At 47.6% G+C, this 72,089-nt stretch overlaps 1 protein-coding gene across 1 annotated transcript; it reads left to right on the forward strand.

Annotated features, from left to right (window-relative positions):
- Positions 1-34,692: 34,692 nt before the first annotated feature.
- On the forward strand, positions 34,693-35,961 carry LOC149337382 (kelch domain-containing protein 3-like). The gene is made up of 2 exons (XM_089554411.1): positions 34,693-35,393; positions 35,859-35,961. The coding sequence occupies exons 1-2, from the start codon at positions 34,693-34,695 to the stop codon at positions 35,959-35,961; spliced, it is 804 nt and encodes a 267-aa protein (XP_089410537.1).
- The last annotated feature ends 36,128 nt before the right edge of the window (positions 35,962-72,089 follow it).

Genomic DNA, 72,089 nt, shown 5'->3' on the forward strand with positions numbered 1-72,089 from the left:
CCTGGCGGTCATATTGGCGGGCTCGGGCGTCAAGGGTTTTTTCCATTGTCGATGCCTCTTCTACGAATTCCGCAACGGTTTTCGGTGGGTTGCGGACGAGGCCGGCAAAGAGTTGCTCTTTAACTCCTCGCATAAGCAACTTCACCTTCTCTTCTTCCTTCATGTTCATGTCGGCACGCCGGAAGAGACGCTTCATCTCCTCAGTACACACTGCAACGGTCTCGTTTGGGTGTTGTAGGCGAGACTGTAGCAGCTGCTGGGCTCTCTCCTTTCGCACGACGTTTGTGAAAGTCTTCAGAAGCTGTTCCTTGAAGGTTTCCCAGTTGGCGAGGCTTGCTTCCTCATTCTCGAACCAGACTCTTGCTGGTCCCTCCAGGGAGAAGAAGACGTACCTAATTTTCATGGCATCTTCCCAGTTGTTAAAGACAGCCACACGGTCGAACTGTTCCAGCCATTCTTCGGGGTCGGCGCCTGGCGAAGCGTCGAAGGTTGGTGGCACCCGGGGCTGCTGAAGAACGATTGGAGTCATTGTCTGGAGCAAGCTCATTGTACATTGCTGCTGGCTTCCGCTTCCGGGTAGGGTCCGGCCGAATCCCGAACTCAGGTGCGTCCCCTTGCAGGCGTCGGCTTGCGCGGTGGACTGGACTCAGGTCCTGTGGTAGATGAGTCAGGGGGCTGGCGTCACGACTTGTAGGGGGTGTCCGGAACATGAAAGGCTACCAAGCACCTCCACCAGATGTCACGTTCTAGTGACGGCAGTCGAGCGTTCAGGAAGACAGCCACCAAGACTTTCAAACGAAGCTCTTTATTTGGGCTGACTTGCGTCCTCAAAAGAACTGAATCACTCGGCGGCGGCGTAAGCAACAGGCATGCTCGGCGGTCGTCGAACTACGAATGACCGCCGCCCGCGGCATCCCTCAATTTAAAGCCGTTAAGGAAACTTCCAGATAACAGGACAAGATCATCTACAGCAATCTGGAAAAACCTAGATGGAGCCTTTCATGGCTGCGATCAATCGAGATTTGTCTGGTCGCTTCTCGCGTCACGAACAAAAGTGATAACAACCCTTAATGCAGCCTTGAGCGTGAACGAACAAACACTACAATGATACGTGGCAATATCAGTGCGCGCGTGAATGGGTGTTACATTCTATGGGTGGTAGCTCCTAGTAAATGAAGATGTTGATAAATGCAAATACGCAGACAATGAAGCAAAGCTGGATGAATTAACAACACCATGAAAATATTTGAAACACTCATTGTCGCGGCGAGTACAAAGAGGGGAAAGGCCTATGGCAGGAAGAGTGGGTGAAGGTGAAAAAATTCTGTCATACCATCGGCAAATAAACCGTACTGCTTTCCTTTGGACGGATTCCAGCTTACTGATATTGGACTGTTTCTGAGGATTCCAGATTATTGACCCGTACTCCAAAAGTGGATGAATTAAAGATTTTCCAGGTTTTCCATAGAATGTTTCCCGATGAAAAACGCTTTAGTCCCCAAATTGTTGGGGTTTTTTATTTTTTATTCAACATACCCCTAAAGGCCCTTATTCGAGGGTATTACATGGGGGGGGGGTCACATGTAACAGGAACATTGTTAACAAGCAAATGAACAATAAATATAACATGTGAAAATAATCAAGCCCCAGAGAATAAAGAAACAGGCTAATAGAAAGCAATATAATAATAGGTTTATGAAAACAATAAGGCATAACAGAACGCAATCCATACATTTCAATAAACAGTATATTTCAAATGCCAATGTCGCTGCGGATGAGATCGAGAAATGTGGAGGCGTTAGGTTCAGTGGCTAGGTGTGCTGGTAGACCGTTCCACTCTATGATAGTGCGTGGTATGAATGATTTCGCAAATGCAGATGAACGAAACGCGATGCGCTTAACTTCGTGCGGATGGTCGAGCCGTGGAAAGAAGGCTGATGGTGATAGGAAAAAATCGTGGTGGAGCGATGGATGGTGATACAGTTTATGGAAAAGAGCTAGTCGTAATAATTTGCGGCGGAAAGACAAGTCTTCTAATTCGGCACGATTTTTTAGGGCAGTGACACTGGTAGTATGTGAGTAGTCTGAAAAAATAAAACGCGCAGCACGGTTCTGCAAGGACTCAATGTTTGCTACGAGATAGGCTTGTTCAGAATCCCAGATGAGTGATGCATATTCAATCTTCGGACGAATGAGTGTTAGGAGCGCATGTTTCTTCAGGTGGGGGGGAGCCTGTCTGAGGTTGTGCTTTAGTAGGCTGAGTGAGCGGTTCGCGGATGCTAAAGTTATATTAATGTGGTTATACCATGTTAAGTCAGATTATAGATGAACTCCATGGTACTTGTAGGTAGTAGCAAGCTCCACAGAGTTGTTATTTAGAAAATAAGTTGTGGGAATGCGAGTGAAAGACAAAAACTTAGTTTTGGAAGTATTAAGTGGCATAAGGCAAGCCGTGCACCATGCGGTTACTGCATCAAGGTCAGTTTGCAAACATTGTCGGTCAGTGACAGATGAAATATTTCGGTATATTACGCAGTCATCGGCAAAAAGCCCGATTCGAGAAGACACAGAGTTGGGTAGATCATTAATATATATTAACGAAAGGAGTGGGCCAAGGACGCTCCCCTGTGGTACCCCAGAAGTGACTTTAGAGTGAGTGGAGTTGTAGTTATTAATGGAGGTGAACTGAAGTCTAGCGCTGAGGAAGTCCGCAATGTAAGTAACAACAGTAGGGTGAATATTCAACTGAGTTCGTTTGAGTATAAGCCTATGATGAGAAACACGGTCGAAAGTTCTTGAAAAATCGAGAAAAACGGCATCAATTTGTCCGCCAGCATCAATGGGTGAATGCAAATCATGAATGAATCCGGCGAGTTGTGTGTGTCACAAGAGAAACCCTTGCGAAAACCGTGCTGGTATTTGAAAATTATGTTTTTTTTCCAGGTACTTAAATATTTGACTATGAATGACGCGTTCGAGAAGTTTGCGAGAAGTTCGAGAAGTTTGCGAGAGATTAGTGAGATAGGGCGATAACTAAGTGGAGAACAACGATCACCGGTTTTGAAGATCGGTATGACTTTGGCAACACGCGAGTCACGAGGTATGAAACCATAAGACAATGATTGAGAGAACAGGGCAGTTATTGAACAAATGGAGTGCGATGTGCTTTTAAGTATTTTATGATTGAAGCCATGTTGGTCAGAACTGGTAGAAATCTTAAGATTATTTAGTAGGCATAATATACCAGTTTGACTAACTAATATTTCGGACATTGATATAATAGGAAAATTAATTAAGCAGGGCGCTGACGAGGCGTCTTCATTAGTGAATACGGAAGAGAACGCGTCGCTAAATAGCTGAACACAGTGGGCTTCATCCCATCATAATCAGTAAGAATTATATCGGGATTGTTAATTGGGTTTATCACTTTCCATATTATCTTAACTATATAGCAACGACCTCCTCCAGAACTCTGGTACCCTTTGCTTTCGCACTCCTTCTGTGCTATCCCTCTTTTCTCTCTCTCTATTTTTTTTCCTTCATGGTATTTCGTTCCCCCTTCGTGATCAAATGTGCTCCAGTCTATCCACTCATACCATGCCACCTGTCGCATATCCCCCACATGTGGACGCACAGCCTTCAAGCCCATGTTCCCTATCTCTCTCCCCCCCCCCCCCCCCCCCCCCGAGTTCCTTTCTACTGAGCTGGCATATTTCTTTTACCAGTTTTCAAGGTCTCTTCTCTTTAGCTGCAATCATGCCTGGACAAGGTTCACTCGCAACTGTGCTTATTGTAAACCTTTTTCCTGGTGACCACCGTTTGTCTGGTGGACTTCACTTCCAAAATGGAGCATGCTCTGCATTTCCGAGTATTGTTTTTTCTGCTGAGCTGTCCTCTTCCTCTGTCGCATTCCATCAAGTAGCAGGCGAATCTTTCTTATCTCTGTTGAACCTGTTTACATGAGCAGGTGGGAGGGGAAAGAATGGTGTGCCTATTGTCTGGCTCCTGGAAAAGATTGAGGGCAGAAAAACTACACTGATAGTACTACCGAGAAGTCACGTGTGTGCTGCTTTTAGACCATGGGTTTCTTTTGATGCAAAAGCAACACTACACTAGTCGCCGAGACATTTCGCGGAGCCGAGCAAAGGCCATACTGTGCTTGCGCGAGCAGCAGTGACGTCACACGGCGCACTGCTGGCCCGACACACCCGTCACTGCGCGGGTGACGCAGATGTGCCGCAGCCGCGTTCGCCAGTTGCGCATGCGCAGTAGCAGCGCATAGCTAGTGTGCCGCTTGCTCTCAAACGCCTCTCTGTTGCTTTCGCAATCATCCAGGTTTAACCAGAGCTAACCGTCAATTTTTTCTCTCTATCTTCTCACTTTCACACATCTGTGCAGTGGCATTCACAGCAAATGCTCCAAATTCCCAAGCCGCGGTGCGGTCGTTTCTTTGGGGTCTGCGGCAGCTCTGTGGTCGCACCTGCATATAAACGGGATTCAGCGCCCGGCATATAGCCGTGCGCTCGAATAACACTGCCCAGCATATTTCCACAGCAGGTTTTGTTGCAGGAAGCATCTGCGTTATCATAGGGAAAAATTCGATGCGTCAAAAAGGACATGTAGTTTGACATTCATGTTAATTGTGCCAGCGCTTAACACGCGCTTGTGCTTATATGGCTACCGTTATCGTGCTCCATCACAGAGAAAACTTTTTGGTCAATAGCAAGCATGAGGTGCCTAGACATCATGCAGTCCCAATTCCAAGCTCAACAGGTCGCAGCGCTAGGAGAAAACAAACTTTGTCGTGGTTTATATTATCTGGCACATAAAAACGTATTTTCGCCTGATATATCAAAGCTTCAATATATTTTACGGAGAAGCCTGTTTTCACGAATTTCCTGGCACGAAGTCGCGTTTATTTTATTCGGAAGATATAAAATCTCCTTTAATCTCCACCAAATTATCCTAGAACCAACGCGCAAGCAAGGATCAGCAAACAATATCCTCGATCTTATACTAATCAGTGATCACTTTCCAGTGCACCAAGCGCAGACAAATCATTGAAGGCATCTCTGATCACAACATACCATTATGTTTGTTACCTCTAGACTGCTCAATAAAAAAACGATCTGATGTAAAGACAACACTGAACTTCGATAAAGCTGATGATGCCAGCATATTAACCTACCTCGCACACGAATTTGAAGCATTCAGTGAAATGGTCTCCGACCCCTCAATCAATATTAACCGGGTTTGGCTTCATTTTGAGACTATGGTTTCGCACTGCATAACTAATCATGTTGCACTAAAAACCAAGCGTCCACAAAGAAACAGTCCATGGGTAACAAGGGATGTCATCCACGCTAAACGTCATGTGAAAAGGTTGCGTATTTCTATCAAAAGTCATGGTTCATGTCCTTCTAAAACTACAAAACTAGCGTGGGCAATCGCAAAGTTCAGAGAGATAGGCAAACAGGCCAAGAAACACTATTTTAATGTAACGCTGCCTAACTTTCTGACAAACAACCCGCATAGATTTTGGAACCACTTCCGCCCAACTAAGAACCCGTTATCCGACTTGTCTCCTGAGGATAGAGCTAACAATGCTAATGCGTACAACAAGTTTTTTCACTCAAGTTTCACAAAAGATGACGGTAATCTCCCGGACCTTTCCGGCAATCAAACATCACGCATTGACCCTTTAATCATATCAGATGCGGGCATTTTTAATCTATTACTCACGCCTGGCCCTAAAAAATAACCCGGACCAGACAATATCCCAAACGATTTCTTGAAACGATACGCAGAATTGTGCAGCAGATACTTGGGTCTGATATTTCGTAAATCTCTCACGTCATCAACTTTACCCGACGACTGGAAGAAGGAAAAGATTATACCAATACACAATACAGGAAACACCACATTACCATCGAATTATTGACCAATATCTCTCACCAGCACGGCTTGCAAGATGCTCGAGCATATCATCCTTAAACACCTAACAAACTTCCTTGATACTCACAATCTGTTATCATCAAACCAACATGGATTCCGTCATGGGCTGTCAACCGTCACACAGCTTACAGAGGTTTTGCATGACCTTGCATTCGCCATCAATAACTGTAGCCACACTGACATTATATTATTGGACTTTTCTAAAGCATTCGATCGCGTCTGCCACAACAAATTAATAGCAATGTTACGGGGTGCCATCGGGGATGGGAAAATTTTAGTTTGGATTTCAGATTACTTATCAAACCGGACACAATTCGTATTGTTTCAGAACATGGAATCTGCGACAATACCCGTCATATCAGGTGTACCTCAAGGATCCGTGTTGGGGCCACTGTTATTTTAGTTTTCATCAACGACATACATACATACATATATCTTTATTAACTCTCACAAGGTTACATCAGTAACAGAGGAGAGGACGCAAGGCAAAAAGCTGCGTTGGTGCAGCTTGAGGGCCACCCTGCGCCCTCTGCCGGCGGTATCGCCTGGCAGCTAATCACAACAGCAGTGGAAGAGCGCACTCACAAGCACAAAAGAAAATACAGCCACAAAATATATACATTAACATTTGCATGACGTTATGCCCCTGTTATCACTCGACATTATTGGACAAAAGAAACTGCTCAAAATTTTTATGTACAGGAAATGCATTTATAATCAACCGAGATACAAATCAAGTAGAAAGAAGATACACAAAGCTATAAATATATATGTTCTAATCATGATGTCAAAATGATGCACATTCAAACAAAGGAACACATTCAAACATATTCAAACAAAGGAATAAGTGTTAATATTTTATGCCGTGAAGTCTTTTCAAGTATGATGTTGTTCTTGTGCAGAATATTGAGGTAGTGTGGTAGACTATGTCACTGACTGCTTACCGTATGTAGTGCGGCAGAAAGGTACGGACCATGACATTTTGTTCCGTGTGTTATAAGATGGAATCGAACGAATGAGGATGAAACTTGATAAGAGGAGATCATTCTTAGTTGAAACAGTATTTTTATACATAGAGATTAACTTGAATGGGAATAACTCCGAGATTTTCATGATACTGAACCTTGCAAAGTAGGAACCCGTATGAGTACACCACGGCACATTAGCTATTAATCTAATTGCTCGTTTTTGCGCCATTAGAATTTTCATTTGGTTTTGCTTGGTTGTTGTCCCCAAGACCACGAGACAATAAGTTATATGTGGCAATATAAATGCTTTGTAAATTAATAATTTAACTCTAGGCGGAAGTGTGTGCCTCTGGTGGCATAGGATGCCATTAATCTTGTTTATTTTAGCGCAGATATTCTCAGTATGTTTATCCCAATTAAGTGATTCGGTTCAAACAACACCAAGACATTTCACAGCTGGCACGACATCAATTTTTTTGTTTTCTAACCAAAGGTCAAAATTTGCACGCACCATTCTGTTTTTAGCTCGGAATATTATTGCTTTGGTCTTCGTGATGTTTACCCTTAGGTAGTTCTTAAAGGACCATTGACGCAGGAATTCTAAGAACTTATTGCCGTGTTCTAGCAGGTCTCTTTCTGTGTTACCTGAGGAAAGCATTGTGAGGTCGTCTGCGTACGCTATTATGTTGACAGGAAGAGGAGCAGAAAATATATCATTAATGTAAATATTAAATAATAGGTGGCCCAGAATGCTGCCTTGTGGTACACCAGAGAGGATAGCTTGCGAGGTTGATATAGTGTTATTAAGGGAGACCATTTGTTTACGATATTTCAGATATGATTCAATTAAAGATAAGCTGTTACCTCTACTTCCATAGTTATTGAGTTTATGTACCAGTAAAGCATGATTAAGCAAGTCAAATGCTTTGGAAAAATCAACAAATATTCCTAGTACAATGAGCTTTTCCTCAAACGCATTTATTATTATTTCTTTTTGCTTAATTAGTGGCGTTTCCGTGGACCTTTGTTTTCTGAAACCAAACTGACTCTCTGATAAAACTGAATGTTTGACTAGAAAAGTATTTATTCTCTCATAAATAATCTTTTCCAGACCTTTGGATAATATCGGAAGAATGGAAATAGGCCTGTAGTTAGCCATATCTGAGGTAGCACCACCTTTGTGAATGACAGCCACTTTTGCTACCTGCATTTCTTTTGGAAACACGCCAGATTCTATGGCTAGATTATAGATATGCATTAGTATTCGAGCTAGTATGTCAACTGCAAATTTGAAGGGCTTGATCTGAAAGCCATCTTTATCTTCAGCTCTGTTATTTCTTAGATTCCTAAACACTGTCACTATTTCACCTTCATCAGTGGGATACATGAACAGGGATTCCGGAATGCATGGTGTATTATACGCGTAACCCACAGGTGTGTCGGAGGGACAGCATAACGCTTTGGTTATGTTAACAAAGTAATTATTAAATTCATTACACAGTTCCTCCCCACCTATTGGTATACCATCTTTCATTATTGTCGCAATAGTTGTTTTTGAGGTGCGATTTAGTAATTTGTTCAGTTGGTCCCACTGGTTGTGAACACTTCTATTAGACCCCACCGAAAACGCATTACTAAAATAGCTTAGCTTAGCAGTTCTCAGTTCTCTATTCAGCTGGTTTCGGTATTTCTTATATTTCTCAAGCTTGAAAGGCTCCCGTGATTTCATGAATTGCGCAAACATTTTTTCTTTGGTCCTTATTTTTCGCAGCTGTTCTTGCGTAACCCACGGCTTGTTTGGATTGCGTTTGCGCGGACGGACTAGTGGAAAACATTTATCATAGACAGTTTTAACTTTGAACAAAAATGCATCATACGCCTCATTCACGTCTTTTAAAGACAGCACATCGTCCCACCTAGTTTCATATAACATCGAACGAAAACGGTCAAGTGTGGTGATATCAACGCTTCGAAAATGTGGAGAGGGTGCGGCGGGAACTTAATAAGGGCGTTCGGCTGGGACGAAGGCAAAAACAGGGAGACGGTCACTTAAGTCGGATAGTACTGTGCCAGCTTTTGTTTCGCATTTTTCTGTGTTCGTGATAACAATATCGATACAGGAAGATGTGGAGCACGTGATGCGTGTAGGTACTTCGATAAGATTTAAAAAAGCCATATGCGTCTAGTAGGCTTATGAATTCTTGTTGTGCTGCTGAATGACATCGCGTATCAACATTCAAATCACCCGATAAAAATAATACTTGCTGGTTTGTTGTTACGTAATCAAACAGGCTTTCGAGAACGTCTAGGCACCCTTTCAAATTTCCATCAGGAGGACGGTACAGAACGGCAAATACATCGTTCCCACCTTCAACTGTCAGGATTTGAATATCTGCGGTAGAAACTGTGAATTGTTTGTTTTCTTTTGCAGGTTGTGTGTTCAATATCTGCAACGACACACCGCCACCCCGGCTCCCAGGTCTATTAAGAACAAAATGTGTATAGTTACTTAGAACTAAATAGTTTGCGTCATCTTGATACCAGGTCTCGGTGAACATAATTACATCAAAAGAAAATTTAAAAACAGATAACAAGGCTTCTATTTCTTCAGCTTTGTTATTTATCGAACGGCAGTTCAAGTGAAAAAGTTTTAAGGCGTTTGTGCTAGCTAGCTTATTTAACTGTGCTGGGGCAAGCAAGTGATAGGAATCCATGATGAAAGAACTTCCTAGGTCATGTTGGCCACGTCACTGCTATTAGTTATCTTTAGCAGCGTGCTGTTCTCAGATTTCCGTGCGTAGATCTGGCCTCCGCGCACCCAGACAAACTTCCAGTGTGACTCACGCTTCTTACTGAGAGCAAGCCGCAGCAAGCGCTTGCGATCTGGGCACAAGTGCTCGTTCACGTACACAGAGTCCGTCTCCTGGAAACCAAGGTCTGTACATGACAGCCTCGTTTTTCGCGCCTTTTCAAGAAAAGCGTCTCGCTTCCTTCGATGCATAAATTGTGCGACTATGTACTTTTCTGTTTTGCTTCCATGAACGGCTACCCTATGACATACGTCAATGTCGGAAGGCGAAACACTTTCGCCCACTTTTTCACCAAGTTCTCCCAAAATTTCAAGCAAGTTTTCATCTGTGCTCACAGGTATCCCTTTGATTTCTACATTTGCATTCCGCGAGTACTGTTCACAGTGTACCAGCCGTGCTTCACACAATTTGATCTGGGAAGCAAGAGAATCACAGCGATCTCTTAGAATTGCGTTTTGTTCGCGCAATTCCTTATTCTCCTCGACTGTGCTCTTGAGGTCATCCTTCATCTCGTCATATTTCTCACTAATGAATGACATGTTGGTTTTTATTTCTCTGAGCTCATTGCGAACATCGCGTTCAAGGGATTCCCTGAAAGCCTTCAATTCAGCCCAGATTTCTTTCTTCATTTCATCTAGTGGTACCGCTAGTTCCTTGCTGATTTTGGACATGATACTGCGAGGCAAGCTGCAGCAAAAATCACAATGGTAGCAGTTTACAAATGGCAGTAGCGGCGTGGCAGCTTGCAATCTACAGAAATATGCAAAGTAAAATGACCAACCTGCAGCAAAAGCAAAGAGTTGGGTTAGCCTCTGTGTCGGTCGCGCTGCTCACGCCACTGCCGTCATGCATAACCTACAATATACATAACCAACAATAGATAACCAACAATATCGATTCTAACATCAAACTCTTCGCCGATGACTGCATTATCTATAAAACAATTAACAGCTCAGCGATTCATTGAACTCAGCGATTCATTGAACAAAATAACCGAATGGTGCAAAACATGGCAAATGACGATAAACACGACTAAATCTGTTTGCATGACGGTAACAAGAAAAAGGCAACCTTATGATTTTCCGTACTTTGTTAATGGAAGAATACTGACGAAAGTTCACCAGCATAAGTACGTAGGCATCACACTAACTTCTGACCCCAGATGGAACGCGCACAGTGCTAGCATAACCTCGAAAGCATTACGCAAACTATTTTTTCTTCGAAGATGTCTGCGCCTTGCACCCACATCGACAAAGCTTCTCGCATATACTACTTTCGTTCGACCAGCTTTAGAATACGCTAACACAGTTTGGTTCCCCCATTCAGTGAATAATGTAACAAAACTAGAAAACGTACAGCGTAATGCATTGCGGTTTATACACAACAAATATAAGCGCACAGATTCACCAACTAACCTCGCGGTTATTTCGGGTTTAGCGACGCTATCATCAAGAGCGCAACAAGCACGGCTAAAATTTTTATTTCACCTGATGCACAACTACTACAAGATAGACGTATCAAAATACATATCTTTCTTGCAATCACGCCCGTCGAGGCATAAACACGCGCGCGCGATAACAGAATACTCATGCCATAACGATGCGTTCATGTATTCGTACTCTCCCCTCGTGATCAGAGAATGGAATCGCCTTGATCTCTCAATCATAACTGCAACCACATTATCTCAGTTCACGTCACGGATAAAATCCTTATCAATTAACGAATAAAGAAGTTTCACTGACATACTCAACCGCCTCTCATCACTTCATTAGATTGTTAATTAATCGTGAAGAAAGTCTCTCTTATTTTTTCCGCTGCTGTGTTCCCATGTGCTCTAATTGAATTCCGTATGGCAATGCTCCACCCCACTCCTAGACATGTATTTTTCTTTTTCCTTCCCAATGTTTACCTTTTCTTTTATTTTGCTAGTTCCTTTCTGTTCACCTGTGTTTGATTTGTATTCACTTTTTTTTGAATTCCAGAGTGCAGTGCTCAAATTTTTATCATGTTTGTCATTTTTGTTCGCCCACCTGCTATGGTCCCTGATGGGACTGGCAGTATTGTAAATAAATAAATAAATAAATATCGCCGCGTATAAAAGCATTGCGTAGCACATTGAGTGAGAGTCTTAGAATGTAATAAAATTGTTTATATTTTGATATGCTCAATGCAGATACGATGAGCAGACAGGTACTACGGTGAGCCCACCACCCTGGCAATCCCTCTGAGACACGCGTAGAAAGAGCAACTGAAATTGGCAGCGGTCATGTTTACATTTCCGTACACGAAATGTTATTTCATGGGAACAATAGCAAGCTCAGCACAAGGATGTCAAAGACGAACTGGTGATCCAAACACCTGCTTCGCCGGGACAGCCTTTAGTCTGCAGCTGGCCTATCCGGTAGCTGCACCATCGAGTCAAGTCACTAAATTCACATTCTCATGCATGAAATTATCATTACATGGCAGCGCACATCAAAGACGGCAATAAACTACATGCCAGCGCAAAAATCTCCTTGTAAGTACCGGTTTCCGGACCCTACTCTACCTGGCCGAGATCCCTCGCATGTCACGTTAACGAGCAACTGCGCGTGTCAGATAACCGCACTACTGTCAGGTAGAGAGAAAATTATCAGTCACGGACAATACACACCAATACACGTTAAGTGATGGAGCGCAACAACGACACAAGCGCGCACGTAAACACTTGTTTTACCCGCAGCGCCGGTGCCACCCTCCGTCCATCTGCCCGCAGCGCCGACAGATGGCGAGTGGTGTCGAGAGTATTGGCGCGACCGCAGCTTGCGTGCCAGGGCAAAGGATTAGGCCTATAAAAGGTGTTGGAGCCACGCTAGAGCACTGCACGGGCCTTAATCTGAGGCCCGAGCCCGGCCCTGAGACCTGAAGCCCGAGCGTGGCCCAGGCCCGTGGCTTCAAGCCCTAGCCCGGCCCGGGCCCGCTGAATTATCGCGCTAGCGAGCCCGGGCCGGCCCGTGAATCCCGGGGTGAAGTCCAGCCCGGGCCCGGCCCGGCCCGTTTCACAGTAACGCATGACGTATACTGCTCACTCTGAGCAAGTAGACTGCTACTAGACCGACAAGAAACTGGCCGACAAAGGTTCTGAAACCACAGTTTGGCTTGCAGAAAGTTGGTTCTTTTTAATCCAGAAGGAAGTGATTAAGAGTAGTGCTCGCCAGGCCCGTCTTTTGGACAGTGATCTCGTGTAGGTGCGCAATGATAAGCTCGGAAGTTCCGAGAGCCAAACAAAAAGGGCTGCACACATCCGTAATAGGCTACTTTGCATTCCCCCATGATTTAATCAGTTATATTTTGCCGTCCGCAAAGTATAAACATTGAAGCTGCCTATTAAGCAGTGGGATAACATTTTTTTCGTGACCGCAATCTCACAGGTAGAACTCATAGCCGAACTGGTCGCCTTTCAGCAGAAACGAAAAGCTAAAAGGCTCGAGTATTTCACGGTGTGTGCTAGAAGACTATAAGCGTCCTAAACTAATATGGTCTTCCCGAATGCATTTCTAATAGTGTATAGGTATGTTTTGGGATGACGAACGATCAATGGCCAATTAAGGCCGGTTGAATTTTACTCTCATTGCGCCGCGGCGTACAAATAAGGAAATAAATAAGTCAATGAATAAAGCATAGTTTTTCTCAGCGCGTACTATATGTCATAGCTCATCCGCGTCGCTGCTTCAATACCGCAGTTGCGTACTTCACTCTGAAATAGTGAATGAAAAGTCGGAGACCAGCCGTTTCTGTACGGACCCAAGACCGGCGCGGGCCCGTAGCTTTAAGCCAGAGCCCGGCCCTGGCCCGCAACTTCAGGCCCGGGCCCGGCCTAGGTCCGGCAAAACAAATCATGTCCCGGCCCGACCCGCGGGCCGGGCCCGGGCTTTCGGGCTGGCCCAAGCCCGTGCAGTGCACTAATCAGTGATGCAAGAGCAGCGAAAAGCTCACTATACCGTGTAGCCCTTCCACTGTATAGTGAGGACAAATATAAAAGGTGCCACCTTCGGTGCACTCGAGGACACGCATTGTTTCCGATGCTGGCGACTGTTTCGGCACATCTCAAAACCAAAACGTTACTCAAACGCGCTTGTTTTGATTTGCTACCATCCTCGTATCAACCATTCTTAGTGAGGCGTGTGCGGAAAAAAGATCACGACGATGCGGCGCGAAAAAGGAGCGCCGTCGGTCCCTCCGTTGCGAACCTGCAGCATAGGCGGAGTGCAGCAGCAGCAGCAGTGTGTTTTCGTTGCGTCAGTACCTCCGGCTTAGCAACTACTCCGGTAATATGTCACCTTGATCTGAAGTGAGCAACCTATGCATGTGAACAACTAAAACGCGAGTGATAAAAGCGAAGGCTGGCGCACCGGCACTGCAGATCGAGCGCCCGCATCCGAATCGACTCGCCCTGCAGTGCCCCTCCTCGTAGTCGAGTCCGGTCCAAGTGTTGTTAGCCCTCCTTTATCGAGAGCAGATTCGACCTGACGGCAACGCGTAGCTTCGCTGAGAGGTGCGGCCGGTCGGACCGCGCACACTGTGGGCATATGAGTCCAATAGGAGTCCAAAAGCCTTTCCGAAAATCCGGCCGGCATGATGGCCATCAGGTCCCTCGGCCACTGCATATTTTCCGCCATCGCTTTCACCAGCACAATCACGCATGCCACAAGGTGGAAACTGTTGCAAAGGCTGTGCAGAGCTGCGCGTCTTCTAGCCAAAGGTGCCCAAAATATGGCGCACGTCACCGATGGAAGTTGCTGATGATGATGCCTGCCAAGTTGCCAGACTGAATTTTCTAAAGGGTCAATTTCCAGCCGAGACTTTGTTCCTTTCATAGGCACTTCTAATATTTGAACTTCGCAGACGAAAGCATGGGAATGGTAGTCGCCGGTAGCATTACTACCAATACATTTTCGAGTTGTACTTTACAGTGGTTGCCATCCTTCTACCTAAAAACCCAGCCCAGTTGTGGGTACAAGAAATATGCCAAATAAGCTCTGTCCACGTCCAGGAGTGGAGTGGAAGGTTGCAATAGTTTTTCACAAATAAATTAATTACGCCAGTGGCGTGGTTATTAGGGAACATTAGAGTAGTGTGACCCCATCTGTTATGGGGGACCGAACCCTCCTCATTCGAGGCGCGTGGTCAAAGCACACAGGGTTAAAGAGGTTACGTACGAGAAATTTAGAGGCATGCCTTTGAGAACATTGTTTTTTCTACTTCGAAAATGAGGGCGTCTTTTCAGGGGACGTTGTTCCAGAACCGAGGACACACAACGAGTACAAGTTGGCCTGAGGTGGTGGGGTGCCGTATTCTAATCTCAAAGAGCACATTCTAATCTAAAGCCGAGACATTAAAAACCAGAAAAAAAAACAAAGAAATGAAATGCAGGTCCCACCATCACAGATTTATTTCGGAAGTAAAATGCGGGTTTAGGCGCCAATTTTACTGAGCGGATCTAAGACGCTATGCTACAGATGCCTTTGCGTGAAAAACGGTGTCAACCCTTCCTTTTCGTCACGGACGTGAAAAGCTCGAACCGCGTTCCGGAGTGATTTTACAACCGCATCTTCTCGGCTATACAGCACTCTTTGTTTTTCTTGCGGACAATCATCAGCTTAGCCACAGAGTGCCAGACAAAATATTTAATGCAGGAATGCATTTTTTAAATCCTTTTTGGCTCTTTGTCTGTAAATGTTTGTCCTTTCGTCGGCCCAAACTACACAGAAAGGTATAGGTTTTCGTAACATTCAACCCCACGCCTTGTAAAATTTCGCGGGCTGTAGAGACCGCCTGTACACAGTAAAAAAAAACTGCACCATTAAAGGTATAGCCCTCATGGCTGCACCCTTTCAACACCCTCATTTTTTGTTATTTTTTTCGATTAGAGTCAAGCTCAACAGGGTCTTCTTTCCCAGCCTATCTTGCCGAGCCCGTTCTCTTGGCTGTGGTTTCGCTAGATGGTAGATAGGGACAGCGGGAATCTCGTTAATCCATTCATGCGCGTCACTAATTAGATGACGAGACATTTGTTTAAGAACATGAATTTCCCCTCGATTTATTGAGGTGCAAAAAGGGGGTCATCCAAAGGTGGACAAAATGCGGCATTGGCTGGCCAGAACAGGCAGGGCCGAAGCACCACCTCTTTCGGTTTTCTTCGCCTGCACTGGCCTCCCAGGTTGCCGTTAACCGAGCTAGCCTAGGAGGTTCTACCGAGGGTAGGCAATCAAGTAAGCATTTATTTCCAGCCAGAATTGGTGCCTATGGTCTATACACCGCGTGCGGACTGTTGACAGAAAATTACAGGAAATTAATAAACCGATGCACAGATGGATTGCACTAGATGTCACGTGTGCAATGCTGCTGAAACAAGCTGGGCTTCAGAAATGAACATTGAAGCCTGCGGCGGTATGCGAACCAGGTAAGCTCACTGCCTTTCACTGTTGTCCTATTCGCCTAGATGACGGCAGGAATGACGTCGGTGCAAAGCCACCCATTTGTAGGAACACTGCTGCAACCCAAAGCTAGCGCATTTTTGCATCTAACCGATTGGAATGAAAAAAAAAAATGAGCCGACGCTCAGGAAGCGATCGAAAATGGAGATTTAACACACCTAACATAGGTAGCCGGTTCGAGCCCCTACCACGAGCTAGACTAAAATAAATAGTAAGTTTATGCTGCACGAAACGCGAAATCGTATGCCACCACCCTGAACACTCTGTGGCGAACGGTTAAGCCTCAATGTTCATGTGAAGATTCGCAAAGACGCGGAATTGGGGTACGTGTTGTGCCGGTTCGAATCCCTGCCGGGAGCTAGGCTCTAACTTAACTAGTAACGCTATGCTGCACAAAACGCTGTAGTGTATGGCCCCATCCGGAACAATGTGCGGTAAAAAGTTGGCCCACAGCTTTTGCACGAATGTCGGGGCTTAGTGGACAAAATTTGATGCCTGCCACACACGGATATTATATTGCTAAAAGGGAAGACCGCAAACATACGGCAGAGGAACGTACAAGACAGGCGCTGACTTACAACTGATGTTGATTCGAAAATTGCACGCACATTAAATAGACACGAGGCAAGCTTTAGCTGAGTCGACATCAAGGTCGGTTTACAGGGCCGGATAAAAGTGACAAAATCTTAAAAGCTATAAGACCTATAAAATTAGAGGGAGCTCTTTTAGCAATGTTTAGCTAACTAGCCCGCAACCGCACCCTCGTGAGGGATACATATATACTGGATTTACATAATTAACTTTCCCGTTGTGGTGCTCGGGCATTAAGCTGCCGCCTGTTATTATTTTATTCCATGATGTAACCGCCTCGGTGACCATGGCAACCACTTGGTTACGATTTGCCTTACAATGCAGAACGCTGAAACCAGAAACGCGAGAAGTAGAGTTTAAACCTCTAATACTGTGTCGTTGCTAAGGCCGCTATTTTGCGTTCTATCCGCAGAATCTCTTGTTTCTTCCACTACGTCCTGTTTTTCGCGCTGCTTTTAGATGAATCAGCATAACTGGGAGGCTTGAAACGCGACCAGCAGCGCTAACCCTTTAATATTAAGTTTGGTTTGGTTTAATGAGGTTTATCGTCCCAAAGCAACTAAGGCTATGAGGGACGCTGCAGTGAAGGGTTCCGGAAATTTCGACCTCCTGGGGATTCTTTAACGTGCACTGACATCGTGCAGTACACGGGCCTCTGGAATTTCACCTCCATCGAAATTCAGCGGCTGCAGCCGGGATCGAACCCGCGTCTTTCGGGCCAGCAGCCGAGCGCCGCAACCACTCTGCCACGGCGGCGGGGTGTAAAAAAATTAATGAGATAACGCTTCATAGGTATCTTATGTTATGGCTAAAAAAATGCTAAAAGAATATAGGCGCGCATGCGCCAAAACTTTTCCGCTTCACGACAGCTTTGGTAAACTAACAGTTAATGAAACTGCTAATCAGGCACAGCACACTTACTTGAAGACTCCCAACCTTCTTTTCGGTGAAAGGAATACTCTTCACCGTCGAAGGCTTTCCGGTCCAGAGGACAAACGCCTTAGGCGCGATCTTGACAGATGGTGGTTTTGCAGGTCACGCACAACGCGTGCGTGCAAGGCAGCAGCAGTGTGCTTGTGGAAGTCACCCGGCACAGGGAACGCGCGTTCCGATGAATGGTGTCCTGTACAAACCGGGTCTCCCGCCATTTGACACCGCCAACGCCTCCAGAACTCAGCCGCAGCAGCCTTCCACTTGGTCGGGCATCGAGCCGACCCGTTGACGGCGCCGGTAGCGAAGGCCGCGACAGGCAAACGCGGTCGCTATCGCCGCAAAGAAACGATTTCGATGGCAGACGCGGTGTGCTATCTGCTGGGTGCTGGCGAAGACTAAAGCGCTCCCACCCAGGCCGATAGCCCCGCGATCATTTCCTTTCCTTCCGGTTGGATGGATGGATGAATAAGGCTGAACCTTTTAAATGGGGCGGTTGCTCACGCCACCCAACCATGGCTCGCGAAATCTCACTTTTGTCCTGATTTTAGCCACCAGTCAGATAACCTTCGCTTGCTTATTTCTACTCGCTTAAAGTCCATTTTTTTCCTTCACTGTCCATAAATCCCAATGCTTCGAATTCACTTTGTTTTGAATTTTATTTGAAGCAAAAATGTGCTTAATTTATCTGTTACTTTCGCTAAACTCATTGCCATCGCACATGAATGTTCCATAGCTTTTGTAAGTGCTTTATAACTTCATTCTAACACATTTTCTGTATAATTTTATGTAGTTCTTATGAGTGATTGTAATTGCAGATCTTTTCATGTTTTGTTCTATTTTGTTTTTGGATGAGACATGCCGTTTCATTGCGCCAATGATGCTGTCAAGTGTATAGGGGGGCCTCCGGCTTTGTCAAGCTGTCGCTTGTGACAGCTTTTACTGCGGGTCTCCCGCGCCACGTATTCATTAGGCGCAAATAAAACCATTATTATTATTATTATTATTATTATTATTATTATTATTATTATTAAATCAGATGCCCTGCTCTTTTAAAAGGTCAGTCTACTCACCGAGATGAGTGTATAAATAACGGCATATTCTGGTAGTTGGCACCCTATAACATCAATAACGAGGGAACTGCTCCCGGTTTAGGCAAGAATTTATATTTTATTTCGGCGTTAAAAGTCGCGTAAAAATGCATGGTGGCGACCCCAAACGTTCATTCTGTTCAAGAAGGTGGTAGTCGTTTTTAGTCGAAGCATAAGTGAATATACTACATACCGTTTGTATGCCCCAATGTGAGAGAAACGCACGTTTTGTTCTAGTAAACTGTAGAAGGCGTACCGCTCACTTTTTCTGTCAATCACATGAATATTTATAGCTAAAGGTACGCAAAACGCAGGCACATTCCCACTTTTAGTTCAGCGTATGCTAGCAGAGACGCAAAAATAAACTCAGCCTATAGTAGCGCCATCAGGTTGTCAGGACGGGAACCATTGCTGTAAACAAACCGACTCTCCACTTAAGCCTAGGAGCGGCAGAATCGTCACTCTAATTATTAAAATAAAGCAAATTTATCTCTTATATGTTTTCTTATAGGCGAGATGAGACGAAGCGAAAGACCGGCGCCCCATTTATGGCCAGTGATCGCACTGAAACAGGCAGCAACAACGAGAATTCTGTCCGAAGCGAGAGGTCCGGCTTCGACGGGCGCCGCGATGTTTGTCGCCGCGCGGCGGAAATCCAGATGGTTGCCAGATGAGACTACCATCTCATACAGATGTGTTCCCACATCACTAAATTCTATTTTAAAATGTTCTACCGCACTTCTTGGCACCACAGCTGGCTAAACGGTAATTTGAGTAAAGAGCTATCGGTTGCCGCAAAGAAAATATGGTCGATAAAATTCAGTAGACTGACCCTTTAAACTGCAGGGTGAAGCACTTTACAGAAAAGCCTCCGGAGCCTCCCGGAAGATTTCCCGAGCCCTTCGCTACGACGCCCTTCATAGCTCGAGTCGCTCTGGGACATTAAACCCCAATAAATCCTTAAACCATTTTTAGTGTTCATTTGGGATAAAAAGGTACATTAACATTAAATCGGCCCTTCTTCCAACCTATTGTTTGTGCTCCGTTTAGTCTAGTATAAATCTTCACATTCTGCATTCAAACGGACTGCACGGTTACCACCTTTGTCACGGGAACTGCAGCGACAAAATTCGCGGCACGTATGGTTTAAGGCTCGTGTTTTAAGCATGAAATGCTTTTAGCTGCCGTTGTCGGCGGTGTGGTGACGTAAAGCGGAGACCGAGAGCCAACATCCGGGCACTGAATTCCACTCATCCGGGCACTGAAACGTGAGCATCCGGGCATCGTACGAGATGTAACAAAACTCTCTAACAGAGAGGGTCGCTTAGAGCAAGAGGGGAGCTCCAGGGCGAGTGGAGTTTGGGCGGAAAAACTGCTTCCGCGCCGTCCCCAAGGAAGGCGCTGCGGTCCCACACTCACACATGTAAAGGCCGATTCACACGACGGACCGTTCGCCCGCGGCCCGCGCACTACGTGTGCATACGTCAGCACTTTGAGGGGCGCGCTGTCGGCCGCCATCCATCCATGCATCCAGCGCGCCTCTCAAAGTGCTGACGTATGCACACGTAGTGCGCGGGCCGCGGGCGAACGGTCCGTCGTGTGAATCGGCCTTAAAAGAACTGCCGCTGGGCCTTAAGCTCATGACGTTTCCCCCTTTGGCAGGCAGGTGTATACACGCTCGCGGAGTATTCGAAAGCGATGCATATACATTCTTGTCAGGCCTGTGTCTCGTAGTGTCCACGTACGCTTCTGTATCGTCCTACATATCAATGCCGCCACCGTCACAGCTGCTTAAGCCGAGCAATGGAGCCTGATGAAAGGAGAGGAAGGAAGCTTCTTGCGGAAAGCGATCGCTTTGCGAGTGATACGCCACTGCAGAAGACTGCTCGCCCCTGCCGGCAACGCCATGATTATGCGGCCGCTCCCGAAAGCGACAAGGCCGCCACGGTACGCGGCTGCCTACCTAAGCCCGCACTATAGCTGACGAGGCAGGACGGAAGAGATTCCCCAGACACTCACAGGAAACGATTGCGTCCACATGGACCAGTGCACAGCATGTGTGGTGTGGTGTATTGAACACTAGACCCATTTTGATTTTGAATAGTACCATTTACAACCAATGTGTTATGCCCGTAAACATTTCATGCTTACTGTACTTTAGGTTACAGGAGATGCAAAGATTTTTTTCTAAGATAGCGGTGATGCGTGGCCTTGAATCACGTAATATCAGCGACCTTGGTGTGCTGTGCGTTTGCGGCTAGATTTTGGAATGCATTATACACTCTACTTCACGGTTCCACCTATGGAAGCCTAGCTGTGGTGTTTGTATTTTCTTCTGGCCTTAGTCGCACGTACAGCCGACCAAATCTTTAGCTGGCGCGCGTGACGGCAGCGTTTTCCGTGCTCCTGCAGCTTACGACGGAGAAAACTTGCGAAAATATCAAATCTAACCACGAGCTAATTAAGCCCGTTCAAAAATACTGAGCTTTCCTCAAGTTTGCTTCGTCGCAAAATGCAGGAGCGCAAAAAAGCGGCCGTCGCGTACGCCTGCTAAAGATTTGGTCGGCTGTACAGCTATTGGTCGTCGAGGACTCTGCCCTCTTCCGTTTGAAATATCCTGCCCGCCTGAAATATTGCACGTGCACAGGGCCCCAGTAACTGTTACATGCAAATCAATCAGACAAGATGTTCATTAGTCAAGTGGTTAAAGATTTCTCACGCGTCACGTCATCACACCGAACCATGCGCTCAACAGATGTGCAGAGGAATACGATAAGCGTCGCGCTCGCACATGCATGCGCATGCAGCGCCCGCAGTGCAGAGCGTTTCCCCTCGCCTGGCACTCTCCCGAAGACAGCCTCCTATGACGTCTTCCTCCTCACTTTTTCCCCGTGCAGATATGAACAGAGCCGACCACGCCATGATTCCGGCAGACGGCGCACGAGCAGGTCATTCTGTGAAACGAAAACCTGAAAAAAAAAACGACCAACGCCTACCAGGTTTGATTTCAGCGTGCTCCCGATAGCTGTAACGAAAGCAGGCCGAATTCATCTTTCTTAAGAACTGATTGCCATTGCAAAATGTGGACGGCGAGGTTGAAAGGCATTCCAGGACGCTTCAATGACAAGGCCATCACCATCGAAGGCAGGACCTACTCGTTCAACTATTACGACACCTGGTTCCCGGGCAGTGATGAAATCTCAGGGTGCCTCATCGACGCGTACACCTTGGACCCCGTCTCGTACCGATGGGATAGGATACAGACTCGGTCACTTCCCGAAGGTGAGCCGATTAACATCATGGGCCACAGCGTTGTAGCCTACGGCCACTCCGCCTACCTGTGGGGTGGATGGCACATCAGCCCAGTCACTAACGGTCCGTGCCGCTTCGATACCCAAGCCATGACATGGAGCTGTCCGGACGTCAGCGGCGAAACCCCGGAAGCGAACATCGACCACTCAGCTTGCGTGCTTGGTCAACGGATGTACATTTTTGGGGGATTGCCGAGAGATTCACCGAACTTTGTAAGTTTTTTGGACCTCGAGACCCTAGAGTGGCATCGTGTCCCGACCAGCGGAGAGGCCCCCCTCGGGCGCTAGTGCCACACGGCGACCGCCATTGGAACCCGCATGTACATTTGGGGTGGCAACCTAGAAGGCTCACGACCCAACGAGCGTTATGACAATTCCTTATACTATCTGGAAACGACCACTGCGATATGGGTGCGCCTACAAGTGCAAGGCATGGCCCCGGTGGGACGCGAGTGTCACTCTGCGTTCGTGTACGATAGAGAGCTGTATATCTTCGGCGGCTACAACAATCTGCTGGACGCCTACTTTGCAGACATGCACAAGTTTGATATTGACAAGTCGTGCTGGACCAAAGTGATGCCAAGTGGATCAGCCCCCTCTGCGAGGCACTCGCCCGGCTGCTGTGTGCTTGGAGAGAGGGTGCTGGTCTTCGGTGGCTTCGGGCCTCAAAGAATTCTCGAGGACGGAGAGCATATCGAGGTCATTTCTGGGGAGGAAGAGGAGATGACGGACCAGCACGTGTTGCACTTAGCACCGACGCTTCAGAACTTGTGTATGCTTGCTGTCATTGATGCAGGTCTCGATTTAGGCGGCTTACCGCAATTCATTATAGACGAGAGCAGCACTATCATATCACGGTCATCTTAATCGCGGGATTGGTGTTGCGTGACAAGGTAACTGAGCGCCTCGGACGGAGCCTCGATTGGCGGTGCGGTCGATGAAGACTTTATTTTCTCTTTTTAGGCCAGCAGTAAGTACTTTTTTTTACCCCTGGGGAACATGGCGCACGTTGCAACCGCCCAGATGTGAACCTCCATTGCGCCGCTCGGGACGACCTCACAAGCCTAGAGAGCAGTGAACGTGGTTTCCAGCTTTTGTGTGTTGTCTGCGAGCGCATCGAGCGCCTCGCGCAACCCTGATATTTTGTTCGCTCGAAGGGGCTGCCCGGTCACTGCGGTTTGGCCAGCAACAAACGGGTCTGCGCTGCACATCACCTACCTCCAAGGGACCTCCACTTGCACTGCAGGAAGTGCGCGTACTAATCCCACTACTTCCTCGGTCGACGCCTGAACATAGGCATCACAAAAAAATAGCGTGTGTTCGTCGTCGGCGCGCCCCCCCTGACGCGCCGCCATTTCGCAATGAGCGCCGGTTTCCGAGTGCACATTTGTTGTGTGTAGCCCAGAGTTGTGCAGTGCCGTTACGGGCTTAAGACAAGCGAAAAATCATGTGCTTGCCTGAACAAATAATAAACCCTTTTAGACATGCACGATCTGCTGTTTTTAATTCTTGCATGTATTGCGCACCACTGATTGCGCATGTGTTTATGATTGACGCGGCTTCTGCCTAGGATATTCAGTTGCATTCACAGAGATACTTTTAACGCCATAGCGTTAAACCCAGCGTTACAAAGAAAGTCGACGTTGTGAGTGCAAAGTCCAGTGGCGTAGGGTGGCAGATGTGGCCGTCCGCCGGAGAAGAAACTTAGGTGAGCTACCTAGGTCACGTAACTTTGTGGCGTCATCACACCCTGCCCACCAGCCGGTGCGGTGGCTCAGCTTTTATGGTACTCGGATGCTGACCCGAAACACGCGGTTTCGATGGAGGCTTAGTGCTAGAGGCTCGTGTACTCTGCGATTTCGCTGCACATGAAAGAACTCCAGGTGGTCGAAATTATCCGGAGCCCTCCACTACGGCGTCCCTCTTAGCCTGAGTCGCTTTGGAACGTTAAGCCCCATTAACCGTAAACAATAAATAAATGACTGAGCATACAAATAAATAAATTGATAGGTAAATAACGTTCGTACTGTATTTGGACAATTAGCTCTGAGGGCGCCAGACGGACCCTATTAGCCACCTGTAGGCACACGTATACCGCGTCGGTACCGTCTACGCATGCACACCGGTGGAGAGCAGTAAAGATGGATTCAGACGACGTATCATTGGGCCGTGTACTAGGGCTGACCAGTGACCACGTAACGTCTCACTTTCACTCAGTGATGTGCACGCTTGGTGCACATCACTTCGTAAGTGCATCATCCTCATCTGCGACCTTTTTGAGAGCCGTAAAAAACCTTTGTTTTAGAGCGCAGCTCTTTGGCGTCCGTTCCTGGGTTTCGCGTCGGCGTTGTCGTCGGCCTCGTAACCAGCTCCGCCCCCCTTTCATCCCCCCAGCGCTAGCAGCGACCGACTGATACCGCTGGATGCCGCTGACGCCGCTAGAGAGTCAAGATAACGTGACTGCATAGAACACCGTCGCCGCCATGCAGAAAGAAGAGGAAAGGGTCCCCCCCCCCCCCCCCCCTGTTCTTGTGTGGCGGATAGGGTGCTCTTCAGTTGCCGACGCGCCGGTTATTTCACGTAGGCCCCGGCACGTCGACGAATACGTGACCACCTTCCCACGGCTAGACCTGGTTCTTAGCGATGCGGAAGCGAGGGTATCATATTGTTTGTGTCGGCATCGGCGGCGTTGTCCCTGAAACCAACTCCGCAGCTGGGGTTGACTCACTATCGAAAAGGTGAAACAGCTTATTTGCTGCGCTCAAATTTCGCATTAGGAAGTAACGTAATCGTCGGTAATTTTTTCTCTTCTTACATCAGTTGAAACGTGGCCCTTTCATATCTTACTAGGTGGCGGTTTTGCTGACTGAGTAGGCAGGTGTGTATTCCGGATACCATCAATGACGATGAGTTTTCTTGGAGATAAAACCAGCTGTTTAAGAAATAAAACAATATGGATGTTAGTACTCTGTCCTGTCGTTACGTCTTTTTCTCCATGCCTTTGTTTTGCATAAGTGTAATCCTTTAATGTAAAATGAACCAACTCGTCAAACGAAAGTACATATTGCTCTCTAGTTGAGACATTACAGCACTATTTAGTTCCCTCCACTAGTGTCACCAAGCGCTGTCGCGACATACTGTACGCATACTGGCGGATATGGAGCTTATCCTGGGCTACTCTACGGTGTTTCTTTCGGCGTGTCGAAGTGCGCCCTCCTGGGACCAAACAACAGGGAGCCTGCATCGAGCAGACGGGCTTGAAGTCCAGTTTACTCGTCCCACGGTAGCCGTGCCGGGTCAGGTCGATCCGCGTCTGATTACCTATGGAAGGGAAGCAGCCGAGCGGCTAGCGTCCGGAGTGTGTGGCACAGTGACAACGCATTCCATGGCGCTTCTTGAGTGCGCATTATGTAAAGGTGTGCACACGTGTGATATTCCGTGAGCGGTGCGGGTGATACGAGCTGGAACGTGTGCAATCCCTACGTTCAAATCTTCACGGATGGCGTAAGTGCAGAGAAATTCCGTTTTTTTTTTTTCGCAGTAGCACTTCTAGGCGCACTTTCCAATTTCAGGCATACGTACGGACGTAGTTATTTTCAAAATATTGCGCGGACACTCTGGCAGCTAAAGTGTTGAGAGGCGAAAGCCGAGGACACTGCCGTGACGACTTCCGGTGGATGTGACGTCACACCGTACCCGTGGCTATATCGATACCAAAATTATACATCTTTCTGGGACCTTGAGTGTTATTTACGCTTAATTACACGTTTTCCATCTAATTTGTCACAAATTCGATGTTTTTCCGGCCATTGTGTGACAATTTTCACTATGCCGTGACGACTTCCGGTGGATGCGACGTCACATCGTTCCCGTACGTGGCTACATCGACGTCCGAGCTGTTTGACATTTTTGCCTATAATTAATTAATTATTCTACAGTCATCAAACTTGGCTTGAGGTTCATCTGTTCCTTTATCTGAAGCATTCATTGCTTTTCTTCTATCTTTTTTTGTTCCCGAGCTAGACGCGTGTGACACGCTTTCTTAACGGACCGACGCCAACCATTAAAGGCTTTCGCCCTAAAATACACGGCTTATGGTTTCAGTGCGCGGAGCGGCGGATTTGTCGCACCGCGGCGCTGCCACCTGCCTCGGGCGCTCCCTGCGAGAGTGCCTCGTGCGCCTCGTGTGACGACAGCCTTCTCCCTCACTCTCGCGCTGTCTTGTAACACGCCTGATGAGCTCTACAGATTTTCCCGACACAATAATTGGACAAATGTCCGTGGTGTCAGGGTAAACCGACCTTAGAGCATGTTGGATGGACCTGCAATAGGCAGACTTAGACCCAAGCGTAGACAACCAAATTGGGACGCTGAGGGAACACTTCCTGGCCAGCCAGGACGAGGAAGCGCATCGATTTCTCGTACGCCGAGCCACGATGACAGCAGTCAAATGTGGCATCCTGGAACAACGGTCGACCACGGCGCCCAGTGACCCGTAAGGGTCACGAAAATCTTAAAAGTGGCAAGTAAAGTTTTTTGCGCCCATCTATCCATCGAACTCTAAGGTGCAGCGTTCCTCGGTTTCGCCGCTGGCACTCGCTGCTAAAGAAGGCAGCTGGATGTTCGCGGGTCTTCGTGCGCCGTGTCGGGAGCTCGACGTGCGTGCATCGCAGCGCGAAAAACTACTTTCATGGCAAGGTGCTTCCGCTTTGCCATGCTCTCTTGCCGTGCCCTTACACCAAGTCTAGGGTCGTGGAGCGATGAAATACGACGCATTGCAGTGGCGAGGCCTTGTTTCTCTTCTTTAAACTGCAGTCATACAAGAAGAAAATAAACATAAAACCATTGACGTTTCGGCACCAATACGGGTTCCTTGTTCACAACCGGATGAAAACGAGAAGTGCTGCTACATATGTAGGAAAAACTCTCCGTTTCGTGCGGGTGTATATCTCTGGTAGATTGCCCCGTGTTATTTTAATCGCTTGGCTTTTCATTTGTATGTGAAAGAATTCCCGGAGGAGGCGAGAAGATGACTTTTCTTTTTCGAGTATGCCCGCGGCATCCCAATCTATCAGGTGGCCCGTGTTTTTCTGCTGTTGAACGGGAATGTTAGAAGTCACTTTTACGTTCCTGAAGTAACGCTTGTGTTCTTTGATACGTCTCTTGAAGTCCCCTGTTTCGCCTATATACGCTGCACCGCATCCTTTGCAAGGGATTTTGTAAATGACCCCAAGGTAGCTTGTCTTCTCAAGTGTGAGCTTTACCCGTACTAAATGATTTCTGAGCTCGCTGGATAGGACATGGGCAACTATATATGAGAGTTCACACTAACCTTACCGAGTTTTCATGAGCTTTAGTTGCCTTAATGTAAGTGAAGCCAGTATTCACATGAAATGATGTCATCTACATAGTTTAAAGATGCTTTTCAGTAATATATCTGTTGCACTGTGGATAATAGCTTACATCAAAGAGCTTGTATGTCGGCTGTCCTTTATGCACTTGGAGGAGAGCACTCTGTATCGTTTAGATATGGCGCTAGCCCTTGGTTATTGATTAATATTTTCACGGCGTGTGGAGTGTACTGGATCCCACAGTAGAAACAGACTGGAACGGCAACAACTATACGCTAGCAATGTTTTGCCACACAAGCTCCCGAAAATAGATTTAGTTTCTCACTGCCCCGAGGCGCAGCAATACATTGACGACTGCGGCATGCACGTCACCCCGGGATGTGCAGACCTCCGATTTCAGTTCCTACCCGCCTACTCAGGCATCCAACCAGTTAAGAATCTGGAAGTTATACGCCAACATGTGAACCGCTTCCACGCTTACCTGAAATCTGCTGACGTCGCTCCCTCAAAGACACTTTAGGAGAAGGCCTCAGTATACAGGGTGTGTCACCTTGGACTGGACACAATTTTTAACGCGATAGCCTTAGGGGCCCCGTGTCGCAGAAAAGCCGGTGTCGGTGTCGGCGGCGTTGGCCCTGAGCGAAAGATCCCAGAAGCATTAAGAAATAAAACTGTTTCGGGTCACAGCTTGGATTATTCTACAAGGTTTTCACTTAGATCGTGTATTGACTACCAAAAGAACTTCTTGCTGGGCTGGTTGGTAATTCTTTGTAAAAGTAAAAAAAGGCGCTCTGTCTCTTGTCTTGTGTGTGTGTGTGGTTTTTTGGCGCCTTTACTTTTACAATGACTGCCAAGACGTGCATGCTTTCGTCGGTACGGAAATGCGGCTATTTAAAAATAATCTTTTTGATTTAGAAGAGCACTTTTTCCGGCATGCATTACCAGCGGTGTAGTACATCAGAATACGAGCGTGCTAACAGCAGGATGGTTAACTGATATTTAATACTTAACTTTCTCACTCTTACTGCTAGGCTCCGTAATTTTCGAGAAGGTGTAGCCCACCGTGCACTGTAGAAATTGCTCTGCCTGGAAGCTTCTGGAAATCGCATGCGTTTTCGCGCGATGTATCCAAAATTTGTTCGGACGCAGCGGCGAGGGCATATCTCGGCGCCATGAGGGTTGGCTCAATCACACTCAAATTCAAGGCCACTCGCACTTACACTGATGTCCACTCTCATTTACAACCACTCACTCACCTTCCCACTAATGACCACTCGCACTCACAAGCACTCACTCACACTCGCACCCCTTTCGCTCCACTCTCAACCACTCACTCAAACTCACACTCACGACCGCTCACAACCACTCACTCACATTCACATTCATATCCACTCGCACTGACAACCACTCATTCACACTTATGGGCAATCACACTCATGATGACTCGCACTCACAACCACTCACTCACACTCATTACCACTCGCACTCAAGACCACTCACTGCAATAGCGTTCCCTCAACCTCAGCGTAGCCTGGGTCGCACAGATGTGATGGTGAGTCGCCCGGTGCTCATTAAGTCTCTTTGGGCAATTTTCAGTTTGGATGCTCGAAGGAAGTGTTCGCTTATCACAAATCTTTCCGGGACCAATGTTACGCATGTGTGTTTCCGCGCTTCCTGCACAGGCGGTAAGTGCCTGTTCAGCGTCAGCAGCTAAGATGCTTAGACACGTTATTGAAAAGTGTTCAAGTAACAATAATACGTTTTTCGTCGGCAATGACGTGTCTGTGAGTATGCATGAACAACTTAGAGCCATGTGACGACTATGAATACTTTTCTGTGTTTGGCAAATTGAGAGTGTTTTTGAAACCTCGAGAGTTCCTCACGCAAAGGGAAATGGCTGGAATGGGCCCAAAATACAGACTTTTCCTGCGGGAAAGGAATCCGAATAGGAGTGAACTTTATCAGGCACTTTATAACAGCCTCGTGACTTACTTTGGGGCAAAGTTAATAGCAGGGCTGGCTTCGTCTAGCCAGAGTAGGTACGCATGACCGACATATGGACATTGCAGTACGTTGTCTGTGAAGCACATATTCCCTGTATGAAGGAGGACTGAGTATTGTGCTTGTGCAGTTCAAGAGCCGGTCCATGAAGGTCAGGTTCTTACCGTGGGCAATGGAAGGCACTGCCGGTTTCGGATCCGGTCTAATAAAAAAATCACAGACTCTTACGAAATTGTCCCCTCCGTTAGCGATTATTTTAACCAGACAGAGTTGAGGCTACCGTTCAGCAGAAAATCAGGCGTCCTTCCTGCGGCGTTGCGTCGAAAAATCCACGTGACACGTGACGTCACGCGTGTGTGTCTGCAATGATAATGATTGCAAAGAGGACTTGCAATGTGAATTAAAGGTAGGCGCATGTGTTAAAGGTCTTAAAGGTGCACTGAAGAGGAATCTGAACTCGTCTTTTTGCAGCGGGAACTCAATCTACACGTTCCCAGCAATCTTAGAAACTGCGAATTATTGCCCTTTGTGGCCGATTTTTCCAATTAAATTGAATTAACGTCCGGCTCCCGCCTTTTTTTTTTAATTCTGCCTCGTACGGTGGGCGGACTCGACCAACGCGTGGAGCGCCCCTCAGCCAGCTCCGTGGAGGCTTTGCTTTCGCTTCATTTTGTTTTTTATGTTTCCGTGAATAAATAGTTTCATTTGTAGATAATATAACCGCAAAATAAGCCCTCAGAAATAAAAATAAGCGCGGTCTATTTGCTTCTACGGACTACACCGTATTACTCCGCCGATGGCAGAGCGGCAAGCCGCCACGGGACTGGGTGAAAGGCACTCCCCGCGTTGGTCGACTCCGCCCACCGTACGAGGCAGAATTAAAAAAAAAGGCGGGAGCCGGACGTTAATTCGATTTAATTAGGGAAATCGGCCACACAGGGTAATAAGTCGCAGTTTCTAAGATTGCTGGGAACGTGTAGATCAAGTTCCCGCGGCAAAAAGACGAGTTCAGATTCCTCTTCAGTGCACCTTTAAGTTTATGATGCAGTGACACCTGTGTGGTACTGGCTTAATTTGAAGCTCGGTAAATTGGTACTAGAGGATTCAACTAGAGACAGGCCAATGACTGAGATACTAATTAGAGTAAAGTTAGGCGCGTAAACTGCAATGTGGAAAATGTCAATGACAAGAATACGGAAACTGTGCTTTGATGGCTATCACAAATGTATGATTTTGAACAATTCGTGTGGTGAACGATGAGCGCTAACACTAGACAATCCACGAAGAAGAGACAAATGCAATGACAGCCGCCACATTGACAACTGCCTTATTCTCCATAAAAGCACGAATACATACACCATTGAACACCCTTGCGCCAGCAAAACAAATATGGACAAGTCAGCCAAGACAAGTTAACAACGACGCGAGCTCAGGAACTTATACTTTGCTGTGCAAAGGGAAAGGGAGGATCGCTAATCCAGTCTTCTGCTTTTTGAAGCGAAAGCTTCCCTACGGGACCTCGGGCATCAACAGCGGAACGTGGAAATTTGACCTTCAGCTGAGTTAGAGGTCAAACCATGCAAAAGAAATTGAATGAATATCCGTGACTGGAAGTCCCACCCGCGGCTGCGCGAACCGATCTCCTTTAAGGGCCGCTCAGCGAGACCCGCAGCCAACACGCCTCGTGTTAAACTGCACCACAATCTCGCGCTGTGCATTGGAGAGCGTCGTCTTCATCAACTTCCATCTGCTCCGTCCCGCAGCACTGCCTGCTCACAGTCATCTTCTACGCAGCACGAATCCGTGCTTTTGCTTCGATTCGAATGTAGTAAGCATTCTCTGTAGTTTTTTCTCTTAATGTGATAAGCTTCACATTAAGCTATACATCATGGCGCTAAACAACGAAGACAAGGGAGAAGAGGAGAAGACAGGCGGACTAGACAGGCGGCACGTCCGTCAGCACTTCCTCTATCGCACTCCAAGAGAGCGAATTTCCAATATTAGATAGTCTTGTATGAGCTTGCCTTTGATTCTTTTTCCTTTATTCTTGTTTGTAAATATTTCCTTTTCCGCATGAATAAACCTTCTGTTGAAAGATAGCACCTGTACTGTCCTCTTCTCCCTTGTCTTCGTTGTTTAACGCTATGATGTATAGTTCGATCCAACTATCCCAACTTTCCGTTATTCTAAGTTACATTAAGCTTCACAAGTAAATTTGAAGTAATTAATCATTTTTCCAAAGTATTTAATGTATTTCTATTATTTTTTAGAACCAGCAATAACTTGCATTCGCGCGATTTCACGATAGTATTTGGTAATGTAATTTAGATACTTTTCACAAGTAATTTTTAAAAGTGTGGTGTACACAAGCGAAACACTCACGTTTAGCGACAAACGTTCGTGCACCATTCCAGCTTCCACGACGCTGCAGTTGGTACCGACACCGACTTCCCACACGGTTCTCCGCTGCCTGGTTGCTTAGTGCCCGTAGTTGTTCTTGAGAGAAAACTTAATGAGTAGCGTTCAGTTTCCCCATGATGTGAAAATGGCGCACAAGAAACACAAGGGACGGATAGGACACGACGCAGACAAGCGCTAACTCACAGCGTCGTGTCCTATCCGTCTCTTGTGTTCCTTGTGCGCTATTTTCACATCATCAATGTTATCCAACTTTCCCAACTTTTGGCTTTGCTAAGTTTCCCCGGCTGTTTCCTTTTTTCGTGGACAGCATTCGTTGATGCCTTTTTCCAAAGGCGGAGTTTTTGCAGACGGCCTGTCATTTGCACAGACATGACCGCTCCTTGTGTTTCTTCAAACGCCGCAAGCAGAGGAAAAGTAGACTTCGAGGCTCGAGCTGTGCACACACGTGACTTCTTCAGCACAGATGGGATAGGCTCCGCCCAGTACACTATACGCGCAGTACACTATACAATATGCACTCAAAGCCTAGCTTCGATGTTCGTATTTTCCTCTGGTCTGTTACGCACGTCGAGCTAGATCTTCGGGGACTCTTCGCCTCCGGCCGAAAATTCCGTCTTCCTGCAGGTCTGCAGTGTGTACATGGCCCGCAATAACTGTAGCGTGCGAAGCAATAAGACGAGGTGTTTATTAGTCTAACGGCCAATGATTTCTTATGTGTGACGTTATCACACCGAACGGTGCCCTCAACAAAGGTAAAGGCAGAAGCTCGGGCAAGTTGGTACAACTTTCTAAACAAAGATATTTCGCTCCTGGCGGATTAAACTTGAGTTGCCAGTCACCGCGTTGTGTGTCATTTTCTTCCTTCAACTAGTGTTCGGCGCTCGCTTACCTTTCTTTAGACAGTTAAAGGGGAGGCGAAAAGTCTCGCGCTTGCATACGCGTATCCCCCACCCTCTCGCCTCCCACCATTTCGGCAGACAGCCTTCTATCGCGTCTTCCTCCTCTCTTCTGTGCGTGCAGCTATGAACATAACCGATTTCGCAGTGATTCCGGCAGGCGGCGCACCAGAAGCTCGCTCTAAGAAACAAAGGACGAAGGAAAGTGACCACGATATCAAATGCTACAAATTACCTTAACGCAGAAACTTTTAGCACCGATTGGTGTTGATCTCAGTTCTTTGCAGTGGGTTGGCGACACGCCGGCAGCAGTGAAATTCCGTTTTGACCACATCTTCCCATCTCATGCGAAACACATGCCCACAAACATTTTAAACGGCATTCTTTCTGGTCATATAGCGGAATTCCCCCATCATGTGGTGCTTTCTACCGATGCCTCCGTCAGCTGCCAAAAAGCTGCAGTTGGCATCTTTTCGCAGGATTTGGCATGGAGCTATTCTTTCCGCATCCCAGATTATATCCCTATATTCTTTGCGGAATTTTTGGCTCTTGGAATGGCCCTGCACGAAATTCCGTGTCATGTATCTCACGTTATCATCCTGGCTGGTTGTTTGTCAGTTTTATTCCGCCTTGAAACTTCCCAAAAAGAATTTTTGTGCTGTTTCCTGCGATTTTTTTGTCCCGTCCGCTTTAAAGGAGGTCCGTTTTGTCTGGGTTCCTGGTCATGCAGGCATTCATTCCAACCAGGTGGCTGATTATTTAGCAAGGTCAGCTCTTGACGGGCCAGTAACGCATCCCGTCCCGAATTTCAGTCTGCTGGCGATCTCCAGGTTTCAGCGGTTGCAACACATATCAGCCAGGTTACGCGATCTCTTACTAAATCTCTTACTAATGACCAGGAACCCAGACAAAACGGACCTCCTTTAAAGCGGACGGGACAAAAAAATCGCAGGAAACAGCACAAAAATTCTTTTTGGAAATACTACTGATTATCAGCACTTACCGTATAAATGGAACGTTCATTCGTGTAAAACCAGGCAGTGTGAGGTATCAATGACGCGACTTCGGTGCAGGATTCCCAGTTTAAATTTATACCTATGCAGATGTGGGCGGTTACCGACAAACCTATGTGACTCAAGCGGGGACGTTAAATCTGTGGACCATTGCCTTCTCTACTGTCTCCAAAGTTCGCACTTCAATGAAAGATTTACCTGGAGGTCCCTCTCTCCAAGTTAGGGCTCCCGTTATCTTTGCCGGTGTTGTTATCGTTCGGAGCGAGCGCCAAAGGATTTGCATTGGGTGCAATTTGTGAGACTCTCCATGATTACATAATTGCAACTGGTAGGTTGATTTGCTAACTCCTTTAGAAGTTCAGAAGGGTAGCGGATCGGGCTAGTTGGTGCAGATTTGACATTTTTCAAGCGCTAAGACAACAAGGACGAAGAAGGAACAGACAAGGACGAGCGCTTAGCGCTCGTCCTTGTCTGTCCCTTCTTCGTCCTTGTTGTCTTAGCGCTTGAAAAATGTCAAACCTTTAGAAGTGTTGGAGTTTTTTTATTATTGTTGCCAAAATGTTGTTTATTATTTCTCTTCAAATAATGTTCTATCCTTTTCCATGAATACATTTTACTAAATTCACGTTTGGCTCCGATATTTTGTCGTAATCCTATGAAAATTTCCTTATTTATACCACTATACCTTGGCCAATCCCCCCACGGGGGTATGTGCCATTATATAGAGGTGAAGAAGAAGAAGAAGAAGAAGAACGCCCACCAGGTTTAAAGAGGTGAAGAAGAAGAAGAAGTAGGTTTGATTTCAGCGCGTGGCCGTTAGCTGAAAAGAAAGAAAGCGGCCCGATATCCTTTTCGCAAGAACTGGTTGACTTCGAACGATGTGGACGGCGCGGCTCAACCGTATTCCAGAACTCCTCAACGAAACGTCGGTCACCATCGAAGGGAAGCTTTACTCGTTCCACTGTTTCCACATCTGCTGTCCGAACAGTGAAGAAATCTCAGGCTGCCTCTTCGACGTGTACACCTTCGACACCGTCTCCTACCGGTGGGATAGGATACAGACTCGGTCACTTCCCGAAGATGAGCCGATTAATATCATGGGCCGCAGTGTTGTAGCCTACGGCCACTGCGCCTACCTGTGGGGCGGATGGCACATCAGGCCAGAGATTGCCGGCCTCTACCGCTTCGATACCGATGCCATGAGATGGAGCCGTCCGGACGTCAGCGGCGAAATTCCGGAAGCGAACATCAACCACTCGGCGTGCGTGCTTGGACACCGTATGTACATATTTGGTGGCATGGACAGGGATTCATCGAACTTTGTACGTTTTCTGGACCTCGAGGCCCTAGAGTGGCGTCGTGTCCCGACCAGCGGAGAGGCCCCCCTCGGGCGCTACTTCCACACAGCGACCGCCATCGGAACCCGCATGTACATTTGGGGTGGCAACCTAAAAAGCTCACAGCCCGACGACCGTTATGACAATTCCTTATACTATCTCGAAACGACCACTGCGACATGGGTGCGCCCACAAGTGCAAGGCGTGGCCCCGGAGGGGCGCCAGGGTCACAGTGCGTTCGTGTACGATAGAGAGCTGTATATCTTCGGTGGCTACAACGAAATGCTGAACACCTACTTTGCAGATATGCACAAGTACGACGTTGAAAAGTCGTGCTGGACTAAAGTGACGCCAAGTGGATCCGGCCCGTCAGCGAGGCACTCGGCCGGCTGCTGTGTGCTTGGAGAGAGGGTGTTGGTCTTCGGTGGCTTCGGGCCTCTACCCAGCCTTGAGGAGGAAGAGGAGGTGATTTCTGAGGAAGAAGAGATGACGGACCTGCACGTGTTGCACTTAGCACCGACGCTGCAGAACTTGTGTATGCTTGCTGTCATCGATGCAGGTCTAGATATGAGCGAGTTACCAGAATTGATTATAAACGAGATAAACGCCATAAAATCAGGACAATCTTAATCGCCGGCGTGTTGCACGTCAGCGTGATGGAGCGCCTTGGACAGAGCCACTTGTGGCGGTGCGTTGGCTAACTTCAGTGTCTGTAAGCTTCTCAAGGTGCGGCTGGAACTTATCCAGTACTACCCTATGGCGTTTCTTTCGGCGTGCAGCAGTGCCCCTCCAGAGATGTTACAAAAGTGAGCCTTTGCATGCATCGAGAAGACAGGCTTCAAGTTCTGTTTTGTCGTCGCCCGGTAGCCGCGGCGAGTTAGGATGCTCTGCATGTGCTGTCCTATGGAAGGAAATCAGCCGCACTGCTAGCGCGCAGTGTTGACAGTGGCAACGCATGGCACTGCGCTTCTTGAGTGTGCAATATGTAAGAACATGTACATATGTGACATTACCTCAACGGTGGTGGTGATACGAGCGGTAACGCGTTTAATCCCGGCCCCGAAGTCTTGCAGGTTGGCACGATTTCAGAGTAAGCTTTTTCTTAAAAATTCTGTGCACATCATCGTTCCTGTGTTTGCTGCTGCTGCATATTTCTAACCGCTTTTCTTCCTCAGTTGCTGTGCTTGTGAATACATTTCCTCTATGTAATATTATGATGTGTTTTTGCTTTGTAACGTGACGCTTCTGAAGAACACTCTTTTTCACAAGCTGCGAATGTGATCATGTGATTATTGATCTTATCTTAGCCCCGGAATCACAATGACTACTTCCACTTTAGCGCTTTAGATGGGAAGAAGAAAAAATTGGAAGGGCCAAACGTGTCAAGTTATAAGCTACGAGGGGTGAAATAATTTTCCTGGTTTGAACAATAAAAAGAAGCCCTGCTTAATAGTGTTCTGACAGAAGTAGGCAGCAAGCTTATTGGGATAGCCGAAATTAACGAGATAGTTATTCTATTTTTGATGGACATGCTCGACAATGCAGAACCGCCTGTTCAACACCTGCCCGATCAATGTGATATGTATTTATGAGAGGTAAAATAAGAGTCAACTAGGACTGCAGCATGCAAAAAGAGGGCTGAGAAGGTTGCAGCGGACCACGCGAGTATGGAAGTTAAGAAGATAAGACGGTGGGTGTAACATGAGGGCTCGCTTAAGCACCGGCTAAAGCGTATGACGCTATAGCGTTGATGGGTGCCTTCAGCCACTTGGGGTCCCCTGCGTATGACGTCCCAGTTATGGTAATTCTCTACTTTACATTCATAGCTTGCGGGGACGTGCCACTTCTCCGACAGGCAGGTGTTTCAAACACAGCAACCGACGGGGCTTGTAAGACCCTGGTCAGGGGTGAGAAACTCCGGTTAGTTTCGGTTTCACCTACTGCACCGCACCTGGCGACTAAAGGCGAACTTATATTTTTCATTGAATGATTTCTGCGCATAGACGTACCGCGGTGTAAGACTGGCTGTAGGCGAATTGTGTAAGGACCCGTGATACAAAGCTGCTCTTTTTCGCGGGCAGTGGTTTGAATTGCGCTCGGAGAAGAGGCTTTTTCTGCTGGATATCGCTTTCCCGACGACGATACAACGCTACAGTTGGCGTCCCTGCAGGCGCTATGCATGCAACTGGCGCTGGCGTATGCATATGCTGGACAATTGTGTATATGGAAGTCGCCTACCCCTGCCCTGATTGCTCCCCCCGAGCGACCTCTCGCAACCAATGAATAATAATACTGCCACCTACCTGCCGCGCCCGGCTGGTCGTTATGACGTTGCATGGCGTTGACTCTAGCTTTATATTTAGTTTTTCTACACTGAAAACTGTATAACAACCAGTATTGTAGTTTAACAAAACAGTGATGTTTGCGACCGGTGTAGTGCACCCCTTCCATTCTTGGGCGCACCCACATCAAGGTGGTTGTATCCAAAAAATGCAAGAAAGTACCGTACTCGTCGTTGCCTTCTCCGTCGAACACCTGGCCACCCCAAACATACATGCGGGTTCCGACTGCTGACACCCTGTGACAGTAGCGCATAGCGGAGGGCTGTCCACTGGTAGGAACGCGATGCCACGTAAGTCGGTAAAATAAACACGGTCCGAGCATTCCCGGTACAAGCCATCAAAGATGTACGTCCGTTGACACAGCAAGCAAGCAGAAAAGAAGATACTCAGTGTCGGCGCTTGGCCGCACATCTCTGGGCGGCTCTATGTCATAGCGAGGGTATCGAACCGGTATATGCCGCCAATCCGTCACCTGATGTCCGAGGAGCTCCCCCACATGTAGACGCAGTGGCCCTAGGCGACAACGCCGTGGTCGATAAATTTAATGGGCCCACTTTCGCAGTGCAACTCGGTCAGCAGCACACCCCACCTTCACGTTACGGGGTGGAAGATGTATACGCCTAAGCGGCTGCCTGCGATTTCATCGCCGTCATCGTGGTAGTTGTAGGACGGGTCGAACGAGTATACCTTCCCTTTGATGGTGGCAGCCATGTTGTTGACGAGTTCTGGAACGCCGTTTAGCCGCACAGTACACATCGTGCAGTGATGACTAATCTTCTCAGAGATGAAACCGGGCGTTAGTTTTTCCTTGCTCTATCGTGCAAGCACTGGGAAGGAGGAGTGTACGTAGGGGGGCTAGTTGGTAATCCATGAACTAAGAACGAAAACCACGCAAAGGACGATACACAGGGAAAAAGTAGACAGGAAGAGCGCGGACTTGCAACTGTTTATTGAAACACATCTTCCTTCCCTCACCAACCCTACGCATGCGCAACAAGCAATGTCTATCTAATCGAGTTCAGGAACTTCAGCTCCTTCTTGTACAGATGGAACGAAGCCTCGCTTACACACTTTTCGGGCCCATATCTATCAATCTGCCAGTTTACGTGGGACAGTTTACGTGGGACAAACGGGGCGCTGCATTAATAAGCGCCTACAAGAACATAAAAATTTGTTGGGCTCCCACAGCGGCATGCATTTGCCAAAACGCTGTCTTTCGTGTGACAATAAATGCACGCCACTCTTTGAGCGCACAAAGATAATCGGAAGGGCCAAGGACCAGAAAACACGTGAGGTCATCGAAGCCTGGCAGATTGATAGATATGGGCCCGAAAAGTGTGTAAGCAAGGCTTCGTTCCATCTGTACAAGAAGGAGCTGAAGTTCCTGAACTCGATTAGATAGACATTGCTTGTTGCGCATGCGTAGGGTTGGTGAGGGAAGGAAGATGTGTCTCAATAAAGAGTTGCAAGTCCGCGCTCGTCCTGTCTACTTCTTCCCTGTGTATCGTCCTTTGCGTGGTTTTCGTTCTTAGTTCACTGGGAAGGAAGAGATTTGGTATCCGTTTTTTTTTTTCAGCTTCTCTTGGTTTTAGTGTGATAGCTTCTAACGCACCCTGTGCTGTTATGACAATATAGCAACTGTTCCGGAGCTTACGCGAAGAAGAGAGAGGGAAAGCGTGTGAGAAAGGTTGCGCAAGGAAAGGGAGACACGAGGAGGGCAGGGAGGGCGCTAGGCACTGGGTGGCGCAGGCGTGCGTGACACCGATATTTTTCTTCGCTACAGCCTAATACTTTATTCGACGTGATGGCGCGAAGCGCTAGGAATATTTAACCTCTTGACTGCAAACGACGTGTGTGATTGCTTCATAAGCCACGGAACTGTAGGCCCTGCGCACACTCAAGATTTGCGGTGCTCGTAAGATTGCGAACGCAAGCGCGGATCCAGTCTGCAAGAACCTACATAGACGGGCAGCTGAGGTCACAAGAAAATGCGAACATCAGCATTAAGCAGCCGTGGATGCAGCCAGAAGGCAAGTAAGGGCTTGGGAGGCTTGCCATCAGGAGGAGGCCAAAGCCTGCGAACATGTGACATCAAACACATACGCGCCGCGGTGGCTCAGTGGTAAGGCACCCGTCTACCGAGCCGGAGTACCCGGGTTCGAACCCGACCGTGGCGGCTGCGTTTCGATGGAGGCGAAACGCAAGAGGCGCCCGTGTGCTGTGCGATGTCAGTGCTCGTTAAAGATCCCCTGGTGGTCGAAATTATTCCGGAGACCTCCACTACGGCAGCTCTTTCTCTTTCTTCTTTCACTCCAACCTTCCGCCCTTCCCTTACGGCGCGGTTCAAGTGTCCGCCGACATATGTGAGACAGATACTGCGCCATTTCCTTTCCTCAAAAACCAATTTTCCAATTTTTTCATCAAACACGCTACGCGAGAAGATCGTTCACATCCCGAGGTCCAAAATGCTTGCGACCTCAATGTCTGGCCATTATAACATAGACGCGAGACCACAGCTCTGCGGGCAAGCCAATCTGCCCCTGCAGTTCCCGTTACTGGTGGTAACTGCTCCGTTGGTTTTAATGCAGGACGGCAATTTCGACGTGATTAAGGATTCTAACTTGACAAGAAAGATACTTCGGCAAACTTAAGCTCATGTTAAGAGTATGTAACGATAGCGTTAAAGGGTCCCTGCGGTTGCTAGGGGGTCTCCTGGCGCACCGACTCATACACATCGACACACATGTTGCAATCAAAATTTTTTATTCCACATAATCGTCCATATTATTTAGTGACGCTAATTAGTGACCCTAATAAATTAAACGGTCATTTAATGTAATCGCCTACTGTGCGGTGTGAGGTACTCGTAAAGGCCGCTATATATCCCAATGAACGCACGTTCCTCAGTGGTTTCGATCCCGACTCACCACCTTTTTTTCCATATCAGCAAAGTTCCTTTTCTACTCCAGTACCCTCTCGACCAATCAAGAGTTTTCAGTCACAATAACAATTACGGTAGGCTTCCTTCCGGGCGGAATTTCTAACGCGAAAGTGTTAAAAAAAATTAGAGGGGTGCACATAAGCTGCACCATAGGAGTACGACGCGATAGCCCGATACGTTAATTCCCGTATATGCAGACGACCATTCTCTATTTTACTTTGATAGATCCCTACGAGTCCTCCTACCCCTCCTGTCGCCGTGGTGCAGCGGTTCTCCCAGCGGTGGGCCCTGTGGGAACCAGGTTACTCTTCCCGAGCGACCAATCATGCATTTAACGGCCACGGTGGGCAGTTTGCTCGCTATGTGGTGAGCAGGTTGTGACGACGCGGCAAGGTCACGTGACCAAGGTGGCCCACCTTACCCTCTAAGCTACTCTCTGGGCGACCACCTACCAGAGTCATGCCCGTGATTTTTCGCTCACGACGCCGACGCCGACAACGTCAATGCCAACAATGCCGACACCGGATTTTGCTGGTCACGGGGCCTTGAATGCTATCGCGTCAGAACAGTGCAGTCCAGTCGATACAAGGCAGCCAGATACAGTGTTAACGTTCTGCTTTTCAATAAGTAAAGAAATTGTGTGTGGTGTTTCAAAGAGAGAGATGCGTGTGGTGCTCTGTTTGCAAACGAGGTGTCTGCTCCGTTTGTCAAACCACACACAGTAGAGGCTATTTATCAAACTAGCACACACAGTTACTGTGCAGGAGTTCATTGGATTAATACTGCCGCGACTGTGTTTCGAACCCACGGCGGCGCGAACAGATCAGCCTCGCTGGCACTGCACGAGAGCACTAGTCTATCGCCGCAACCGATCATGCCTCGGGTCAAATTGCAACACACTCTCGCGGTGTGCGTCGTATATAGTCGCTTCATGAACTTCCACCTGCGGCGTAGCGCTCGTAACACGTTTCCCACTAGCGGTGGATACCCGCCGCGGTGGCTCAGTGATTAGCATGTTCGGCTACTCAGCCGGAGTACCCGAGCTCGAACCTGATCGCGGCGGCCACGTTTTGGTGGATCCGAAACACAAAAGGCACTCATGTGCTGTGCGATGTCAGTTCACGTTAAACATCCACAGGTGGTCAAAATTATTCCGGAGCCCTCAACTACGGCCCATCCTTCTCTCTTTTGCCTTTCACTTCCACCTTCCTGTCTCCCCCTGTGCTGTGGTTGGGGTGTCCGTCTAGAATTGAGACAATACTGCACCGTTTTTTTTCCTCAAAAACAAATAGAAGGCATACTGACCAAATCACGTGTGTAGTTCACCAGAAACAGCTGCATTTAGTCAGCCACTTTCGGCATTTCTCGCTGGACGGTGGAATTCAAATGTGAAATGGCAACCACTCACACCACAGTTTCGCAATCACGACGGAGTTGGAAACAGTAGTTGTCGCTCGCGATCTGTACAGACCAGAGCTGCGTGACACTTATACGAAACACCTGCTAGACGATAACGTGGCAGCCAAACACGCACGAAACGAAACAAACAACGCACCGCAGGCTTTAAGCAATATATTGTAAGCGCCAGCTCATCCCCGCCGACGGAGATCCTTCGCCGGAGGGCGAGCAACCCGAACTTTGAGTCCGAGCAACCCGAGCCGCCGTGGGAGGAGAGAGTGATGTGAGGAGAGGATGAGGAGGACGAGCGCTCGCGCGGCGCTTGAAGAACAACAGACTCAGGTGTTGGACACGAAAGAAGCAACACGGCCGCTTGTTAACCCAGAGATCCTTTGTAACGGAAATACGAATAAACGTCTTTTGAATTGTTCTTTTACCCTAACAATTCAGAAGTGGGATAGAGTCAACGTTCGCCCGAACTTACGAAGTTAACCGGCAAGCCCCACCATGCCTGTCACTCGCACCGGAGCATCTTCAACGGATATGGCAAACGAAGATGGCGGACAACCGAGCAACGATGGCGGGAACGACGACGCCGACGACTCAAGCCAAGGCGGATCCGACAACGCGGTGACAAGTGCAAGCTTACCTCCGATACCTCAGTCAACGATCAACGTGGCGGAAATCCTGCAGGCCAGCGTTCAGGCAGCAGTGAGAGAAGCCGTCAACGGAATTGCTTTGCTTCAGACGCAGCAAGCAGCGGCCACACCCATCATCGGCGCGGGAGGGACAGCTCGGTTAGTGCCATCGTTTGATCCAGTGTCATCCAGCTCTCCGACAGTCGACGCTTGGATAAGACGTGTGGACGACTTGGCACAAGTCTACCATTGGTCCGACCGGCTGACATCTGGAAACGCACTCTCGAGGTTGGAAGGGCCAGCAAAGACATGGTATGACTCCCTCTCTTCCGTCAACAAAACATGGCCGGAATGGAAAGAAGAAATTAAGCGCGCCTTCCCCACGACAGCGGGATTCCAACGACTCCATCGGGAAATGCAGGAGCGACGGCAAAAGCGCGGTGAGCCCATCGAGTGTTATTACTACGACAAGCTCTCGAAAGCTTGCCGTTGCAACCTCACAGATGAAGCTTGCATTGAATACCTCATCACGGGGCTATACGATGACGACGTGATTAGAGCAGTGAGCGTGCGCACGTACGAGTCGCCGGAAGACCTTCTTCACTGCCTGAAACGCCTCGAAGAAAGATTGGGAAACACTGCCTCCAAAAGTTCAAAATCAAGTGGTCCCCCGAACTACTCTCGTTTCCCCGCATATGCCAACGCCCATGGCAACAAAAGCGAAGCAATGGCGTCGGCCTTGAACACTACCGACCACAAGAACCTTTCTCCGAAGGCGAGGAGGAAGCCGCCATGGAATGAAAGAGGAGAGCCCCTCTGCTTCAACTGCAGCGAGTACGGTCACGTGTCCCTCAATTGCCCGGCCCCACAGCGAAAGGCGAGATGCAACGCTTGCGGACGAGTGGGCCACGGAGAAAAAGACTGCAGGGCAAAAACGGAGAGAGGAGCGCGCGTCGCTCAGAACGCGTTGGGCTTTGACCTCCGAGCCGCTGAAGAGGCGAACGAAAAGTACTTTATGATGGCGAAAGCGAACGGCTGCGACATACGAGCATACGTCGATCTCGGTAGCCAATGCGTAACTCTGCGGAAGGAGGATGCCAACCGAATCGGAGTCGCTTACACGAAGTTGACAAAGCCGTTCACTATCGTGGGCTACGGGTCCGGACATGTGACACCGTGTGGGGAAACGAACATCACCCTCACGGTCGACCAAGCTACAGCGGACGTTCCCGTGCTGGTCGTGCCGGACGCGTCACAGTCCATACCCCTACTTGTGGGCCAACCTTTCACCGAGCAACCACACATCACGATTGTGAGGCGGAAGAACACAGTGCGGATTTTTGAGGAGCACAAGAACGAGGACAATAGAGACGACACGCTTCATTCCATTGAAATTCCAGAGCTCCCAGAACGACCTGTGTGCCTATGGGCGAAGGAAACAACGGTTGTGCCCCCAAAATACGTGGGTTTCGTTAAGCTCTACGCCACTGGTAGCGCACCACGCTCAGATGTCTTCGTGGACATGCAGCTCAGGTGCCAAGAAGGTCGAGAGCATTGCATACCACGCTGTATCCTCAGCGTTGACGGGACCAACGAAACAGTAGTCCCTATAATGAAAATTTCCAATCATGAACTGATCATCAAAGAGAACGAACGAGTCGCACGAGCGGAAATTTGCTACCCAGACGATGCATCGCCACGAGAGGGTGAGTCGGACACCAGCATTGTCCAGCCCTTAATGATACCGAGCGAGGAGATTCAAGTAGGTCCTGGTGTTGCTCCTGAGGAACGTGCAAAGCTCGAACAGCTTATTTTTGAGTATCGGGATTGCTTCGCAACCACCGTTTCAGAGATTGGCTGTACAAATGCCGCTGAAATGAGCATTGAGCTAACAACGCTGGAGCCAGTGAAATTTCGTCCCTACCGACTCTCTTACGCCGAACGGGCACACACAAAAGAAATGATTGAAGAACTAAAGCAAGCTGGCATTGTTGTCGACTCCAAATCGGATTATGCAAGTCCTATCCTACTGGTGCGAAAAAAGACAGGGGAGCAACGAATTTGCGTGGACTACCGTGCTCTCAACCGTGTCACAAAAAAGGACCGGTATCCACTGCCTTTAATTGAGGATCAACTGGACCGTCTGAGAGGGAAATGCTTCTTCACGAGCCTAGATCTTGCGTCAGGCTACTATCAAATTCCTATGACCGAGGAATCGAGACACAGGACTGCGTTCGTTACTCCAGACGGCCATTATGAATTCGTTCGAATGCCATTTGGCTTGGCCAACGCACCGGCAGTGTTCCAGAGAATGATCAACGCTGTACTGGGTCCCCTACGGTACACCGTGGCTCTCGCCTACATGGATGACATCCTGCTGCCCACAACGACCGTGGAAGAGGGGCTTGACCACCTGAGAATGCTTTTGGATGTCCTCCGCGGAGCGGGATTAACGCTGCGATTAAGCAAGTGGGGAGTCAAGGAAACTGAAAGAAAAATACAAAGGACCGTATATCATCCGAGAAAGGCTTCCCAACGACCGCTACCGCATCGAAAACGTGCCTCCGGGGCGGCAAAGGCGAAGAGCCTACAGCAGTATTGCACCGGTTGACAAGCTGAAGCTTTGGGACCGGGAATTCTACGAGACAAGTTCGGAAGAATCGGGCCGCGAGGACGATTCCGACCGGGGCGGTCGGTGGCACAGGATGGCCGAATGTAAGCGCCAGCTCATCCCCGCCGACGGAGATCCTTCGCCGGAGGGCGAGCAACCCGAACTTTGAGTCCGAGCAACCCGAGCCGCCGTGGGAGGAGAGAGTGATGTGAGGAGAGGATGAGGAGGACGAGCGCTCGCGCGGCGCTTGAAGAACAACAGACTCAGGTGTTGGACACGAAAGAAGCAACACGGCCGCTTGTTAACCCAGAGATCCTTTGTAACGGAAATACGAATAAACGTCTTTTGAATTGTTCTTTTACCCTAACAATATATTTCACGTTTCTTCTGAAATTAAGGCCTCTAGATATTCACGCCCTATCAATGCGACTGACATGACCGATTAACAAAACGAAATTCTCAATTAAAAAGCGTTAATCAGGTATCTCGCGGCGTCAAGAAAGTAATTCGCTCTGAAACAAACCCGTAATGGTAGAATAGCCCTCCTGCCTACTTATGCGCACTTTATAACGGCTTTTAGCTCTTTTAATCTTGGTGACAGCAACAGTACATGTTGTTTTTCGAGCGTTCATTCATGTGAATGTCATAAAATGACAAAAATATTCCAATATCTAACGGAAATACTCAACCTTGTGCGCACTAAGTCCGCACACGCCGCGAATACCGATCACCATATGCCTGCTTCAGAAAAAAGCCTCATGATGCCGCCACCACCGCTGGAATGACCGGGCCTTGTTTCTTATTCCTTTTTGAGTTCACGCATGAAGAAAGAATAAACTTGTGGGTGTTAACGATGTCCTCTCCACTGCGCTGGAAACAAGGCCGCATTGTGTCGGAAACAAACAACTCAGATTCTGGAACCTGTATCCACGTCTGACCAATGGCGACCCGTGACTGACGGGTTGTGGAAATGGGTGTTTCTGCTGTCTACTCCTCTGGCAATTTAGAAAATAAACGTATCAGTCATGACGTAATTAGTTTCCTATAGGAAATATACCCCCATAATACTGTTAAAATTACGTGGGAAGGGATAAAATGTACAACTGTCAAGGTACGCAAAGGATTAAGGCAAGGTTATCCTCTATGATCGCTGCTGTTCGCGCTTCATATTGCCACTGTCATTGTAGTGTTTGTTCGTTCACGCTCAAGGCTGCAGGAAAGGGCTGTCATCATTTTTGTCGTGACGTGAGAAGCGACCAGTCTAATCTCTTTTGATCGCAGCCATAAAAGGCTGCATCTAGGTTTTTCCACATTACTGTAGATGATCTTGTCCTGCTATCTGGAAGTTTCCTTGCCGGCTTTAAATTGAGCGATGACGCGAGCGGCGGACATTCGTAGTTCGACGACCGACGAGCACGTTTGTTGCTTACGCCGCCGCTGAGTGATTCAGGTCTTTTTCGGGCGCAAGTCAGCCAAAATAAAGAGCTTCATTTCCAAGACTGGCTGGTGTCTTCCTGACCACTGGACTGTCGTCACTACAACGTGACATCTGGTGGAGGTGCTGGGTACACTTCCATGTTCCGGACACCCCCTACAAGTCGTGACACCAGCCCTCTGAGTCATTTACCGCAGGACCTGAGTCCAGTCCACCGCGCAAGCCGACGTCTGCTAGGAGACGCACCTGAGTTCGGGATTCTGCCGGACCCTACCCGGAAGCGAAAGCCAGCAGCAACGTCCACCATGCGCTCGCCCCAGACGACGACTCCAATCATTCTACACCAGCCCCGGGTGCCACCAACCTTCGACGCTTCGCCTGGCCCCGACCCCGAAAAATGGCTGGAACAGTTCGACCGTGTGGCTGTCTTCAACAACTGGGATGATGCTACGAAACTTAGGTACGTCTTCTTCGCCTTGGAAGGACCAGCAAAAGTCTGGTTTGAGAATGAGGAAGCTAACCTCACGAACTGGGAAACCTTCAAGCAGCAGCTTCTAAAGACCTTCACGAACGTCGTGCGAAAGGAGAGAGCCCAGCAGCTGCTACAGTCTCGCATACAACACCCAAACGAGACCGTTGCTGTGTACACTGAGGAAATGAAGCGTCTCTTCCGGCGTGCCGACGCAAACATGAAGGAAGAAGAAAAAGTAAAGCTGCTCATGCGAGGAGTTAAAGAGCAGCTCTTTGCCGGCCTCGTCCGCAACCCACCGAAAACTGTCGCGGAATTTGCAGAACAGGCATCCACGATGGAAAAAACTCGATGCCCGAGCCCGCCAGTATGACCGCCAGCAGCGCGTTTTCTCAGCAAGCTGCCTGGACACCGCAAACAGCAATGACCTGCGGGCGGTTATACGTCAAGTTGTTCGAGAGGAGCTCCGACGATTGCTGCCAACGGCAACGCAGCCGCAACTTTCATCGCTCACTGACGTCATCCGGGACGAGGTTCAACAGGCCTTGGGTGTGACGCCGACACGCACGCAGCCTCTGCAGCCACCAGCCATGACTTACGCCGCAGCTGTGCGCCGTCCTGCCCCTCGACGACGGGACCCAAGCCCCTATCGCCCTCAGCCAGCTGCGTTGGACTGCCGCCCACTCGCCCCAACCCGCCCGTCTTGCGAGCGACGCGCGCAGCCGAGGAAATGCGACGAGTGGAGAACTTCAGACCAGCGCCGCCCACTATGCTTCCACTGTGGCGAAGCCGGTCACGTCCTCCGGCACTGCCCATACAGAAGACTGGGCATCCGAGGGTTGCCTTACGACGCTCCACGACCCCGACCCGGCAAGCGACCAGCCGAAATCGACGAGTTTTTACGTCGGGAAGGATGCTCATCGCCGAGCCGCCTATCATGTTCCCCGTCGCCATCTTCGCCGCGCTTTGTATCTCTTAGCCGAGGTCACACGATGCGTCGACCCTCCCCCAGCCCCCGAAGGTTAAACTGAATAAAGCAGCCTCTGGAGGTGAGGTTGCTTCTGAGCGTAAGATCAAAGATCCTCCTTCGACGAAAACGCAAGACCATACCTCAACTACGACGACAACACCGACGACGACGACGCGGCCAGACTTCAACCTTATACCACCGCCCAGAGAAGTAACGTCGGAGTGCGCCCACCGCAGCCTCACTACTCCACGAAGCCGAGATCGGACACCGAAGACAACGTACAATACGAGAATGCGAACAAGTGACCTGGGAGTTACGGTCGACGGTCACGCGGTTACTGCCTTGGTGGACACGGGAGCTGACTACTCTGTCATGAGTGGCCCACTCGCTGTCCGGCTCAGGAAGGTAACAACAGCCTGGGATGGCCCGCTGGTCCGCACCGCAGGTGGTAACCTGATTACGGCGTCAGGACGCTGCACCACGAGAGTTACTGTAAATGGGAGAACCTATTCGACAACCTTCCTGATCCTACAGAATGCTCGCGAGACGTGATTTTGGGAATGGACTGCCTGAATGAACATCGGGCGATCATCGACCTTCGATCTAAGTCGATCAAGCTTTCCACGGAGAACGCCATACCTGCTGCGACGAGCGCAACTCATTACGTTGCCTTAAACGACCTCGACGAAGCATTGAGCGTGCCGCCCCGATCGAGTGTCCTCGCCTGCATAGGTACTGGAGACATCGAAACTGCCGAAGGCGTCATCGAGGGGAACACCCAGCGACTCCTGGATCGAGGACTGGCCGTCGCAAGGGGAGTCGCCCAAATCCGAAATGGCCAAGCCCAGGTGTTGCTAACCAACCTCACCGAAGAACACCGGCATCTAAACAAAGGTACGACGATCGCTTTCCTCGACGAGCTGGCAGACATCAGAGACATATTTGCCCTACCCGGCCCACCCAGAGAACCATCTGACCAACGCCATCAATCAACGTTTGATATCAACCCAGCATTACCACGGAGCAGACAAGACCAAATACACAGTCTTCTTTAAAAGTACAGCGATTGCTTCTCATCAGCATCGAATGTGCGACGAACCCAGCTTTCCAAGCACCGCATTGCCACAGACGAACACGCCCGACCACTGCGATAGAGCCCCTACCGCGTATCGCCGCTCGAACGCCAAGCTATTCGCAAGCAAGTTGAGGAAATGCTTCGTGACGACGTCATCCAGCCATCGAGGAGCCCCTGGGCAGCACCAGTCGTCCTAGTGAAAACGAAAGACGGCACCCTTCGCTTTTGCGTCGATTACCGCCGCCTGAACAGCATTACGAAGAAGGATGTCTACCCCCTCCCCAGCATCGACGATACATTGGACCGGCTGTGCAACGCTAAGTACTTCTCATCGATGGACCTGAAGAGCGGCTACTGGCAAATTGAAGTCGACGAAAGAGATCGCGAAAAGACTGCGTTCATCACACCAGACGGACTCTTCGGGTTCAAGGTGATGCCATTCGGCCTCTGCTCTGCCCCAGCGACGTTCCAGCGAGTAATGGATACGGTGCTCGCAGGCTTGAAGTGGCAAATTTGTCTAGTCTACTTAGATGACGTTGTTGTCTTCTCTACAAGCTTTGAAGACCACCTCAGAAGGCTTCGGACAGTGCTGGAAACAATCAAGTCTTCAGGCCTAACACTGAAACCAGAGAAGTGCCACTTCGCCTACAAGGAGCTGCTGTTCCTTGGTCACGTGGTAAGCAAGGATGGAGTTCGCCCAGACCCTCAGAAGACGGCTGCGATCGCAGAGTTTCCACAGCCTAATGACAAGAAAGCTATACGCAGATTTCTTGGATTGTGCGCTTATTACCGGCGATTCGTCAAGAACTTTTCGCACATCGCTGAGTCTTCGAGTCAACTTACCAAAGCGGACGTGCCTTTTAAATGGGAAATGCCGCAAGAGGAAGCTTTCAAAGAGCTAAAGCGCCGCTTACAGTCTCCTCCTGTGCTCGGGCATTTTGATGAAAACGCCGAAACCGAAATCCATACCGATGCAAGCAGTGTGGGCTTAGGAGCGGTGCTCGTTCAGAATAATGGTGGAGAGGAAAAAGTTATCGCGTACGCTAGCCGTTCACTGTCGAAAGCCGAAGTCAACTATTCGACGACCGAGAAAGAATGTCTCGCCATTATTTGGGCCACGTCGAAATTTCGCCGCTACCTGTACGGACGACCATTCAAGGTTGTGAGCGATCACCATCGTCTGTGCTGGCTAGCCAATTTGAAAGATCCCTCCGGCCGCCTTGCTCGTTGGAGCCTGCGTCTTCAAAAATTCGACATAACTGTAGTCTACAAATCTGGCCGCAAGCATTCCGACGCAGACTGCTTGTCGCGAGCCCCCGTCGACGCAGCAAGCGAAGAAGAAGACGACGATGCTTCTTAGGACCGGTAAGCGCCAGCGGTTTCGCGCAGCAGCAGCGCTCCGATCCTGAGTTGCAAAGCATAGTTGATTACCTGAAAGGCAAAACTGCATCGCCTCCTCGAGGATTCAAGCACCAACTGTCGTCCTTCGCCGTTCACAGTAATGTCCTCCTGAAGATGAACTTCGGGTCGAACGGGCCAGTACATCGTCTTGTCGTGCGCAAGAATCTTAGGCAAGCAATTATGCAGGCATGTCATGATGAGCCGACTGCGGGGGATCTCGGAATGGCTCGCACGTTGCACCGCATCCAGGAGAAGTACTATTGGCCACGGCTAGCTGCCGACGTTTCCCATTATGTGAAAACGTGCCGTGAGTGTCAGCGACGCAAAACGCCTCCGATTAGACCAGCCGGACTCCTGAACCCCATACCACCTCCAACTAAGCCCTTTCAGCAAGTAGGAATGGACCTCCTCGGCTCCTTTTCGACTTCATCATCAGGTAACAAATGGATCATCGTGGCCACCGACTACATGACCCGATACGCCGAAGTAAAAGCATTGCCTAATGGTACCGCAACAGAAGTCGCAAAATTTTTTGTCGAACAAATTCTCCTGCGACACGGCGCCCCCGAAGTGCTCATCACAGACAGAGGGACGGCATTTACAGCGGAGCTGACGCAAGCCATTTTAAAGTACAGCCAGACAAGCCATCGGAGGACAACTGCCTATCATCCGCAAACCAACGGACTCACAGAGCGTCTGAACAAGACCATCGCACACATGCTCTCCATGTACATCGACGCCGAACACAAGACGTGGGACTTTATTCTGCCCTACGTGATTTTCGCCTATAATACTGCCGCCCAGGAGACAACCAGGTTTACTCCATTCCAGCTGGTATACGGCAGGAAGACCACGACAACACTCGACGCAATGCTCCCGCACGTTTCCGACGAAGACAACCTCGAAGTCGCCGCCTACCTTCATCGCGCCGAGGAAGCCCGAAGACTTGCGCGGCTTCGCATTCAAGACCAGCAGCACACCGACGCCCGACGCTACTATCTGCGCCGACGAGACACGCATTACAAGCCAGGTGATCGGGTTTGGATATGGACGCCAGTTCGCCGCCGTGGATTGAGCGAAAAGTTGCTGCGACGATACTTTGGCCCGTACAGGGTTCTCCGTCGCATCGGTGACCTCGACTATGAAGTCATCCCCGACGGCACGACAGCATCTCAGCGACGCCGCCCACGCCCAGAAGTCGTACATGTCGTACGCCTGAAGCCATATTATGAACGCTAAAGCACTCGAAGTTTTCATTCTCCGTGTTTATTTTCACTTTAAAGCATCGAGACGATGCTGCTTTGGTGGGGTGGGGGGGGGGGGGGAGGGGAGGTGGTAATGCCACGTATCATGGTAGTGTTTGTTCGTTCACGCTCAAGGCTGCAGGAAAGGCTGTTATCATTTTTGTTCGTGACGCGAGTAGCGACCAGTCTAATCTCGTTTGATCGCAGCCATGAAAAGCTGCATGCATCTAGGTTTTTCCACATTACTGTAGATGATCTTGTCCTGCTATCTGGAAGTTTCCTTGCCGGCTTTAAATTGAGCGATGCCGCGAGCGGTGGACATTCGTAGTTCGACGACCGACGAGCACCTTCGTTGCTTGCGCCGCCGCCGAGTGATTAAGTTCTTTTGCGGGCCCAAGTCAGCCGAAATAAAGAGCTTCGTTTCCAAGACTGGCTGGTGCCTTACTGACCTTTGGACTGCCGTCACTACAACGTGACAATAAGATAAACATAGAAACATGGCTATAAAAAAGCAATCTAGGTTATAATCTATGGTACAGATTAGGCAAAAGGGACATTATATGGGCTGGGCATCGTTCGAAGCAAGGGAAGCTTAGGGAAAAATAATATATGAAGAACACATGAGGAAATTCGACAGTTTATAGGTTGGCAACTAGTTTATTTAAATATTACACAGAAAGAGCGTTCACTCTCAACGGCGGAAAAGAAATAGGAAACTAAACAGTAAGTATGAAGGACACAAGGATGAACAAAGAGCATTAGAGGACAGGTAAAAACGTGGAAGGAAAAAACTAGATTAAATAAATGGAAAAGAAGCATACTGCAGAGCTAAGTCGATACTAGAAAAGGCAGCTGAGGAAGGAATCATTTTATGATAACTCAAGAGGGAGTGCCCTAACATTTCATGCTATATCAGGGCTTCTCAGAACGCGCACCTACAAGAAGAAATTTAAAGAAAAAGATAAACCACGGGCTGTGTGTGGTAAATTTGTAAAAAAACCAATTAAACACATCGTACGCGAATGTGATGGTATCCATCCGGACGTTGATGCCGGCACAGCAATTCTCCGTGGGGCCCTTGAGTCCATAGGTAATAATTGTCGTGCAATAAATTTTGGGGAGGAAGTTAGCAAAAAGCCATAGAAATATTGGTGGATCAACGGCAGACAGGGGACATAAGGTCAGAAGTGTAGCAATGAAAACGCATTTAAAGAAAAATAGCGTATTTTAAGACTAAATTCAAACACAGTTAAAAGCCAAGGATGGTGGCCACTGGCACCACCACGTTTCAAAGGGGACGCTCCAATTTCCCGCCCTTCCACGCAGACATCCACCCCCTCCCCACCTGGAGGCTGAGGGAAAGGGTTGAGCTTGAGGACAACGCCGCGAGGGATGGGAAAAAAAATACAGGCGTAACGTTAAGAGAACGGAAGCGGGCAGAGTGGGTGAGGGAACAAATGCGGGTCAATGACATCTTAGTGAAATTCAATAAGAAAAAACCGGCTTGTGCAGGCGAGCATAAGTTGGTCAAGTGATGTGGTACAGGCGTAAAAAATGTCGATGTGCTTCAAGTATGGATTGCTGCGTTGTATATAGAATGATATACGAGGCAAATACGGAACCAGGAGTAAGTACCGCGTTTGAAATTGTCAACCTAACTGCGTGGCCGTCGCATTGCGTTCAGCACTCAGTGACGGTGTTATGGGAATATCAAGGCACGATGAGAGCTCTAGGGAGGGCATGAACAAACTTCTTTTCTCTCACTTATTTATTTATTTATTTATTCAAGTACCTACATATCGCCCTGGTGGGCATTACAGTAGGGGGGACGAGGCAGAAAACTGGAACACTTGTCAGCGCCAAAGTTATAAAGTGTAAACAGTACAGGCATCAAATACATTGTCCTGATGGGCATTGCAGAATTGAGGAACGATAGAAACCCATTTCAAAGCATCAGAGTGATAACAAATACAAGAAACAAACGCGGGCAATCAATAATTGCTCCAAAGTAATAAATAAACACACGCAACATACACGGGTAATCAATCAGTAGACACAAAGGGGAAAAATGAAGAAAGTTACGCGTAATGACTAAGTGCATCGACAAACTTTGCACGATCAGCAGTTTCAACAATGTCAGGACGCAGCTGGTTCCATTTACTGATAGTGCACGGAAAAAACGACTTCTTATAAACAGAGGTGCGGGCAAAAATTTCTTTAATCTTTAGGCTGTGATCTCGCCGCTCAGATACATAACTCGGTGTCTGTAAATATCTACTTTTAGCTAACGGTGTTTCGTTGTACAGAACGTCCCGCAAGAATAAAAGGCGAAATCGTTCACGGCGCAGGGAAAGGTCCTCCCAGTTAATCTGACGTTTTATACCGGAGATGCTGCTGGGAAATTGGTAACAACTAGTTACAAAGCGAGCGGCACGATTCTGAATGGCTTCTATACTGTTAATAAGATGCTGTGTGGGAGGGTCCCACACAATACAGGCATATTCAAGAATAGGGCGGACATTGGTAACGTAAAGTGTTTCCCTAACGTTTTGTGGGGCTTGTTTGAAGTTTCTTTTAATAAAGTTCAGAACGCGACCTGCCTTCTGGGTTATACATTGAACGTGATGATTCCATGTTAAGTCTGAAGAAAATGTGACACCTAGGTATTTAGCTTCGTTAACTGACGCGAGGGGCTGACCATCGATGTAATAATTTGACTGCATGAAATTACGCTTTCTGGTGAAACGGATATAAGAGCACTTGGAAACGTTTAGAGACATAAGCCAGTTTTGACACCAATGGGATATTCTATGGAGGTCGGACTGTAAAGCTAATCGATCTGAATCATGTTTAATTTCCCTGTATAAAACACAATCATCAGCGTAGAGCCTGATTTTTGAAGTTATTCCAGTACCAATGTCATTAACGTAAATTAAAAAAAGAAGAGGCCCTAATACAGAGCCCTGTGGTACCCCGGATGTCACAGAAGCGGTAGCAGATTCAGCTCCATTTACGATTACTTTCTGCGAACGGCCAGTTAGGTAATTTTGCAGCCAGAAAAGAATATGCTGAGGTAAACCGAGAGCAGATAGTTTGCAAAAGAGAAGAGCGTGACAAACTTTGTCGAATGCTTTCTGAAAATCAAGGAGAATGCAGTCAGTTTGGAAACCATTATCGAATGAGCTAAATATGTCTTCAGAAAATTCAATTAGTTGGGTAACACACGACCTCCCTGATCTAAACCCATGCTGATAATCTACAAAGAAATTGTTATTATCAAGATGGGAACAAATATTAGTGTAAATTATGTGTTCAAGTGTCTTACAGGAAACGCTAGTTAAGGAAATTGGTCTGTAATTTGAGACGCAGTCCCTCAGTCCTTTCTTATGAATTGGAACTGCATTCCCTATTTTCCATTCATGGGGGAGTTCAGTTGTGGCCAGAGATTTTGTGAACAATATGGATAAATAATAAGATATAATGTCTGCACAAGATTTAAGAACAAAGTTCGGTATTCCATCAGGGCCAGGAGCAGAATTGTGTTTTAGCTTTCGCAGAAGATTAAAGATACCAGACCTACTAATCGTAATGTCAGGCATGGTCTCAGTACCTGTAGTAACTGAAGTAAGCCCTGGTGCTAAGTCCGAGAAAACAGAGGTGAAATACTGATTAAAACAGGTTGCCTTATCTGCATCACTAGTAAGAATGTTACCTTCATCTTTTATCGGAGGTATTCCGACCTCGTCTTTGTTATTGGCTTTAACTAAATGCCACAGAGTTTTTGGATTACTTGCAATTTTCGGTCCTAGTGAAACAAAGAACTCTTTTTTTGCTATTTTGATTTTAGACTTGATTTCCGCACTCAACCGCTCAAGTCTCTGAAAAGCAGGAGAGTTAGTCTGATCTCTATAGGTTCTAAACATGCGATTTCTTTTGTTAATAAGTGTCTTTATTTCTTTCGTGAACCATGGCTTAGACCTTCTGCGTTTTACCGAAAGTATTTGGTAAGGTATATAAGTATCAATTAAGCTCAGGACCTTATCTTTGAAGTCGGACCACAATTCATCTACATTTCGGCTACCGCTAATCTGAACAAAGCTGTCGAGTTCACATTGTAGGGCAACGATAATACTATTATAATCTCCTCTTTCGAAGTTGTAGACTTTGCGAGGCCGCGGCACAGGAATGATCGGTTTTGGACTTACAACGCGGGCTACTACAACGTCATGATCGCTTATTCCAGGCACAACCGAGAGAGAGTCGAGCAATGAAGGGGAGTTTGAAAACAAGAGATCAAGAATAGAACTTGTCCCTCTTTGTCGTCTGGTCGGAGTTGCCACAAATTGAAAAAGACCATGTGTTGAGATAAGATTATTAAAGGCGTAGGACAAAGACGAGTGGGAGGAGAGCACTGGTAATTTATTCTGCCACTGAACGTCAGGCATGTTAAAGTCCCCTCCGATCAGGAAATAATCAGTTGTAACTTTTAGCAAAACATTCGAAAGGGCATTGAGGGAATGGGAGTCGTTATTAGGCGGGCGATAAAAAGCGCCGATAGTAAGGTATTCATGATTTTCAAGCACCAATTTACACCACACCGATTCACATTTGATATCACCAGTAGTGACCGCAAAGCTTGCTATATTTTGCCTTACGAGCAAGAACACGCCTCCTCCGTGTGTGTTTCTATCTTTTCGGTAAGACACATATTCAGAAGGAAACACTTCAGCGCTGCAAATGGATTCATCTAACCATGATTCGCAGCCGATAACAACATCCGTGTTCGAAGAAGATATTAAAGCAGCTAGTTCATCACTTTTATTCTTTACACTTCGACAATTGATAAGCATGACACTGATGCCTGCCTGATGAGAGGAAAAACGGGGGTTAGATTTAATACGAGCATCACATGCAGGTTGACGCGGTCGAGATTGATTGCGTGCTACTTTTTTTGTAGAATCACAGTATCTGAGCTAGCATCGTAGACATAGCTTTTACCATCAATGACAAGTTTGTTGTGCCGCAATTTATAAGATAAGTCTTGGCCACTTGCAAAATCAAGCAGCTTTTTGCGGGCGAGACGAAGTGGGCGTGAAAGGTCTTCGCGAACATAAAAGTCAGTATCTTTAAGCTTGTGACACAAACCAAGAACAGCATCCTTGTCTTTAAATCTGGCAAAACGCACAATAATGGGGCGACTTTTGTCCTCTTGGAAAGAGCCAACCCTGTGAGCATGATCTATGTTAACTGGGTCGATTGAGATACCAAGTTTAGTAGCACAAAGGGAGACAACAGCCTCTTCGGATTGCTTCCACGTCTCAGATACGTTATCTTTGAAACCAAAAAAGAGAAGATTGTTCTTTCGAAGTCTGTTTTCGGCATCATCAAGAGTAGCCTTCAAGGTCGCTATTTCGGTAGACGGGACTTGCGCAGTGTCGCCAGTTGAATTCACATTAACACATTGCTCCAGTACTTTGACTCTCTCCGAAAGGCCTTTGATTTCTTCATCAGTAGAACTTTGTCTATTGCGTATTTCCGCAAGGTCCGATAGAATCTGCACCTGGCCCGACTCAATTCTACTTATGGCTTGTAGAACCATTGACAGATCTAGAGTATCTGTCTGCGTATAGGAATCACATGCAACTGAGGGGCCAGGATTTAACTCGACATCACCTGATAAGAAAATGAGCAATTTGGAAAGGTAAACATTGCACACAAGCAGCGCAGAGCACTCAGCGAAGCACAATAACCATTTTTTAACATGAAAGAGCTCAATGGGGCACGACACTGCGAAAAAGCAAGGGTTTGACGTCTTAATGCAAAGAGAATTCTGACGGTAACTAACCTGTACGAAAAGCACAAGTGAGCGCATGGTGCGACGAGCAGTGTCGTGTCCCAATGGAAATGCCGGTGGTGGGCGTTTAAATACGTCTGCTGCAGTTCCAGGTTGGCAGACGTGAATTCCACTGTGTTCCAACTTTGGCATGAAGACCGGGCTTTTTCGTGGGGGCGGAGAGGCGTGCAATTCCAGGCTTGCATGCTCCAGCAGATAAGGCGATGAGGGGCAGTCGATGAAATCACCCGCACGTCGTGAACAGGTAGCGAAGATTACCTGTACGAAAAGCACAAGTGAGCGCATGGTGCGACGAGCAGTGTCGTGTCCCCATATTCTTATAACGTGAAGGACTTGGGAGTCTGTTTCTTTGCTGCGAGCCGCTGTGCCGTTCTTCTCCCTGCGGAGATTGCGTTCCCCGCTGTGGTGCTGCACCGTACACGTGTGGTGATGGCTGGCTGAGGCCTTCGATTCGCGCGAAGCTCGAAGCCACGGTGGTTGATGGCCTGCACCGATCGTAGCAACCACAACATCGACACAGTGAAACCCTGCGCCAATGGCTCTGTTCGGCGACGCAAGGGGCACAAATGTAGTCCGAAGCTACAGCATTGGTTTTCTGTGTTGACACGTTAAAGGCATCAGTATTTATGGGAGCTCTGATATAGCGCAGTTGCTTGCAGTATCACCAGTAGAAGCCAATGAATTTTGTCGATTTGGTCATCTGCCACGAACCCCGGATTTCGCAACATCGCGGCCACGCACGTTCGTAATTTGAGGAGCGCAACAAGTGCGCGCCTCGGAGAATGTGAGATAGTGACTTGACAAAAATTATATGAAATCTGCTCTCTGTGCGCGTATTATCGTGCTAAGGGCGGTCATGCATATAGACAGTTTGTAGCAATGCTCGCAGCATTACTGGCACCAGTCTCATCGTTTCGAGTACTTTTAAACAAAAAATTGTTTGAAAAAGACGCATGCGAAGTTCTTGCGGTCGTCGGAGCCATTTTCCGCGGTGGTGGACAGGGGCATGCAATCAGAGATGAAGGATTAAAAATAAAATCTGCATAATGACATGCACTAAGCAGTGCCTTTCGCGAAGGGGGCAGGTGGATCGAGCGAGAGGAAAGAATTCGGAGTTACCGAGTGAAAACATGCGGCACATCGGGGGGGGGGGGGGGGGGGATAGATCACGAACCATTACCTCTAGGAAGCAGACCAGCGACACCCCCGGTCTGCGCCTTGCATTCACTCACGGGAAGCTTCCAACCCGGTCAAGAAGATAAAAACATCAAGCAAAAAACTGGTTTCGAGCTCTCTTTTTTAACCCCTGCCTTTTGTAATCACTAAAAGATAAACAGAAAAGACCAGGGCCTTACAATTAGTACCAAGTAATTGTAAACTGCATAGCTATCAGAGATGAAGGATTAAAAATAAAATCAGCATAATGAGTGCCTGTATTCCACTGGCGAATTTGCAGTTTTTTTTCTCTTGAGATACACAGTATTAGCTATTATACAAAGCCTACTCAGCCGTCAAATCCCGCTTGCTTTTTTTCTGTTAAAGTGTGTGTGACCACCGTTTAGACGGAAATTTTCAATACCCTGACTGTTGCCAGACGTCTCTGGAACACTCAGACTCAAAATTCGGAAATTCCACATTTACAACACAGGTAGCGCCGTCGCAAACTTGCTGCGCATTAACCCTTCACTGTGCCGAGTCTACTTCGAGTAGAGCCATTGCTGAAGGTCGTGAATGGCACGCATAGTGTCAAAAAAAAAAAACAGGAGCAGAGCCCTTCCCCCAGCTGCTAAGTCTAAGAGCGAATGCAAAAGAAATTCTCCTCTCCTTAGAGTTATCAGAGGAAGGCGCGAAATACGTGAGATATGTATGTCGTGGCCCCACCTCACAAGCTTTTTAATTTCTAGCTTTCGGTTTTCCGTCGTTTATGTTTTCAAAAAATTCGGAGCACATTTTAGACGCCGGCGCACCGAAAAAAAAGGCATTGTTGTGTGCAAAAGGAGAAGTATCGACAACGATCGGGAGCACCAACTCAAGAACCTGCTGCCAACGCCCCTCAAAGGAGGAGCTCAAGCCAGTAGCGTCTGCTTATTGCACGCCTGGACAGGGCTGAACAGGCGAGCAGCGAACTAGTGCTAAGGATGGATGCTCTAGAAACAGAGTTACAGGTAGAGAGGGCAGAGAAGCGCAAGCTTCAAGAACAGCTTGGTCAGTTGGAGTCAAAAACGGCTGACACCGCCATTGGAAGCCACAACGGCGGGCATTCCAGCGCCAGCCACGTGGATGGGGCTTGCACTGTGATGGACAGCGATACGCAAGTAAGGCAGACATGTTCAGACAGGAACATCAACGCACAGGAGGCAGCTGGGAAGTCGAGAGGCGATACTGAGAAGGGGACGAGCTAATTCCAGGAAATGAAGTCACAGTCGCTGATAAGAGGCCGCAAGATCCGGAAGTTAGGAGGGAAGGGCAGAGTACACTAGTGCTTATCGCTGTGACTCAGACATGAGGCACTGCAAAGGAGCTATACTTGACCGTGTAAAGGGTGATAGGCGGGTAGCAGTCGGGGTGTTTCCAGGAAGGACAATGGACGATGTTCTGAGAGAGACAAAAAGTAAGGCGCAAGGCGTAACTCGGTAGTGGTTGCGGCGGGGCTAAATGATGTCCTGAATGGTGACGCTGCACAAGTAGGGAAAAAATTAGCTGAGGGAGTTGATGGTATAAGGGCGATAGCACAGCAAGCGCAGATCGTGGTGTGTACAGTGCCGAAGGTACAAGGAAGGAATGGAGAGGTTGCTAACGACGTTGTGAATCTCAATCGAGAGATAGGGCGCTTAAGCCTCGTGAAAGGCTTTGAGGTGGTAGACATAAACAAGGAGTGCACAGAGCAGGTTTGGGCAGAGACTTTGGATGAGATGGCAATCTTCAGTCTAAGGGTAGGAGAAGAGATAGGCTGGCGCCTGGGAGGCCGAGCGATAGCTTTTTTACGGGGTCAACAGTGGCTCAGGTTGTAAGGGTAGGTAGAAGCTAAGTAGTAAATGTAACAATGGCGGCTGAGCCCAAAAATGTGGCTGCTAGGAGGCCCAGAAAGAAAACTACGAAAAAGAAATTTAACGTCAGGATCAGTTACTTAAACATGCAAGGGGGCAGAAAGACAGCGAAATGGCTAGAAATAGAACAGCAGTTAAAGGTCGAAGAAGTAGGTGTGTACGCACTATGCAAGACACATCTGAGGGATCTAGAAGATCCACGTTTAATCGATGGCTATGTCTGGGAAGGGTGCAACAGAACAACAACGGAGAAGAAGGGAGGAGGAGTAGGTATGCTGATGCATCAAGGAACAAATTGGCAAAGAATAAAATCAACTTGCAAAGAACATGTCTGAGCATCAGGTACAATTGCTGGCAAAAGGACATGGCTAGGGGTAGTTTATTTAGGGACCGGGGACAAATGCAGGCAAGGAAAAAAAAACAAAAAACAAGGATATAGTTAAGTGCCTCAATTATGATAGAAAGCAGTTTGGAGACGGTGTCGATATTATTCTGCTTGGAGACATGAATGGCCCCATCGAGGATCTGGATGGACACACAGATTGTAACGGGAAGTTAATGCTAGACTTCTGTGAGCGGCACAACCTAGTTATTGTCAAAAGAGAAACTAAATGTGAGGAACAAATCACGTGGGAATCCCGTAACAGGCAGACAACCATTGACTACCGTCTAATGTCGCAGGGCATGTATAGCAAGCTCGCAGTAATGGAAATAGACGAAGAGGGGAAGTAAAGCCTAGGAAGTGATCATAAACGTATTAGTCTCAGCTGGGAGCCCTAGTCAAAAGAGAAATGCAGCGAAGTCAAAAAGGCAACGCAAAATTAAAGGATGAATAATTAGGGCTAGTAGCAGCTGATATAGAAGAAGTAATTGAGAAACGCCCCATACAAAAGTGGGATTATAATCAGTTAGCACTACTTATGGCTACAAAAATGAAACACGTGAAAGGAGTAAACCGCTGGAGAGGAAAGAGGAAGCCACGAAGCTGGTGGAATATGGAAATTAAGGAGGCCATCGAACAACGACGGGCGGCTTCAAGGGAACACAGAGAAGCAAAAACGGCGCAGTTATCTGAAGAAGAAATAGGCGAAAAATGGGAGTCTTATCGACAAAAAAAAACAGCAAGTTGAGGTCCTAGTCCAGGCTAAAATAAAGCAGTCCTCTGATAAATGGCTGGATGAAGTTCGCGAGGCAAATAATGGGGGGCGAAGAAAATTCTGGAACCCTATAAGCTGGTTGGGAAAAACAAATCAAAGAAAGCAGGAACAAATTAAAGATGCTGAGCGAAAATTTTAAAGGGAGGTGATGCTGTGCACTACAGCGGTCAGAGACGTCGTTGGAGCAGACAACCGAATGTTGCAGGGCTTATCTTAGGCTGTAAACCAAGATGAGTATGTATAACGACTCCCCGAGTGCAATGAACCGCAGACACTCAGTTCATGTTGTCAGCCACTAGAAGAAAGAGTTGTGGGGTGAAAATTGCGCAAGATATGATGCTTAGTTGCTGCTCAGTGAAGATAGGCTAAAATGGGGCTACAGGAATTAGAGAATACGTGCATACGCACGCACACCCGACAATAACAAATCTCGATTTCTGCGTGTACATTGTGAAGCATCACTTTTAAGCAGCTATCTTCCATAATGGCAGGTATTTGCTTCAGAGAAATTCTTCAAAACTTTTACAGACTCAACATTATGTGCAGTCCGCCAAAAATTATTCATACAATATAAGCCCATCTTGCAGAACGTCTTGCAAAAATAAGTCTAACATCAATAGACAAATCTCTCTGTACACAGCAGCCTTATTGCTACAAACACGAATGCATTCCTGCCAGTGGATTACCCATTCTGAAAATTCTCCTTTTGATGTACAGGATCAATAAAAGTGCAAATAATTAATACACGCTCCTTGAAGACTTCGGTAGCCTGCCTTTGCCAGGCACTGCTGATGAGCATGGGCAGCAACACCAGCGACATGAAACAGCCTGATTGAAACCTACACAACCTAGAGAGCACCAGTGGATGCTGTCGATCAGGCAATATTCTACTCATTTGATCCTATGGAAGGAGATGAGGATATTTTAGCTCAGAAGCTGGCCATCAAGGAAGGCAACCACGACAAGATGACACCTGTCTAAACGACGACAATCTCGTAGATCCGGTGGTGGTGGAAGCAGCAGTAGTTGCAACCCCAGCGCAGGCAGCAGCAGCAGCAGTGAGACCTCCAGCTCCACGCCTCTCACGGCCAGCCGAACAGAACCAGGGACTCCAAGAGGCTATGCAGCTGAACAAAAATTCAGGGGGCACTTTAACTGTCTAAAGTGCGCAGATGCGGAAGCGTTTTCCGCACTACTTTGACTGCCTCTGTGGCCCTGGTGGCGTCACTTATAATTGAGTACTAATTACTAAGTGATGACAAATCACAAATTAATGGTTAATTACTGGTTAATGCCTGAATGTCAATTAACTGATAATTAATGACGCTTAAGCTTCGCCTTTAGGAGTCGAACGCGAAAGCGTGTTGTAGCGCTGCCAAGGAGTCCACATAACGCCGCCACACGTTCGGCGGGATGCCTTGCCCTTCGAAAGCAACGCTTCTTGAGGAAAGGAAATGGCGCACTAATTCTCTGTCATCTCGGTGGACACCTGAACCGCACCGTAGAAGAAGGGAGGAAGTGAGAGTGAAAGAAGAAAGACAAAGAGGGCCCGTAATGAAGAAAATGAAAATTGTATTTGAGGAAAGGAAATTACGCAGTAACTGTCTCACATATTTCGGTGGACACCCGTCAAAATTCAGGGCAGCACTTTTTTGACCTAAAGTGCGGTCACTATGTGTGGTTAAGATGTTAAGCTTCGCCTCGCGACAGCGTGTTGCAACGCTGCCAGGGAGTCCATAGAACGCAATCGCCCATTCCGTTCTACGCGTTGCTTGTCGGTAGATTGGTTTGTGAGGAAAGGAAATCTATCTGTCTCTCCTATTTCGGTGGACACATAAACCTCGCCGGAAGGGAAGGGAAGAGGATGGGAGGGAGCGAAGACACCGTATTCACTAGACGCGCCTTTGTTCATTGCAAACCATCGAGCTGGCATGGCGCAGTGGATAGCATGCTCGTCTCGCACTCCGAAGACCGGGGTTCAATTCCAGACCTCGACCGATTTCCTACTCGGTTTTATTTATTTATATAGCCTGACTAGAAAAAGTTAATTAGGCTAATGGGTGATCATGCAATTAACTAAGCTCAGTCCCACTTATTTGGAGCATCACTATACGATCCCCTCAATTGGTTGCATGGTTACTAGCCAAAGTACAATTGGCCCCGTTTGAAATTCGCGCACTGTGACGTCACGACCATTTTGACCATTTGAAAAGCGTGACATTTCTGTCGACAACTCCTGCTTACAACGATGAGACATTAAAGGCTTCCGCCTTAAAAGAAATGTTGAGCTGGAACATGATGTCCTAAAAGCGAAGAAAAAAAAAGAGCTGCTCGTATTGAATTGAGTGTAGCAGATGCAACTGCAAAAGTGCCAGATGCGACAGATGCCTGGAAGGCAGTCAGCAATGCTCCTGTTGCTGTCATCACCAAATATTGAGGTGTTGCTGATGCGCTCTTAGCTGCAACACAAGCACAAATGAGGACAGAAGCCCGCAAATCTGAATTAGATATGGAAATTCTTCATCTTGAAAACGAGCGACGTAGACTTAAGATAAAGAAGCTAAAGCTGGAACTGAATGAAGGCAAATATTAGAAAGCAGAAAATGGTGAAAGAAGCTTAGTGGGTCCACATTTCTTTTAAAGTTCACTCAGCTTTATAGCAAAGATTACCCGTCATTACATTTTCAGACATCCTATCTTCCCGAATTCAAGGTCCATGTACTACGGGATCTCGGTGCATGTTAAAGAACTCCAGGTGGCAAAAATTATCCAGAGCCCACCGCTACAGCATCCCTCATAGCCGGAGTTGGTTCGCAACGTTACACTTCATAAAACCAAATGAAACCTAATGATGTTCTTAATGGGACAAAGATTGAGCAGAACATGTGTCAAAAGAATCTGGAAAGTTTGTGGACGCAGATTAGTTTTTTTGGATAAAATGGTAAATTGGTTTGTAAGGAAAAGAAATGGCGCAGCATCTGTCTCACATATCTTGGCGGACACCTGAACCGCGCCGTAAGGGAAGGGAGGAAAGTAGTAGTGAAAGAAAAAAGAGGTGCCGTAGTGGAGGTGTCCGGAATAATTTCGACCACCTGGTGATCTTTAAGGTGCATTGACATCGCACAGCACACGGGCGCCTCTTGCGCTTTCCCTCCACCGAAACGCGGCCGCCGCGGTCGGGTTCGAACCCGGGTACTCCGGCGGTTATTTCTGGAGCCCCATTACATTTTGTGCCTTTTCTTTTTTGAGCTGTGATTTGCTTTTGTGGGGTTTAACGACCCAAAGCAAGTCAGGCTATGAGAGACTCTGCAGTGGAAGGCTCAGGTAGTTTCGACCAACTGTGGTTCTTCAACATCCACTGACATCGCACAGTACAGGTGATTTGATTAGAGTTTTCACACTGCTGGAAAAGCACACCTGTATGTATTGTGTGTCTTGTCGTTCTTCAACAATTTTTTGAAGCAGTATGCGCTGCTCAAGTGAATGGGAGGTTACTTTGTTTATGATGTGATTGGTGTGGCTGAATTCCTTATTTTAACTTGCACTTCTATGGCTACACGCGTAATTCCATATTGTCTATACTAATTCAGAATAATTTTATTGCATGCTAAGGAATAGCAAGCTTTCTGATTAATGATTACGTTTATTTTTGTATTTATTTTCCTTGTTTACATTTTGAAATTTAGGTTTTCCTGTGTGCATTATAAAAAAGGCATCTATCCACTTTTTAGGTGTTTGTCACCAATCTTGACTAGAGCATCGCATAATCAAAAGGAAAATTGGCGTGGTTGCAGGCAAGATACATGCATGTCGGAGCATTAACCTCAGTGGTACCACCCATCCCCTGCATTTACTTTCAAAATGATATCGTTAATTGTTCTCTGAACTGCAACTTGGTTGCATGGTTTTCACATTAACGCAGCAACATATTCTAGGTGATGTGTTGTCTATTTACGACCGTTTTCTGAAATAGCACGCAATACTCAAATGTGTAGGCTTCCCTGAATACACATACTTTCATGTGTCATGATTCCTCATCTCATCTTGCGCCGTTCTGGTGACATGCAACTCTCGGGGAATAAAGAGCAAGGTTCGAATATGCAATCATCTTTTGCACCCAAGGTTAACATACATGAAATGCTAAGTTGCAGTAAATGTTCCGGTATGTTTTTTGCTAATATGCGTGTGTTTTTGCATTTGTTCACTTTTTGAATTGTTACTTTTTCGTTGCGTGTACAAACAAAATAAAACATGTTCCTATTCACTGCCTGTCGGTCAACAATTATGACAAAAGCATTGCAATTCAGCAAGGATATTCGTGTAGTCCAGGGCAAGATAAGCTAGAACAGTAACGCAGGGGATAACATATTTCCCCTTTATTCGTTCCAGAAATTACACAAAAGCTTTGATACAGTAAGGAAAGTGTTGCTGCACAAGTGCATTTCACACTGTGTTGCCATCACCAGCCATGGCACTGGGAGGAGCTGGCACATCCGCTGATAGCATACATTCTTCATTGTTACTGCATGTGTACTGCTTCGCAATCTTGTGCAGCACACAACAGGCGAAGATGATTGTTGGCCACCGGTGAGGTGCCATTCGGAGCTCCCCATGCAGGCAATGGAAGCGCCCCTTCAGCTGCCCGATCGGCCTGCAAAAGCGAAGTGTCACCCGCAATTGCCGAAGTCGCCCTCAAACATGGCAGTAGCATGCAAATATTGATACACGTGCTTACTTCAGGATATGTGTCTTGCAGGAGGCTATGTGTAAACTGTATACCATGCATTAACATTCTGAAAGTAATTACGTTTGTACTGACTTTAAAAAAAATATCGCTTGTTAGAATTCTTAATCCTCCGAAATTCGAAAAGTGCAGTGCACTAATGAGCACACCCTCTAGTGAAATTATTGCTTGTTGAAATTAATTAAATACCATGCCGTGCCCAAAATAAGGGTGGCGCAGACATCCATAGTGTGTGAGCTCAGCTTGTTTTAACGCCCTAGTGTCTGAACAGCACAATCAGAATATAAAAAAACTGTCGAATAATTCCCATTTTGCCATACATTTTCACAGTGACATGACCGAGTATTCACGTAGTGCCATCATAGCGCAGTCGTTTACATAGAGCTGTGTGCGTTCTTTTCGTGCGTTCCTCACGGCACCTGTGTTTGCTTTCCACCGGAGCATCAAGGCTCACCTCTCCACAATCGCCCTCGTTGTGCCGTGCGCAGCGTTGTAGCGTCTTTTCCCGGCAGTGTCCGCAGTCCGGAACAGCGTCATCAACCATTGCCAGCATGGATATCCGCTGTCTCTGAGTAGCACGCCGGCGTAAATACCACCGTCGAAGCGTTCGGCCACGCTGCTGTTCGCCAGCATCCGCGCGTCGTGAGTGCCGCCCGGCCACCGTGCGGCCACATCGATGATGCTGCAGTGGCTATCAACCCCCAGATGCACGTTGATCGAATGTTGAAAGTGGCGGTTGGTATAGGCTTCTTCGTGCTCTTCGTGATCCTGTATTTGCACATGGGTGCCGTCGACTGCACCGACGACGCGCGGAAAATAGGCGACAGCTTTGGGCTTCCCGCAACTGGCTAGGCGACGGCCAGCCGGAAAGAAAACGCGGATGCTCATGTTTAGTTTCACGCCAATGTCTTGCGCGGCCTTGCACCCAGTCGCACGCGCTCGTATTAAGGGGAGCACATTTATATAAAACATTAATCTCATGCTGACTCTCACACAGCCTCGCACGACGAAGGCTTGAAAGATTAAAATCAAGGAAAGCGCGCTTGAGTACCGAAACATTCAAGGGGAGCGAGCAACGTACTACTTGCGATACTTTCGCGTGCAGTCCTGTACGCGCAAATACAGGTACACATTTGAGACACCGTACGCACAGCAGCTGATGTTCCAGCCGCGAAACTGGCTAAACTGCATGCGTGAACACGAAGAGCCAAAAAAAAGCAAGTGGCAGTAACACCATGGGGAAAAGATTGAAGGCCCGAGATAGGCTTACCAGTTCGGATCTCTGCTGCGGCGGACGAGGGCACCAGCAACTCGGCGCACTGTGCGGCTTGCTGTCGATTCGTGGGCACCGATCATGTCTCCGGCAGTAATCAGGAAACAGCTGGAGGAAAAAACTTGAGTGCCAGCATCAGCTGCAGCTCGGTGCTCACCCAAATGAAAAAAATCTAGCTGGATTCAATTGATTCTAACTGGTTTAAGCTGGGATCAACTGGTCCCACCTGGTTTCCAATGAAGGCCAATTGGGTCCCCAATGAAGGCCAGTTGGCACCAACTGGCCTTCAGTTGGTACCAGCTTGCTTGCAGTCGGGACCAACTGGCCTAGAGTTGGGACCAACTGGTTCGCTCACCGAACTGGAGTTGGGGCCAAATGGCCCGCAGTTGGGGCTAACTGGCCTGGAGTTGGGACCAACTGGTCTGAAGTGTGCACCAACCGGCCTGCAGTTGGGGCCAACTCACCTGCAGTTGGGGCCAACTGGGCTGCCGTTGGGACCAACTGGCCCGAACTCAAATCCGCATAACTGCATTCTGATTTAAGTTAAAAACGTGGTTTGTCCTGAATATTACCTCAGTCCTGTTGTTCATCATCTGTATTTCATGACACCTTCTCACATCTTGCAATAGAGCATCAAAAAGCAGGCAGAAATTATGCACACTGAACATGCAATAATTCACATCAGAAAGGAAAAACTGTAATCCAAGATTTATTTCAAAATTGATACAGCAGACTTTATCATTAGTGAAAGTTTGATTTTATAGCATATATGCAAACAAAGTTCACATTCACTACAAAACAGCATACAGTAACAGGGCGTAAAAAATCATCTCGACTCTAGGCAGCAACAATGCCTTGCACGTCTATATGTGGTCACTTCGTCAATGACATGAAAAAAGTGCGCACCTTATTAAACAGTTGTCCCCGTTGCATTTCATTTTTATCAGAAATGATGAGGGTAGACCCAACCAAAACATGAAACGAATCTTCACGTCAGAAATCCTGAGTACTCCACACACTTCATGATCGGCTGCCGAGACGACAGGGGCTGTAAGCGGATTGTTTTGCCTGTCGTGTCCACATCTCCACCTTGTCGTGCTTGGAATGTCAGCAACACTTAGTGTGGAGTCGAGGTATCGTTTGTGAGGCCGCATTTTGCTGTTTCAATAACGCGACTAGAAGATCAGAACAGATCGCAAAGCAGACATAAAAACATGCATCAAGCAGATGAAGCGGCCCGTAAGGGCTATCAACATCGGAGATACATTCGAACTTTTTTCACGAAATCGGATGCGTCCCAAATGGCTAAAAGTTATGCTTATGAAGAAACGTATCGGCTTTGGAGTTTGCCGACACATCAGTACCAATTTCTTCACTCAATCGACCCACATCTTAGATCAATACTCTCACCCAGAATTCCTCGACAACTGGAAACACTTTATCACCGACTTCGTCTGAATTCTGCATATACAAACCGCTTGCGATACCGTTTTGGGCAGACGAACAGTCCGCATTGTGACAATTGTGCCGCGATAGAAACTGTGGAACATATCCTACTTGTGTGCCCTGCGTATGCTAACGAGCGTGCGTACTATGAACATTGCATGCAGAAGTTCTGCCCAGTGCCCCTAACAATGGACAAAGTTTTAGGTCCCTTAGCCTGCTTCAGGCAACAGAGACTTGCAATGAACTTTCTTTTTTCATATTTAAAAGACATTGGACATCTAGATAAGCTCTAAATTCACTTGCACGTTACCTTCATGCATTCTTCATGCAGTGAACTTCGTCAGCCCATTTGTCGGACTATGCGCTCCATCATTCCATAGGTTACATCAATACTCGCCATTGCATCCTTAGTACCCATTTCATGGCCGCATTTTATCTTCGTTTTTTTTTCTTTTACCTCTTCCACGCTGCTCTCCTACTTTTTCTCCCAAATTCCCCTTCCTACGCCGGCTAAATTCTCTGCATTTCATTAAAGAGTCTCTCTCTCTCTCTCTCTCTCTCTCTCTCTGCATCAAAACAAAACAAACAATGCACGGAGCACATTACACCGCGCGGCCGGTGCGGCCAATGCTGATGTTGATGGGGCTCTGGATTTCGCCGATGTCTCCCCCAAAAGTAAAAGTTCTAAGCATATTCTAACAAGTATCTTTATACGGTTGCTGCAAAACCTCACGACAAACACCAAAAGTATTTCTATTGTTTTTTTTTTGCGCATTTGGTGCGACATCTCGCATTTTGTCTGGCGTCATTCAACCGCGCTGAAACTTGAACATAACCAGCGGTAGCCATCGCTGTCACTGGCCGCACTGGCTACGATTGTGTATTGTCTGTGTGTTGTTGGATCTAGTGATTTTCCTATACATTTCTGAGCAGCAGGTATGTTTTAGATTCTTTGCTCCATGTTTGCCTTAATAAGACCCCTCGCGGATATCGACAAGAAGCCGCACGTGGTGCCAGCGTCCGATATTGAAGACTCTCGCCCGATGTCAACATTGGATTTCGACAAGTCGGTCTTCTTGACACACAAAGAAGGGGACGGAGAAGACACCGGCTACTACGTCGCGTAGGTCCTCTTACTAGCCGGTAAGTTGCAACCATGTGTCAAGACCCTGCACTCTGACAGTGACTTGGCATTCGGTTACTGATTCTAAAATCGCGAATCCCGCCTGCGACGGCATTTCTTTCAAGTCGAAATGCAGAAACGCCTGTGTACTGTGCGATGCCAGTGCACGTTCAACTATCCAAGGTAGTGTAAATCAGTCCGAGCTCTTTACTATAGGCTCCCCCATAGCCCACGTTTGGAATGTGAACACCACGCACTGTACACACTATGTGACGAGTCTATCGTACTGGCATAGACAGAATCAGACATTTAGCGCGCTTTGGCGTTCGAGTAATTGCCTGAGCGGATTGTTATTTTAGTGAAGCGCAGCAGCCAGCACCAGCAAGAACTTAATTGACGCTGCGATAGTGTGGTGTCAAACACGGGTAGCGCTGGTTCGACCAAGCCAAAGCATGCTTAATGGTATGAATTCCTTTAACAGAGTACACTGTGGGGCCAGTTGGTCATACATAATCTGAACGAACAAACGTAGCGTTGAAACAGGACACAGAAAGATGAGGACAGGACGGGGCTACAACTTACAACTGAGTTGTAAGTTGTAGCCCCGTCCTGTCCTCATCTTTCTGTCTCCTGTTTCAACGCTACGTTTGTTCGTTCAGATTACGAATTCCTTTACCTACTAGAGAACTAAAATTAAGGGTATATTGCGATTGGAACAGAAAAATACGTATAGGCTGCAAAAAAACGGACATGAAAGTATATTACATTGGCCAAGCAAATATGAAGATCTGGTCTGTTTTATTTAGGTTGGCTTGTTTTCGTTGCTGCTTCCCGTGGCTTGAGGTTAAATCTAGTGCAGATGTGTGTTCACACTAGTTAGCTTAATTTTGGTGCATCCCGCCAGCCGAACTGCTGTGGCTGCTTCTGTTGGCGTTTTTGGTAGGTCATAATATATTCCATCTGTTTCACAATTTGCGCAGAAACCTGTGTTGCACTCACTGAAAGAATGTCGGCGCAAAGAGTAACGATGCCCTAAATCAGAGTTCAAGAAGGTCCAGAGAACTTGGAGCCAAGTCAAAGCCAAAAGGAAAAGCAGGTATGCTCACCAGCTGGAATGGAATGCAAGCCTCATGTAATGATCAAAATATTCAATAGCCTCAACTCACCCCTATAATTCTCTATTCTGTAGTGCTTGATGTGCCCCCTCTTTGCGCTGGGTTGCCACCAAATAGAAGCAAAAGAAAGCCAGCAGTTGGAGTGCTGCTCCTTATAATGTAATCTTGCAGAAGCACATGAACAGTGCACAGAAGAAGCAAGTGTCACCTTCTGATTCATCCTTCCAGGGGAGGTAAGCAACATATCAGTAATTGTAGGGCTAACAGCACAACATATGTTACTTGATTGTTTATTTTGCATTCTTAGAGCCGGAAAAGGTGGTACTCAACGTCAAGCTTATCAGGCGACGGTGGGTCATTTTGCTCATATGTAGAGCTTCTATATGAGCATATACACTTCTGACCTCTGCAGTGTGCAGTCATTGGAACTGCTACGAAAATAATTTTCTTCCAAATGTGTATGTCTGCTGTTACAGTATGTATCCTGGGTACGCAAGTTTCTTGTGCTTCATTAAAAATACATATAAAGGGAAATTCTGTTGTATTTCAGTTATGCTATGAACAGTGGTCTAACACTTGTGACAGTAATGGTCAAACTGACGGGCGTTGAATTCTGTGTATGTATGCTTTGGTGTGCGCAAGAATGGGAAATGTG

Source organism: Amblyomma mixtum, chromosome 7 (genome assembly GCF_055824585.1).
Source record: "Amblyomma mixtum isolate Tamu chromosome 7, ASM5582458v1, whole genome shotgun sequence".
NCBI lineage: Eukaryota > Metazoa > Arthropoda > Arachnida > Ixodida > Ixodidae > Amblyomma > Amblyomma mixtum.

Bases quoted from the DNA above. Each gene is read 5' to 3' on its own strand.
- LOC149337382 (XM_089554411.1), top strand. From the start codon at position 34,693: ATGTGGACGGCGCGGCTCAACCGTATTCCAGAACTCCTCAACGAAACG. The intron at 35,394-35,858 runs GTACGATAGAGA...GGCTAACTTCAG, and splicing joins CAGGGTCACAGTGCGTTCGT to TGTCTGTAAGCTTCTCAAGG.